General features: G+C 55.9%; 1 protein-coding gene across 1 annotated transcript; it reads left to right on the top strand.

Annotated features, from left to right (window-relative positions):
* Positions 1-18413: 18413 nt before the first annotated feature.
* Positions 18414-60703, top strand: POGLUT1 (protein O-glucosyltransferase 1). Its single transcript, XM_075334826.1, has 11 exons — positions 18414-18583; positions 35727-35811; positions 36718-36861; positions 51996-52131; positions 53331-53452; positions 53541-53600; positions 54293-54392; positions 54577-54635; positions 55528-55695; positions 58933-58989; positions 59065-60703. Exons 1-11 carry the CDS (start codon positions 18472-18474, stop codon positions 59219-59221), a joined length of 1200 nt encoding a protein of 399 aa, XP_075190941.1. The 5' UTR covers positions 18414-18471; the 3' UTR covers positions 59222-60703.
* Positions 60704-69221: the final 8518 nt, after the last annotated feature.

Below are 69221 nucleotides of genomic sequence, written 5' to 3'. Positions count from 1 at the left end.
ACACACAGCATACACACAGCGTACACACAGAGAATGTACACACAGCGTACACACAGCGTACACACAGAGAATGTACACACAGCGTACACACAGCGTACACACAGCGTACACACAGCATACACACAGCATACACACAGCGTACACACAGCGTACACACAGCATATACACAGCATACACACAGCGTACACACAGCGTACACACAGCGTACACACAGCATACACACAGCGTACACACAGCATACACACAGCGTACACACAGCGTACACACAGCATACACACAGCATACACACAGCATACACACAGCGTACACACAGCATACACACAGCGTACACACAGCGTACACACAGCGTACACACAGAGAATGTACACACAGCGTACACACAGCGTACACACAGCGTACACACAGCATACACACAGCGTACACACAGCATACACACAGCATACACACAGCGTACACACAGCGTACACACAGCATACACACAGCGTACACACAGCATACACACAGCGTACACACAGCGTACACACAGCGTACACACAGCATACACACAGCGTACACACAGAATACACACAGCGTACACACAGCATACACACAGCATACACACAGCGTACACACAGCATGAGAGCATGGTCCAGTTCTCATGCGGCGCTGTGGGATCAGGGTTCTGGTCCCCGGTCCGGTTCTCATGCGGCGCTGTGGGATCAGGGTTCTGGTCCCCAGTTCGGTTCTCATGCGGCGCTGTGGGATCAGGGTTCTGGTCCCTGCTCTCGGTTCCGGTCCGGTTCTCATGCGGCGCTGTGGGATCAGGGTTCTGGTCCTTGCTCTCGGTTCCGGTCCGGTTCTCATGCGGCGCTGTGGGCTCAGGGTTCTGGTCCCCGGTCCGGTTCTCATGCGGCGCTGTGGGATCAGGGTTCTGGTCCCTGCTCTCGGTTCCGGTCCGGTTCTCATACAGCGCTGTGGGATCAGGGTTCTGGTCCCCGGTCCGGTTCTCATGCGGCGCTGTGGGATCAGGGTTCTGGTCCCTGCTCTCGGTTCCGGTCCGGTTCTCATGCGGCGCTGTGGGATCAGGGTTCTGGTCCCCGGTCCGGTTCTCATGCGGCGCTGTGGGATCAGGGTTCTGGTCCCCGATCCGGTTCTCATGCAGCGCTGTGGGATCAGGGTTCTGGTCCCTGCTCTCGGTTCCGGTCCGGTTCTCATGCGGCGCTGTGGGATCAGGGTTCTGGTCCCCGGTCCGGTTCTCATGCGGCGCTGTGGGATCAGGGTTCTGGTCCCTGCTCTCGGTTCCGGTCCGGTTCTCATGCGGCGCTGTGGGATCAGGGTTCTGGTTCCGGTCCGGTTCTCATGCGGCGCTGTGGGATCAGGGTTCTGGTCCCTGGTCCGGTTCTCATGCAGCGCTGTGGCATCAGGGTTCTGGTCCCTGCTCTCGGTTCCGGTCCGGTTCTCATGCGGCGCTGTGGGATCAGGGTTCTGGTTCCGGTCCGGTTCTCATGCGGCGCTGTGGGATCAGGGTTCTAGTTCCGGTCCGGTTCTCATGAGGCGCTGTGGGATCAGGGTTCTGGTCCCCAGTCCGGTTCTCATGCGGCGCTGTGGGATCATGGTTCTGGTCCCCGGTCCGGTTCTCATGCGGCGCTGTGGGATCAGGGTTCTGGTCCCCGGTCCGGTTCTCATGCGGCGCTGTGGGATCAGGGTTCTGGTCCCCGGTCCGGTTCTCATGCGGCGCTGTGGGATCAGGGTTCTGGTCCCCGGTCCGGTTCTCATGCGGCGCTGTGGGATCAGGGTTCTGGTCCCTGCTCTCTGTTCCGGTCCGGTTCTCATGCGGCGCTGTGGGATCAAGGTTCTGGTCCCTGCTCTCGGTTCCGGTCCGGTTCTCATGCAGCGCAGTGGGATCAGGGTTCTGGTTCCGGTCCGGTTCTCATGCGGCGCTGTGGGATCAGGGTTCTGGTTCCGGTCCGGTTCTCATTCGGTGCTGTGGGATCAGGGTTCTGGTCCCCGGTCTGGTTCTCATGCGGCGCTGTGGGATCAGGGTTCTGGTTCCGGTCCGGTTCTCATGCGGCGCTGTGGGATCAGGGTTCTGGTCCCTGCTCTCGGTTCCGGTCCGGTTCTCATGCGGCGCTGTGGGATCAGGGTTCTGGTTCCGGTCCGGTTCTCATGCGGCGCTGTGGGATCAGGGTTCTGGTCCCCGCTCCGGTTCTCATGCGGCGCTGTGGGATCAGGGTTCTGGTTCCGGTCCGGTTCTCATGCGGCGCTGTGGGATCAGGGTTCTGGTCCCTGCTCTCGGTTCCGGTCCGGTTCTCATGCGGCGCTGTGGAATCAGGGTTCTGGTTCCGGTCCGGTTCTCATGCGGCTCTGTGGGATCAGGGTTCTCGTCCCCGGTCCGGTTCTCATGCGGCGCTGTGGGATCAGGGTTCTGGTTCCGGTCCGGTTCTCATGCGGCGCTGTGGGATCAGGGTTCTGGTTCCGGTCCGGTTCTCATGCGGCGCTGTGGGATCAGGGTTCTGGTCCCCGGTCCGGTTCTCATGCGGAGCTGTGGGATCAGGGTTCTGGTCTCGGTCCGGTTCTCATGCGGGGCTGTGGGATCAGGGTTCTGGTCCCCGGTCCGGTTCTCATGTGGCGCTGTGGGATCAGGGTTCTGGTCTCGGTCCGGTTCTCATGCGGGGCTGTGGGATCAGGGTTCTGGTTCCGGTCCGGTTCTCATGCGGGGCTGTGGGATCAGGGTTCTGGTTCCGGTCCGGTTCTCATGCGGCGCTGTGGGATCAGGGTTCTGGTTCCGGTCCGGTTCTCATGCGGCGCTGTGGGATCAGGGTTCTGGTTCCGGTTCTCATGCGGCGCTGTGGGATCAGGGTTCTGGTCCCGGTCCGGTTGTCATGCGTCGCTGTGGGATCAGGGTTCTGGTCTCGGTCCGGTTCTCTTGGGGCGCTGTGGGATCAGGGTTCTGGTCTCGATCCGGTTCTCATGCGTCGCTGTGGGATCAAGGTTCTGGTCTCGGTCCGGTTCTCATGTGGGGCTGTGGGATCAGGGTTCTGGTCCCCTGTCCGGTTCTCATGCGGCGCTGTGGGATCAGGGTTCTGGTCCCGGTCCGGTTCTCATGCGGGGCTGTGGGATCAGGGTTCTGGTCTCGGTCTGGTTCTCATGCGGGGCTGTGGGATCAGGGTTCTGGTTCCGGTCCGGTTCTCATGCGGCGCTTTGGGATCAGGGTTCTGGTTCCGGTCCGGTTCTCATGCGGGGCTGTGGGATCAGGGTTCTGGTTCCATCCCGGTTCTCATGCGGCGCTGTGGGATCCGTGGTTCTGGTCCCGGTCCGGTTCTCTTGGAGCGCTGTGGGATCAGGGTTCTGGTCCCGGTCCGGTTCTCATGCGGCGCTGTGGGATCAGGGTTCTGGTCCCGGTCCGGTTCTCTTGGGGCGCTGTGGGATCAGGGTTCTGGTCTCGGTCCGGTTCTCATGCGGGGCTGTGGGATCCGTGGTTCTGGTCCCAGTCCGGTTCTCTTGGGGCGCTGTGGGATCAGGGTTCTGGTCTCGGTCCGGTTCTCATGCGTCGCTGTGGGATCAGGGTTCTGGTCCCCAGTCCGGTTCTAATGCGGCGCTGTGGGATCAGGGTTCTGGTCCCGGTCCGATTCTCTTTTGGGCGCTGTGGGATCAGGGTTCTTGTCCTGGTCCGGTTCTCATGCGTCACTGTGGGATCAGGGTTCTGGTCCTGGTCCGGTTCTCATGCGGTGCTGTGGGATCAGGGTTCTGGTCTCGGTCCGGTTCTCATGCGTCGCTGTGGGATCAGGGTTCTGGTCTCGGTCCGGTTCTAATGCGTCGCTGTGGGATCAGGGTTCTGGTCTCGATCCGGTTCTCATGCGTCGCTGTGGGATCCGTGGTTCTGGTCCCGGTCCGGTTCTGTTGGGGCGCTGTGGGATCAGGGTTCTGGTCTTGATCCGGTTCTCATGCGTCGCTGTGGGATCCGTGGTTCTGGTCCCGGTCCGGTTCTCTTGGGGCGCTGTGGGATCAGGGTTCTGGTCTCGGTCCGGTTCTCATGCATCGCTGTGGGATCCGTGGTTCTGGTCCCGGTCCGGTTCTCTTGGGGCGCTGTGGGATCAGGGTTCTGGTCCCCAGTCCGGTTCTCATGCGTCGCTGTAGGATCAGGGTTGTGGTCCCCGGTCCGGTTGTATGGGGCGCTGTGGGAGCAGGGTTCTGGTCCCGGTCCGGTTCTCATGCGGCGCTGTGGGAGCAGGGTTCTGGTCCCGGTCCAGTTCTCATGCTGCGCTGTGGGAGCAGGGTTCTGGTTCCGGTCCGGTTCTCATGCGGGGCTGTGGGATCAGGGTTCTGGTTCCATCCCGGTTCTCATGCGGCGCTGTGGGATCCGTGGTTCTGGTCCCGGTCCGGTTCTCTTGGAGCGCTGTGGGATCAGGGTTCTGGTCCCGGTCCGGTTCTCATGCGGCGCTGTGGGATCAGGGTTCTGGTCCCGGTCCGGTTCTCTTGGGGCGCTGTGGGATCAGGGTTCTGGTCTCGGTCCGGTTCTCATGCGGGGCTGTGGGATCCGTGGTTCTGGTCCCAGTCCGGTTCTCTTGGGGCGCTGTGGGATCAGGGTTCTGGTCTCGGTCCGGTTCTCATGCGTCGCTGTGGGATCAGGGTTCTGGTCCCCAGTCCGGTTCTAATGCGGCGCTGTGGGATCAGGGTTCTGGTCCCGGTCCGATTCTCTTTTGGGCGCTGTGGGATCAGGGTTCTTGTCCTGGTCCGGTTCTCATGCGTCACTGTGGGATCAGGGTTCTGGTCCTGGTCCGGTTCTCATGCGGTGCTGTGGGATCAGGGTTCTGGTCTCGGTCCGGTTCTCATGCGTCGCTGTGGGATCAGGGTTCTGGTCTCGGTCCGGTTCTAATGCGTCGCTGTGGGATCAGGGTTCTGGTCTCGATCCGGTTCTCATGCGTCGCTGTGGGATCCGTGGTTCTGGTCCCGGTCCGGTTCTGTTGGGGCGCTGTGGGATCAGGGTTCTGGTCTTGGTCCGGTTCTCATGCGTCGCTGTGGGATCCGTGGTTCTGGTCCCGGTCCGGTTCTCTTGGGGCGCTGTGGGATCAGGGTTCTGGTCTCGGTCCGGTTCTCATGCATCGCTGTGGGATCCGTGGTTCTGGTCCCGGTCCGGTTCTCTTGGGGCGCTGTGGGATCAGGGTTCTGGTCCCCAGTCCGGTTCTCATGCGTCGCTGTAGGATCAGGGTTGTGGTCCCCGGTCCGGTTGTATGGGGCGCTGTGGGAGCAGGGTTCTGGTCCCGGTCCGGTTCTCATGCGGCGCTGTGGGAGCAGGGTTCTGGTCCCGGTCCAGTTCTCATGCTGCGCTGTGGGAGCAGGGTTCTGGTCCCGGTCCGGTTCTCATGCGGGGCTGTGGGATCAGGGTTTTGGTCCCCGGTCCGGTTCTCTTGGGGCGCTGTGGGATCAAGGTTCTGGTCCCCGGTCCGGTTCTCTTGTGGCGCTGTGGGATCAGGGTTCTGGTTCCGGTCTGGTTCTCATGCGGGGCTGTGGGATCAGGGTTCTGGTTCCGGTCCTCATGCGGGGCTGTGGGATCAGGGTTCTGGTTCCGGTCTGGTTCTCATGCGGGGCTGTGGGATCAGGGTTCTGGTCCCGGTCCAGTTCTCATGCTGCGCTGTGGGAGCAGGGTTCTGGTTCCGGTCCGGTTCTCATGCGGGGCTGTGGGATCAGGGTTCTGGTTCCATCCCGGTTCTCATGCGGCGCTGTGGGATCCGTGGTTCTGGTCCCGGTCCGGTTCTCTTGGAGCGCTGTGGGATCAGGGTTCTGGTCCCGGTCCGGTTCTCATGCGGCGCTGTGGGATCAGGGTTCTGGTCCCGGTCCGGTTCTCTTGGGGCGCTGTGGGATCAGGGTTCTGGTCTCGGTCCGGTTCTCATGCGGGGCTGTGGGATCCGTGGTTCTGGTCCCAGTCCGGTTCTCTTGGGGCGCTGTGGGATCAGGGTTCTGGTCTCGGTCCGGTTCTCATGCGTCGCTGTGGGATCAGGGTTCTGGTCCCCAGTCCGGTTCTAATGCGGCGCTGTGGGATCAGGGTTCTGGTCCCGGTCCGATTCTCTTTTGGGCGCTGTGGGATCAGGGTTCTTGTCCTGGTCCGGTTCTCATGCGTCACTGTGGGATCAGGGTTCTGGTCCTGGTCCGGTTCTCATGCGGTGCTGTGGGATCAGGGTTCTGGTCTCGGTCCGGTTCTCATGCGTCGCTGTGGGATCAGGGTTCTGGTCTCGGTCCGGTTCTAATGCGTCGCTGTGGGATCAGGGTTCTGGTCTCGATCCGGTTCTCATGCGTCGCTGTGGGATCCGTGGTTCTGGTCCCGGTCCGGTTCTGTTGGGGCGCTGTGGGATCAGGGTTCTGGTCTTGGTCCGGTTCTCATGCGTCGCTGTGGGATCCGTGGTTCTGGTCCCGGTCCGGTTCTCTTGGGGCGCTGTGGGATCAGGGTTCTGGTCTCGGTCCGGTTCTCATGCATCGCTGTGGGATCCGTGGTTCTGGTCCCGGTCCGGTTCTCTTGGGGCGCTGTGGGATCAGGGTTCTGGTCCCCAGTCCGGTTCTCATGCGTCGCTGTAGGATCAGGGTTGTGGTCCCCGGTCCGGTTGTATGGGGCGCTGTGGGAGCAGGGTTCTGGTCCCGGTCCGGTTCTCATGCGGCGCTGTGGGAGCAGGGTTCTGGTCCCGGTCCAGTTCTCATGCTGCGCTGTGGGAGCAGGGTTCTGGTCCCGGTCCGGTTCTCATGCGGGGCTGTGGGATCAGGGTTTTGGTCCCCGGTCCGGTTCTCTTGGGGCGCTGTGGGATCAAGGTTCTGGTCCCCGGTCCGGTTCTCTTGTGGCGCTGTGGGATCAGGGTTCTGGTTCCGGTCTGGTTCTCATGCGGGGCTGTGGGATCAGGGTTCTGGTTCCGGTCCTCATGCGGGGCTGTGGGATCAGGGTTCTGGTTCCGGTCTGGTTCTCATGCGGGGCTGTGGGATCAGGGTTCTGGTCCCGGTCCAGTTCTCATGCTGCGCTGTGGGAGCAGGGTTCTGGTTCCGGTCCGGTTCTCATGCGGGGCTGTGGGATCAGGGTTCTGGTTCCATCCCGGTTCTCATGCGGCGCTGTGGGATCCGTGGTTCTGGTCCCGGTCCGGTTCTCTTGGAGCGCTGTGGGATCAGGGTTCTGGTCCCGGTCCGGTTCTCATGCGGCGCTGTGGGATCAGGGTTCTGGTCCCGGTCCGGTTCTCTTGGGGCGCTGTGGGATCAGGGTTCTGGTCTCGGTCCGGTTCTCATGCGGGGCTGTGGGATCCGTGGTTCTGGTCCCAGTCCGGTTCTCTTGGGGCGCTGTGGGATCAGGGTTCTGGTCTCGGTCCGGTTCTCATGCGTCGCTGTGGGATCAGGGTTCTGGTCCCCAGTCCGGTTCTAATGCGGCGCTGTGGGATCAGGGTTCTGGTCCCGGTCCGATTCTCTTTTGGGCGCTGTGGGATCAGGGTTCTTGTCCTGGTCCGGTTCTCATGCGGGGCTGTGGGATCAGGGTTCTGGTCTCGGTCCGGTTCTCATGCGTCGCTGTGGGATCAGGGTTCTGGTCTCGGTCCGGTTCTCATGCGGGGCTGTGGGATCAGGGTTCTGGTTCCGGTCCGGTTCTCTTGGGGCGCTGTGGGATCAAGGTTCTGGTTCCGGTCCGGTTCTCTTGGGGTTCTGTGTGATCAGGGTTCTGGTCCCCGGTCCGGTTCTCATGCGGCGCTGTGGGATCAGGGTTCTGGTTCCGGTCCGGTTCTCATGCGGGGCTGTGGGATCAGGGTTCTGGTCTCGGTCCGGTTCTCATGCGTCGCTGTGGGATCAGGGTTCTGGTTCCGGTCCGGTTCTCATGCGGGGCTGTGGGATCAGGGTTCTGGTCTCGGTCCGGTTCTCATGCGGGGCTGTGGGATCAGGGTTCTGGTCTCGGTCCGGTTCTCATGTGTCGCTGTGGGATCAGGGTTCTGGTTCCGGTCCGGTTCTCATGCGGCGCTGTGGGATCAGGGTTCTGGTCTCGGTCCGGTTCTCATGCGTCGCTGTGGGATCAGGGTTCTGGTTCCGGTCCGGTTCTCATGCGGCGCTGTGGGATCAGGGTTCTGGTCTCGGTCCGGTTCTCATGCGTCGCTGTGGGATCAGGGTTCTGGTCTCGGTCCGGTTCTCATGCGTCGCTGTGGGATCAGGGTTCTGGTTCCGGTCCGGTTCTCATGCGTCGCTGTGGGATCAGGGTTCTGGTTCCGGTCCGGTTCTCATGCGGCGCTGTGGGATCAGGGTTCTGGTCCCGGTCCGGTTCTCTTGGGGCGCTGTGGGATCAGGGTTCTGGTCCCGGTCCGGTTCTCTTGGGGCGCTGTGGGATCAGGGTTCTGGTCTCGGTCCGGTTCTCTTGGGGCGCTGTGGGATCAGGGTTCTGGTCTCGGTCCGGTTCTCATGCGGGGCTGTGGGATCAGGGTTCTGGTTCCGGTCCGGTTCTCATGCGGGGCTGTGGGATCAGGGTTCTGGTTCCGGTCCGGTTCTCATGCGGGGCTGTGGGATCAGGGTTCTGGTCTCGGTCCGGTTCTCATGCGGGGCTGTGGGATCAGGGTTCTGGTTCCGGTCCGGTTCTCATGCGGGGCTGTGGGATCAGGGTTCTGGTTCCGGTCCGGTTCTCATGCGGGGCTGTGGGATCAGGGTTCTGGTCTTGGTCCGGTTCTCATGCGGGGCTGTGGGATCAGGGTTCTGGTTCCGGTCCGGTTCTCATGCGGGGCTGTGGGATCAGAGTTCTGGTTCCGGTCCGGTTCTCATGCGGGGCTGTGGGATCAGGGTTCTGGTCTCGGTCCGGTTCTCATGCGGGGCTGTGGGATCAGGGTTCTGGTTCCGGTCCGGTTCTCTTGGGGCGCTGTGGGATCAAGGTTCTGGTTCCCGTCCGGTTCTCTTGGGGCGCTGTGGGATCAGGGTTCTGGTCCCGGTCCGGTTCTCTTGGGGCGCTGTGGGATCAGGGTTCTGGTTCCGGTCCGGTTCTCATGCGGGGCTGTGGGATCAGGGTTCTGGTTCCGGTCCGGTTCTCTTTGGGCGCTGTGGGATCAGGGTTCTGGTTCCGGTCCGGTTCTCATGCGTCGCTGTGGGATCAGGGTTCTGGTTCCGGTCCGGTTCTCATGCGTCGCTGTGGGATCAGGGTTCTGGTCTCGGTCCGGTTCTCATGCATCGCTGTGGGATCAGGGTTCTGGTCTCGGTCGGTTCTCATGCATCGCTGTGGGATCAGGGTTCTGGTTCCGGTCCGGTTCTCTTGGGGCGCTGTGGGATCAGTGTTCTGGTTCCGGTCCGGTTCTCATGGGGCGCTGTGGGATCAGGGTTCTGGTCTCCGGTCCGGTTCTCATGCGGGGATGTGGGATCAGGGTTCTGGTCTCCGGTCCGGTTCTCATGCGGCGCTGTGGGATCAGGGTTCTGGTCCCGGTCCGGTTCTCTTGGGGCGCTGTGGGATCAGGGTTCTGGTTCCGGTCCGGTTCTCTTGGGGCGCTGTGGGATCAGGGTTCTGGTGCCGGTCCGGTTATCATGCGGCGCTGTGGGATCAGGGTTCTGGTTCCGGTCCGGTTCTCATGCGTTGCTGTGGGATCAGGGTTCTGGTTCCGGTCCGGTTCTCATGCGGCGCTGTGGGATCAGGGTTCTGGTTCCGGTCCGGTTCTCATGCGGGGCTGTGGGATCAGGGTTCTGGTTCCGGTCCGGTTCTCTTTGGGCGCTGTGGGATCAGGGTTCTGGTTCCGGTCCGGTTCTCATGCGTCGCTGTGGGATCAGGGTTCTGGTTCCGGTCCGGTTCTCATGCGTCGCTGTGGGATCAGGGTTCTGGTCTCGGTCCGGTTCTCATGCATCGCTGTGGGATCAGGGTTCTGGTCTCGGTCGGTTCTCATGCATCGCTGTGGGATCAGGGTTCTGGTTCCGGTCCGGTTCTCTTGGGGCGCTGTGGGATCAGTGTTCTGGTTCCGGTCCGGTTCTCATGGGGCGCTGTGGGATCAGGGTTCTGGTCTCCGGTCCGGTTCTCATGCGGGGATGTGGGATCAGGGTTCTGGTCTCCGGTCCGGTTCTCATGCGGGGCTGTGGGATCAGGGTTCTGGTTCTGGTCCGGTTCTCATGCGGCGCTGTGGGATCAGGGTTCTGGTCTCGGTCCGGTTCTCATGCGGGGCTGTGGGATCAGGGTTCTGGTTCCGGTCCGGTTCTCATGCGGCGCTGTGGGATCAGGGTTCTGGTCTCGGTCCGGTTCTCATGCGTCGCTGTGGGATCAGGGTTCTGGTTCCGGTCCGGTTATCATGCGGCGCTGTGGGATCAGGGTTCTGGTTCCGGTCCGGTTCTCTTGGGGTTCTGTGTGATCAGGGTTCTGGTCCCCGGTCCGGTTCTCATGCGGCGCTGTGGGATCAGGGTTCTGGTTCCGGTCCGGTTCTCATGCGGGGCTGTGGGATCAGGGTTCTGGTCTCGGTCCGGTTCTCATGCGTCGCTGTGGGATCAGGGTTCTGGTTCCGGTCCGGTTCTCATGCGGGGCTGTGGGATCAGGGTTCTGGTCTCGGTCCGGTTCTCATGCGGGGCTGTGGGATCAGGGTTCTGGTTCCGGTCCGGTTCTCATGCGGCGCTGTGGGATCAGGGTTCTGGTCTCGGTCCGGTTCTCATGCGTCGCTGTGGGATCAGGGTTCTGGTTCCGGTCCGGTTCTCATGCGGCGCTGTGGGATCAGGGTTCTGGTCTCGGTCCGGTTCTCATGCGTCGCTGTGGGATCAGGGTTCTGGTTCCGGTCCGGTTCTCATGCGTCGCTGTGGGATCAGGGTTCTGGTTCCGGTCCGGTTCTCATGCGTCGCTGTGGGATCAGGGTTCTGGTTCCGGTCCGGTTCTCATGCGGCGCTGTGGGATCAGGGTTCTGGTCCCGGTCCGGTTCTCTTGGGGCGCTGTGGGATCAGGGTTCTGGTCCCGGTCCGGTTCTCTTGGGGCGCTGTGGGATCAGGGTTCTGGTCTCGGTCCGGTTCTCTTGGGGCGCTGTGGGATCAGGGTTCTGGTCTCGGTCCGGTTCTCATGCGGGGCTGTGGGATCAGGGTTCTGGTTCCGGTCCGGTTCTCATGCGGGGCTGTGGGATCAGGGTTCTGGTTCCGGTCCGGTTCTCATGCGGGGCTGTGGGATCAGGGTTCTGGTCTCGGTCCGGTTCTCATGCGGGGCTGTGGGATCAGGGTTCTGGTTCCGGTCCGGTTCTCATGCGGGGCTGTGGGATCAGGGTTCTGGTTCCGGTCCGGTTCTCATGCGGGGCTGTGGGATCAGGGTTCTGGTCTTGGTCCGGTTCTCATGCGGGGCTGTGGGATCAGGGTTCTGGTTCCGGTCCGGTTCTCATGCGGGGCTGTGGGATCAGAGTTCTGGTTCCGGTCCGGTTCTCATGCGGGGCTGTGGGATCAGGGTTCTGGTCTCGGTCCGGTTCTCATGCGGGGCTGTGGGATCAGGGTTCTGGTTCCGGTCCGGTTCTCTTGGGGCGCTGTGGGATCAAGGTTCTGGTTCCGGTCCGGTTCTCTTGGGGCGCTGTGGGATCAGGGTTCTGGTCCCGGTCCGGTTCTCTTGGGGCGCTGTGGGATCAGGGTTCTGGTTCCGGTCCGGTTCTCATGCGGGGCTGTGGGATCAGGGTTCTGGTTCCGGTCCGGTTCTCTTTGGGCGCTGTGGGATCAGGGTTCTGGTTCCGGTCCGGTTCTCATGCGTCGCTGTGGGATCAGGGTTCTGGTTCCGGTCCGGTTCTCATGCGTCGCTGTGGGATCAGGGTTCTGGTCTCGGTCCGGTTCTCATGCATCGCTGTGGGATCAGGGTTCTGGTCTCGGTCGGTTCTCATGCATCGCTGTGGGATCAGGGTTCTGGTTCCGGTCCGGTTCTCTTGGGGCGCTGTGGGATCAGTGTTCTGGTTCCGGTCCGGTTCTCATGGGGCGCTGTGGGATCAGGGTTCTGGTCTCCGGTCCGGTTCTCATGCGGGGATGTGGGATCAGGGTTCTGGTCTCCGGTCCGGTTCTCATGCGGGGCTGTGGGATCAGGGTTCTGGTTCTGGTCCGGTTCTCATGCGGCGCTGTGGGATCAGGGTTCTGGTCTCCGGTCCCGTTCTCATGCGGGGCTGTGGGATCAGGGTTCTGGTCCCGGTCCGGTTCTCTTGGGGCGCTGTGGGATCAGGGTTCTGGTTCCGGTCCGGTTCTCATGCGGCGCTGTGGGATCAGGGTTCTGGTCCCGGTCCGGTTCTCTTGGGGCGCTGTGGGATCAGGGTTCTGGTTCCGGTCCGGTTCTCTTGGGGCGCTGTGGGATCAGGGTTCTGGTCCCGGTCCGGTTATCATGCGGCGCTGTGGGATCAGGGTTCTGGTTCCGGTCCGGTTCTCATGCGTTGCTGTGGGATCAGGGTTCTGGTTCCGGTCCGGTTCTCATGCGGCGCTGTGGGATCAGGGTTCTGGTTCCGGTCCGGTTCTCATGCGGGGCTGTGGGACCAGGGTTCTGGTTCCGGTCCGGTTCTCATGCGGGGCTGTGGGATCAGGGTTCTAGTTCCGGTCAGGTTCTCATGCGGGGCTGTGGGATCAGGGTTCTGGTTCTGGTCCGGTTCTCTTGGGGCGCTGTGGGATCAGGGTTCTGGTCCCGGTCCGGTTCTCTTGGGGCGCTGTGGGATCAGGGTTCTGGTTCCGGTCCGGTTCTCATGCGGCGCTGTGGGATCAGGGTTCTGGTCCCGGTCCGGTTCTCTTGGGGCGCTGTGGGATCAGGGTTCTGGTTCTGGTCCGGTTCTCTTGGGGCACTGTGGGATCAGGGTTCTGGTCCCGGTCCGGTTCTCTTCGGGCGTTGTGGGATCAGGGTTCTGGTCCCGGTCCGGTTCTCATGCGGGGCTGTGGGATCAGGGTTCTGGTCCCCGGTCCGGTTCTCATGCGGGGCTGTGGGATCAGGGTTCTGGTTCCGGTCCGGTTCTCATGCATCGCTGTGGGATCAGGGTTCTGGTCCCGGTCCGGTTCTCATGCGGGGCTGTGGGATCAGGGTTCTGGTTCCGGTCCGGTTCTCATGCGGCGCTGTGGGATCAGGGTTCTGGTTCCGGTCCGGTTCTCATGCGGGGCTGTGGGATCAGGGTTCTAGTTCCGGTCCGGTTCTCATGCGGCGCTGTGGGATCAGGGTTCTGGTTCCGGTCCGGTTCTCATGCGGGGCTGTGGGATCAGGGTTCTAGTTCCGGTCAGGTTCTCATGCGGGGCTGTGGGATCAGGGTTCTGGTTCCGGTCCGGTTCTCATGCATCGCTGTGGGATCAGGGTTCTGGTTCCGGTCCGGTTCTCTTGGGGCGCTGTGGGATCAGGGTTCTGGTTCCGGTCCGGTTCTCATGCGGCGCTGTGGGATCAGGGTTCTGGTTCCGGTCCGGTTCTCATGCGGGGCTGTGGGATCAGGGTTCTAGTTCCGGTCCGGTTCTCATGCGGCGCTGTGGGATCAGGGTTCTGGTTCCGGTCCGGTTCTCATGCGGGGCTGTGGGATCAGGGTTCTAGTTCCGGTCAGGTTCTCATGCGGGGCTGTGGGATCAGGGTTCTGGTCCCGGTCCGGTTCTCTTGGGGCGCTGTGGGATCAGGGTTCTGGTCCCGGTCCGGTTCTCATGCGGGGCTGTGGGATCAGGGTTCTGGTTCCGGTCCGGTTCTCATGCGGGGCTGTGGGATCAGGGTTCTGGTTCCCGGTCCGGTTCTCATGCGGGGCTGTGGGATCAGGGTTCTGGGTCCGGTCCGGTTCTCATGCGGCGCTGTGGGATCAAGCTTCTGGTTCCGGTCCGGTTCTCATGCGGCGCTGTGGGATCAGGGTTCTGGTTCCGGTCCGGTTCTCATGCGCCGCTGTGGGATCAGGGTTCTGGTTCTGGTCCGGTTCTCATGCGGGGCTGTGGGATCAGGGTTCTAGTTCCGGTCCGGTTCTCATGCGGCGCTGTGGGATCAGGGTTCTGGTTCCGGTCCGGTTCTCATGCGGGGCTGTGGGATCAGGGTTCTGGTCCCCGGTCCGGTTCTCTTGGGGCGCTGTGGGATCAGGGTTCTGGTTCCGGTCCGGTTCTCATGCGGCGCTGTGGGATCAGGGTTCTGGTTCCGGTCCGGTTCTCATGCGCCGCTGTGGGATCAGGATTCTGGTTCTGGTCCGGTTCTCATGCGGGGCTGTGGGATCAGGGTTCTAGTTCCGGTCCGGTTCTCATGCGGCGCTGTGGGATCAGGGTTCTGGTTCCGGTCCGGTTCTCATGCGGGGCTGTGGGATCAGGGTTCTGGTCCCCGGTCCGGTTCTCTTGGGGCGCTGTGGGATCAGGGTTCTGGTTCCGGTCCGGTTCTCATGCGGGCTGTGGGATCAGGGTTCTAGTTCCGGTCCGGTTCTCATGCGGGGCTGTGGGATCAGGGTTCTGGTTCCGGTCCGGTTCTCATGCGGGGCTGTGGGATCAGGGTTCTGGTTCCGGTCCGGTTCTCTTGGGGCGCTGTGGGATCAGGGTTCTGGTCCCCGGTCCGGTTCTCTTGGGGCGCTGTGGGATCAGGGTTCTGGTCCCCGGTCCGGTTCTCTTGGGGCGCTGTGGGATCAGGGTTCTGGTCCCCGGTCCGGTTCTCTTGGGGCGCTGTGGGATCAGGGTTCTGGTTCCGGTCCGGTTCTCATGCGTCGCTGTGGGATCAGGGTTCTGGTTCCGGTCCGGTTCTCATGCGGGGCTGTGGGATCAGGGTTCTGGTTCCGGTCCGGTTCTCATGCGGGGCTGTGGGATCCGTGGTTCTGGTTCCGGTCCGGTTCTCATGCGGGGCTGTGGGATCCGTGGTTCTGGTTCCGGTCCGGTTCTCATGCGGGGCTGTGGGATCAGGGTTCTGGTTCCGGTCCGGTTCTGATGCGGGGCTGTGGGATCCGTGGTTCTGGTTCCGGTCCGGTTCTCATGCGTCGCTTGGGGATCCGTGGTTCTGGTTCCGGTCCGGTTCTCATGCGGGGCTGTGGGATCAGGGTTCTGGTTCCGGTCCGGTTCTCATGCGGGGCTGTGGGATCAGGGTTCTGGTTCCGGTCCGGTTCTCATGCGGGGCTGTGGGATCAGGGTTCTGGTTCCGGTCCGGTTCTCATGCGGGGCTGTGGGATCAGGGTTCTGGTTCCGGTCCGGTTCTCATGCGGGGCTGTGGGATCAGGGTTCTGGTTCCGGTCCGGTTCTCATGCGGGGCTGTGGGATCAGGGTTCTGGTTCCGGTCCGGTTCTCATGCGGGATCAGGGCTCTGGTTCCGGTCCGGTTCTCATGCGGGGCTGTGGGATCAGGGTTCTGGTTCCGGTCCGGTTCTCATGCGGGGCTGTGGGATCAGGGTTCTGGTTCCGGTCCGGTTCTCATGCGGGGCTGTGGGATCAGGGTTCTGGTTCCGGTCCGGTTCTCATGCGGGGCTGTGGGATCAGGGTTCTGGTTCCGGTCCGGTTCTCATGCGGGATCAGGGCTCTGGTTCCGGTCCGGTTCTCATGCTGGGCTGTGGGATTAGGGTTCTGGTTCCGGTCCGGTTCTCATGCGGGGCTGTGGGATCAGGGTTCTGGTTCCGGTCCGGTTCTCATGCGGGGTTGTGGGATCAGGGTTCTGGTTCCGGTCCGGTTCTCATGCGGGATCAGGGCTCTGGTTCCGGTCCGGTTCTCATGCGGGGCTGTGGGATCAGGGTTCTGGTTCCGGTCCGGTTCTCATGCGGGGCTGTGGGATCAGGGTTCTGGTTCCGGTCCGGTTCTCATGCGGGGCTGTGGGATCAGGGTTCTGGTTCCGGTCCGGTTCTCATGCGGGGCTGTGGGATCAGGGTTCTGGTTCCGGTCCGGTTCTCATGCGGGGCTGTGGGATCAGGGTTCTGGTTCCGGTCCGGTTCTCATGCGGGATCAGGGCTCTGGTTCCGGTCCGGTTCTCATGCGGGGCTGTGGGATCAGGGTTCTGGTTCCGGTCCGGTTCTCATGCGGGGCTGTGGGATCAGGGTTCTGGTTCCGGTCCGGTTCTCATGCGGGGTTGTGGGATCAGGGTTCTGGTTCCGGTCCGGTTCTCATGCGGGATCAGGGCTCTGGTTCCGGTCCGGTTCTCATGCGGGGCTGTGGGATCAGGGTTCTGGTTCCGGTCCGGTTCTCATGCGGGGTTGTGGGATCAGGGTTCTGGTTCCGGTCCGGTTCTCATGCGGGATCAGGGTTCTGGTTCCGGTCCGGTTCTCATGCGGGGCTGTGGGATCAGGGTTCTGGTTCCGGTCCGGTTCTCATGCGGGGTTGTGGGATCAGGGTTCTGGTTCCGGTCCGGTTCTCATGCGGGATCAGGGCTCTGGTTCCGGTCCGGTTCTCATGCGGGGCTGTGGGATCAGGGTTCTGGTTCCGGTCCGGTTCTCATGCGGGGCTGTGGGATCAGGGTTCTGGTTCCGGTCCGGTTCTCATGCGGGGCTGTGGGATCAGGGTTCTGGTTCCGGTCCGGTTCTCATGCGGGGTTGTGGGATCAGGGTTCTGGTTCCGGTCCGGTTCTCATGCGGGATCAGGGCTCTGGTTCCGGTCCGGTTCTCATGCGGGGCTGTGGGATCAGGGTTCTGGTTCCGGTCCGGTTCTCATGCGGGGTTGTGGGATCAGGGTTCTGGTTCCGGTCCGGTTCTCATGCGGGATCAGGGTTCTGGTTCCGGTCCGGTTCTCATGCGGGGCTGTGGGATCAGGGTTCTGGTTCCGGTCCGGTTCTCATGCGGGGTTGTGGGATCAGGGTTCTGGTTCCGGTCCGGTTCTCATGCGGGATCAGGGCTCTGGTTCCGGTCCGGTTCTCATGCGGGGCTGTGGGATCAGGGTTCTGGTTCCGGTCCGGTTCTCATGCGGGGCTGTGGGATCAGGGTTCTGGTTCCGGTCCGGTTCTCATGCGGGGCTGTGGGATCAGGGTTCTGGTTCCGGTCCGGTTCTGATGCGGGGCTGTGGGATCCGTGGTTCTGGTTCCGGTCCGGTTCTCATGCGTCGCTTGGGGATCCGTGGTTCTGGTTCCGGTCCGGTTCTCATGCGGGGCTGTGGGATCAGGGTTCTGGTTCCGGTCCGGTTCTCATGCGGGGCTGTGGGATCAGGGTTCTGGTTCCGGTCCGGTTCTCATGCGGGGCTGTGGGATCAGGGTTCTGGTTCCGGTCCGGTTCTCATGCGGGGCTGTGGGATCAGGGTTCTGGTTCCGGTCCGGTTCTCATGCGGGGCTGTGGGATCAGGGTTCTGGTTCCGGTCCGGTTCTCATGCGGGGCTGTGGGATCAGGGTTCTGGTTCCGGTCCGGTTCTCATGCGGGATCAGGGCTCTGGTTCCGGTCCGGTTCTCATGCGGGGCTGTGGGATCAGGGTTCTGGTTCCGGTCCGGTTCTCATGCGGGGCTGTGGGATCAGGGTTCTGGTTCCGGTCCGGTTCTCATGCGGGGCTGTGGGATCAGGGTTCTGGTTCCGGTCCGGTTCTCATGCGGGGCTGTGGGATCAGGGTTCTGGTTCCGGTCCGGTTCTCATGCGGGATCAGGGCTCTGGTTCCGGTCCGGTTCTCATGCGGGGCTGTGGGATCAGGGTTCTGGTTCCGGTCCGGTTCTCATGCGGGGCTGTGGGATCAGGGTTCTGGTTCCGGTCCGGTTCTCATGCGGGGTTGTGGGATCAGGGTTCTGGTTCCGGTCCGGTTCTCATGCGGGATCAGGGCTCTGGTTCCGGTCCGGTTCTCATGCGGGGCTGTGGGATCAGGGTTCTGGTTCCGGTCCGGTTCTCATGCGGGGCTGTGGGATCAGGGTTCTGGTTCCGGTCCGGTTCTCATGCGGGGCTGTGGGATCAGGGTTCTGGTTCCGGTCCGGTTCTCATGCGGGGCTGTGGGATCAGGGTTCTGGTTCCGGTCCGGTTCTCATGCGGGGCTGTGGGATCAGGGTTCTGGTTCCGGTCCGGTTCTCATGCGGGATCAGGGCTCTGGTTCCGGTCCGGTTCTCATGCGGGGCTGTGGGATCAGGGTTCTGGTTCCGGTCCGGTTCTCATGCGGGGCTGTGGGATCAGGGTTTTGGTTCCGGTCCGGTTCTCATGCGGGGTTGTGGGATCAGGGTTCTGGTTCCGGTCCGGTTCTCATGCGGGATCAGGGCTCTGGTTCCGGTCCGGTTCTCATGCGGGGCTGTGGGATCAGGGTTCTGGTTCCGGTCCGGTTCTCATGCGGGGTTGTGGGATCAGGGTTCTGGTTCCGGTCCGGTTCTCATGCGGGATCAGGGTTCTGGTTCCGGTCCGGTTCTCATGCGGGGCTGTGGGATCAGGGTTCTGGTTCCGGTCCGGTTCTCATGCGGGGCTGTGGGATCAGGGCTCTGGTTCCGGTCCGGTTCTCATGCGGGGCTGTGGGATCCGTGGTTCTGGGCTGCGCTGATTTTGCTTCTGTACATGTTTGGAGGCTTATGAAGAGATGGTGACGTCACAGAGGACGGGGAGGGGTCACCCTGGCGCGGACACCGCCCACTGCTCCGCCCCTTACATCACCACACACGTGACAGCGAGAGATACAAATACCGACAAACTACAACTCCCACAACACCTCGCGGCGGCGGCCATACTGTCCGGCAAGAGTGCGGAGTGTCGATCACATGGATGAGGGCAGCAGGCGCGGCCGATGGATCCCGGAGATGCCGCTCTCCGCGCTGCTAATATTAGCGCTCCTGAGTGCGGGGGTGCGAGGAGCAGAGACCGGCGGCAACGGTGAGAGGCGGGGCTCCGGGGGGGAGGCGGGACCCTGGAGAAGAGGCGGGGCTCCGGGGGGGAGGCGGGACCCTGGAGGAGAGGCGGGGCTCTGGGGGAAGGAGGGACCCAGGAGGAGAGGCGGGGCTACCAGGGGAAGGCGGGACCCTGGAGAAGAGGCGGGGCTGCGGGGGGGAGGCGGGACCCTGGAGGAAAGGCGGGGCTACCAGGGGAAGGCGGGACCCTGGAGGAGAGGCGGGGCTCCGGGGGGAGGCTGGACCCTGGAAGAGAGGGTGGGGGAAAGCGGGACCCTGGAGAAGAGGCGGGGGGAAGGCGGGACCCTGGAGGAGAGGGGGGACCCTGGAGAAGAGGCGGGACCCTGGAGGAGAGGGGGGACCCTGGAGAAGAGGCGGGACCCTGGAGGAGAGGGGGGACCCTGGAGAAGAGGCGGGACCCTGGAGGAGAGGGGGGACCCTGGAGAAGAGGCGGGGCTCCGGGGGGGAGGAGGGATCCTGGAGGAGAGGGGGGAGCTCCTGGGGGAAGGAGGGATCCTGGAGGAGAGGGGGGAGCTCCTGGGGGAAGGAGGGATCCTGGAGGAGAGGGGGGAGCTCCGGGGGAAGGAGGGATCCTGGAGGAGAGGGGGGGCTCCTGGGGGAAGGAGGGATCCTGGAGGAGAGGGGAGAGCTCCGGGGGAAGGAGGGATCCTGGAGGAGAGGGGGGAGCTCCTGGGGGAAGGAGGGATCCTGGAGGAGAGGGGGGGCTCCTGGGGGAAGGAGGGATCCTGGAGGAGAGGGGGGAGCTCCGGGGGAAGGAGGGATCCTGGAGGAGAGGGGGGGCTCCTGGGGGAAGGAGGGATCCTGGAGGAGAGGGGGGAGCTCCGGGGGAAGGAGGGATCCTGGAGGAGAGGGGGGGCTCCTGGGGGAAGGAGGGATCCTGGAGGAGAGGGGGGAGCTCCGGGGGAAGGAGGGATCCTGGAGGAGAGGGGGGGCTCCTGGGGGAAGGAGGGATCCTGGAGGAGAGGGGAGAGCTCCGGGGGAAGGAGGGATCCTGGAGGAGAGGGGGGGCTCCTGGGGGAAGGAGGGATCCTGGAGGAGAGGGGGGAGCTCCGGGGGAAGGAGGGATCCTGGAGGAGAGGGGGGGCTCCTGGGGGAAGGAGGGATCCTGGAGGAGAGGGGAGAGCTCCGGGGGAAGGAGGGATCCTGGAGGAGAGGGGGGAGCTCCTGGGGGAAGGAGGGATCCTGGAGGAGAGGGGGGGCTCCTGGGGGAAGGAGGGATCCTGGAGGAGAGGGGGGGCTCCTGGGGGAAGGAGGGATCCTGGAGGAGAGGGGGGAGCTCCTGGGGGAAGGAGGGATCCTGGAGGAGAGGGGGGAGCTCCTGGGGAAAGGAGGGATCCTGGAGGAGAGGGGGGAGCTCCTGGGGAAAGGAGGGACCCTGGAGGAGAGGGGGGAGCTCCTGGGGAAAGGAGGGATCCTGGAGGAGAGGGGGGAGCTCCTGGGGGAAGGAGGGATCCTGGAGGAGAGGGGGGAGCTCCGGGGGAAGGAGGGATCCTGGAGGAGAGGGGGGGCTCCTGGGGGAAGGAGGGATCCTGGAGGAGAGGGGGGAGCTCCGGGGAAGGAGGGATCCTGGAGGAGAGGGGGGAGCTCCTGGGGAAAGGAGGGATCCTGGAGGAGAGGGGGGAGCTCCGGGGAAGGAGGGATCCTGGAGGAGAGGGGGGAGCTCCTGGGGAAAGGAGGGATCCTGGAGGAGAGGGGGGAGCTCCTGGGGGAAGGAGGGATCCTGGAGGAGAGGGGGGAGCTCCTGGGGAAAGGAGGGATCCTGGAGGAGAGGGGGGAGCTCCTGGGGAAAGGAGGGATCCTGGAGGAGAGGGGGGAGCTCCTGGGGAAAGGAGGGATCCTGGAGGAGAGGGGGGAGCTCCTGGGGAAAGGAGGGATCCTGGAGGAGAGGGGGGAGCTCCTGGGGAAAGGAGGGATCCTGGAGGAGAGGGGGGAGCTCCTGGGGGAAGGAGGGATCCTGGAGGAGAGGGGGGAGCTCCGGGGAAGGAGGGATCCTGGAGGAGAGGGGGGAGCTCCTGGGGAAAGGAGGGATCCTGGAGGAGAGGGGGGAGCTCCGGGGAAGGAGGGATCCTGGAGGAGAGGGGGGAGCTCCGGGGAAGGAGGGATCCTGGAGGAGAGGGGGGAGCTCCTGGGGAAAGGAGGGATCCTGGAGGAGAGGGGGGAGCTCCTGGGGGAAGGAGGGATCCTGGAGGAGAGGGGGGAGCTCCTGGGGAAAGGAGGGATCCTGGAGGAGAGGGGGGAGCTCCTGGGGAAAGGAGGGATCCTGGAGGAGAGGGGGGAGCTCCTGGGGAAAGGAGGGATCCTGGAGGAGAGGGGGGAGCTCCTGGGGAAAGGAGGGATCCTGGAGGAGAGGGGGGAGCTCCTGGGGAAAGGAGGGATCCTGGAGGAGAGGGGGGAGCTCCTGGGGAAAGGAGGGATCCTGGAGGAGAGGGGGGAGCTCCTGGGGGAAGGAGGGATCCTGGAGGAGAGGGGGGAGCTCCGGGGGAAGGAGGGATCCTGGAGGAGAGGGGGGAGCTCCTGGGGGAAGGAGGGATCCTGGAGGAGAGGGGGGAGCTCCTGGGGAAAGGAGGGATCCTGGAGGAGAGGGGGGAGCTCCTGGGGAAAGGAGGGATCCTGGAGGAGAGGGGGGAGCTCCGGGGGAAAGGAGGGATCCTGGAGGAGAGGGGGGAGCTCCGGGGAAGGAGGGATCCTGGAGGAGAGGGGGGAGCTCCTGGGGAAAGGAGGGATCCTGGAGGAGAGGGGGGAGCTCCGGGGAAGGAGGGATCCTGGAGGAGAGGGGGGAGCTCCGGGGAAGGAGGGATCCTGGAGGAGAGGGGGGAGCTCCTGGGGAAAGGAGGGATCCTGGAGGAGAGGGGGGAGCTCCGGGGGAAAGGAGGGATCCTGGAGGAGAGGGGGGAGCTCCGGGGAAGGAGGGATCCTGGAGGAGAGGGGGGAGCTCCGGGGGAAGGAGGGATCCTGGAGGAGAGGGGAGGGATCCTGGAGGAGAGGGGGGAGCTCCGGGGGAAGGAGGGATCCTGGAGGAGAGGGGGGGGGATCCTGGAGGAGAGGGGGGAGCTCCGGGGGAAGGAGGGATCCTGGAGGAGAGGGGGGAGCTCCGGGGGAAGGAGGGATCCTGGAGGAGAGGGGGGGGGGATCCTGGAGGAGAGGGGGGAGCTCCGGGGGAAGGAGGGATCCTGGAGGAGAGGGGGGAGCTCCGGGGGAAGGAGGGATCCTGGAGGAGAGGGGGGGGATCCTGGAGGAGAGGGGGGGAGCTCCGGGGGAAGGAGGGATCCTGGAGGAGAGGGGGGAGCTCCGGGGGAAGGAGGGATCCTGGAGGAGAGGGGGGAGCTCCGGGGGAAGGAGGGAACCTGGAGGAGAGGGGGGAGCTCCGGGGGAAGGAGGGATCCTGGAGGAGAGGGGGAGGATCCTGGAGGAGAGGGGGGATCCTGGAGGCGAAGTGATAAATGTGGAAAGTGGGAATCCAGCAAATAGATATCAGCCAGATACGTGGTGCCGGCCACGCCGCACAGCCACGCCGCACAGCCACGCCGCACAGCCACGCCGCACAGCCACGCCGCACAGCCACGCCGCACAGCCACGCCGCGTTACCTATGAATAGGTAGAATAACAGTGTCTGGGACCCCCAGGAGCGGAGGCATCCCGGAGGCTGGGATCTCCTTATTTTTAGGATCTGGAGCGGAGGTATCCCAGAGGTTGGGATCTCCTTATTTTCGGGATCTGGAGCAGAGGTATCCCGGAGGCTGGGATCTCCTTATATTCTGAAGCGGAGGTACCCCGGAGGCTGGGATTTCATTATTGTCTGGGATCTGGAGCGGAGGTATCCCGGAGGCTGGGATCTCATTATTTTCTTGGATCCCCAGGAGCGGAGGTATCCCGGAGGCTGGGATCTCCTTATTTTTAGGATCTGGAGCGGAGGTATCCCGGAGGCTGGGATCTCCTTATTTTCGGGATCTGGAGCGGAGGTATCCCGGAGGCTGGGATCTCATTATTGTCTGGGACCCCCAGGAGCAGAGGTATCCCGAAGGCTGGGATCTCCTTATTTTTAGGATCTGGAGCGGAGGTATCCCAGAGGTTGGGATCTCCTTATTTTCGGGATCTGGAGCAGAGGTATCCCGGAGACTGGGATCTCCTTATATTCTGAAGCGGAGGTACCCCGGAGGCTGGGATTTCATTATTGTCTGGGATCTGGAGCGGAAGTATCCCGGAGGCTGGGATCTCATTATTTTCTTGGATTCCCAGGAGCGGAGGTATCCCGGAGGCTGGGATCTCATTAAATTCAGGATCTGGAGCGGAGGTATCCCGGAGGCTGGGATCTCATTATTTTCGGGATCTGGAGTTGAGGTATCCTGGAGGCTGGGATCTCCTTATTTTTGGGATCTTGAGCGGAGGTATCCCGGAGGCTGGGATCTCCTTATTTTTGGGATCTTGAGCGGAGGTATCCTGGAGGCTGGGATCTCCTTATTTTCGGGATCTGGACCGGAGGTATCCCGGAGGCTGAGATCTCCTTATTTTGGGGATCTGGAGTGGAGGTATCCCGGAGGCTGGGATCTCCTTATTTTCGGGATCTGGAGCGGAGGTATCCCGGAGGCTGGGATCTCCTTATTTTCGGGATCTGGAGCGGAGGTATCCCGGAGGCTGGGATCTCCTTATTTTCGGGATCTGGAGTGGAGGTATCCCGGAGGCTGGGATCTCCTTATTTTCGGGATCTGGAGTGGAGGTATCCCGGAGGCTGGGATCTCCTTATTTTCGGGATCTGGAGTGGAGGTATCCCGGAGGCTGGGATCTCCTTATTTTCGGGATCTGGAGTGGAGGTATCCCGGAGGCTGGGATCTCCTTATTTTCGGGATCTGGAGTGGAGGTATCCCGGAGGCTGGGATCTCCTTATTTTCGGGATCTGGAGTGGAGGTATCCCGGAGGCTGGGGTCTCCTTATTTTCGGGATCTGGAGTAGAGGCTGGGATCTCCTTATTTTAGGGATCTGGAGCGGAGGCTGGGATCTCCTTATTTTCGGGATCTGGAGTGGAGGTATCCTGGAGGCTGGGATCTCCTTATTTTCGGGATCTGGAGTGGAGGTATCCCGGAGGCTGGGATCTCCTTGTTTTTGGGATCTGGAGTGGAGGTATCCTGGAGTCTGGGATCTCCTTATTTTCGGGATCTGGAGTAGAGGCTGGGATCTCCTTATTTTCGGGATCTGGAGTGGAGGTATCCCGGAAGCTGGGATCTCCTTATTTTCGGGATCTGGAGTAGAGGCTGGGATCTCCTTATTTTTGGGATCTGGAGTGGAGGTATCCTGGAGGCTGGGATCTCCTTATTTTCGGGATCTGGAGTGGAGGTATCCCGGAGGCTGGGATCTCCTTATTTTCGGGATCTGGAGTAGAGGCTGGGATCTCCTTATTTTCGGGATCTGGAGTGGAGGTATCCTGGAGGCTGGGATCTCCTTATTTTCGGGATTTGGAGTGGAGGTATCCTGGAGGCTGGGATCTCCTTATTTTCAGGATCTGGAGTGGAGGTATCCCGGAGGCTGGGATCTCCTTATTTTCAGGATCTGGAGTGGAGGTATCCCGGAGGCTGGGATCTCCTTATTTTCGGGATCTGGAGTAGAGGCTGCGATCTCCTTATTTTCGGGATCTGGAGTGGAGGTATCCCGGAGGCTGGGATCTCCTTATTTTCGGGATCTGGAGTGGAGGTATCCCGGAGGCTGGGATCTCCTTATTTTCGGGATCTGGAGTGGAGGTATCCCGGAGGCTGGGATCTCCTTATTTTCGGGATCTGGAGTAAAGGCTGGGATCTCCTTAATTTCGGGATCTGGAGCAGAGGCTGGGATCTCCTTATTTTCGGGATCTGGAGTGGAGGTATCCCGGAGGCTGGGATCTCCTTATTTTCGGGATCTGGAGTGGAGGTATCCCGGAGGCTGGGATCTCCTTATTTTCGGGATCTGGAGTGGAGGTATCCCGGAGGCTGGGATCTCCTTATTTTTGGGATCTGGAGCACAGACGCCCCCACGTGTGGTCACCAGAGTTGCTGCTGCTGAGAGAGGTTCCCAGCACAGTTTTGCCTTGTACAATGCCAGGAGGACACACCGCTGTGTAGGATCGCTCCACGCTTTCTTGGAGGGAATCTGTCAGCAAGTTCCTCATCTGAGAGCGGCATGATGTTTGGGCAGAGACCCTGAATCTAGTGATGCGTCCCTTAGATTACTGGCTGTGGCCACTGATATAATGTGAGGTTTTACATTGAGCATGTAGCAGAGCTGAGAGAGCTGCCCCCTCTCTATACAGAGTGCGCGATGACCCCGAGGAGTGGCCGGACTACATGGCACCAGCTAGTCACAGCAATGATAATCACAAAGTGATTAAGCCTTTACTGTAAGTAAACAGCAGGAGCCTGATAAGAGGGGCCTCGCTGTGGTTTCATTATTAACCCTTGCAGCGTGCTGTCCTCAGCTCACACCGCATTCCCTGTGTGCAGCGGCTCCCTCCATAGATCCCGGCCCCTTTTATTATCCCCAGTGTATCATATTTTGGATATTTTTATCATTGCTGCCAATTTATATTATAACATGTAATCGCTTCGTTCCTCTTGCTCTATAAACGCATCTCCGGCATCCAACGTTACCGGTACCGGGCGTGCCGCCTGCCTGTAAGCGACTGGTGGCAGCGGTTCATCTTTCCTGTTCTGGAGGAGCGATAGTTTATGTATCATAGCCTCCCTGTCAGCTCCCCAATAATCAACGGTGAAAGTGTCCTGACGATAGAGGGCTGCTAATGAGAAAATGGTGGGAGGTGTCCCCCGCCTGTCATGACAATGCAGTGTAAACCCTTAGTTTCCCTCCGCTCTCTATACAGACATATCTGCAGGTTTTTCCCTCCGCTCTCTATACAGACATATCTGCAGGTTTTTCCCTCGGCTCTCTATACAGACACATCTGCAGGTTTTTCCCTCCGCTCTCTATACAGACACATCTGCAGGTTTTTCCTCTGCTCTCTATACAGACACATCTGCAGGTTTTCCCTCCGCTCTCTATACAGACACATCTGCAGGTTTTCCCTCTGCTCTCTATACAGACACATCTGCAGGTTTTTCCCTCTGCTCTCTATACAGACACATCTGCGGAGGGGAAAACCTGCAGATGTGTCTGTAATAGAGAGAGATGAGGGAAAAACCTGCAGATGTGTCTGTATAGAGAGCGGAGGGGAAAACCTGCAGATGTGTCTGTATATAGAGAGATGAGGGAAAAACCTGCAGATGTGTCTGTAATAGAGAGAGATGAGGGAAAAACCTGCAGATGTGTCTGTATAGAGAGCGAAGGGAAAACCTGCAGACGTGTCGGTATAGAGAGAGATGAGGGAAAACCTGCAGACGTGTCGGTATAGAGAGAGATGAGGGAAAAACCTGCAGGTGTGTCTGTATACACAGCGGAGGGAAAAACCTGCAGATGTGTCTATAGAGAGCGGAGGAAAAGCTGCAGATGTGTCTGTATAGAGGGGGGGGGATCCTGGAGGAGAGGGGGGAGCTCCGGGGGAAGGAGGGATCCTGGAGGAGAGGGGGGAGCTCCGGGGGAAGGAGGGATCCTGGAGGAGAGGGGGGGGGATCCTGGAGGAGAGGGGGGAGCTCCGGGGGAAGGAGGGATCCTGGAGGAGAGGGGGGGGGATCCTGGAGGAGAGGGGGGAGCTCCGGGGGAAGGAGGGATCCTGGAGGAGAGGGGGGAGCTCCGGGGGAAGGAGGGATCCTGGAGGAGAGGGGGGAGCTCCGGGGGAAGGAGGGAACCTGGAGGAGAGGGGGGAGCTCCGGGGGAAGGAGGGAACCTGGAGGAGAGGGGGGAGCTCCGGGGGAAGGAGGGATCCTGGAGGAGAGGGGGGATCCTGGAGGCGAAGTGATAAATGTGGAAAGTGGGAATCCAGCAAATAGATATCAGCCAGATACGTGGTGCCGGCCACGCCGCACAGCCACGCCGCACAGCCACGCCGCACAGCCACGCCGCACAGCCACGCCGCACAGCCACGCCGCACAGCCACGCCGCGTTACCTATGAATAGGTAGAATAACAGTGTCTGGGACCCCCAGGAGCGGAGGCATCCCGGAGGCTGGGATCTCCTTATTTTTAGGATCTGGAGCGGAGGTATCCCAGAGGTTGGGATCTCCTTATTTTCGGGATCTGGAGCAGAGGTATCCCGGAGGCTGGGATCTCCTTATATTCTGAAGCGGAGGTACCCCGGAGGCTGGGATTTCATTATTGTCTGGGATCTGGAGCGGAGGTATCCCGGAGGCTGGGATCTCATTATTTTCTTGGATCCCCAGGAGCGGAGGTATCCCGGAGGCTGGGATCTCCTTATTTTTAGGATCTGGAGCGGAGGTATCCCGGAGGCTGGGATCTCCTTATTTTCGGGATCTGGAGCGGAGGTATCCCGGAGGCTGGGATCTCATTATTGTCTGGGACCCCCAGGAGCAGAGGTATCCCGAAGGCTGGGATCTCCTTATTTTTAGGATCTGGAGCGGAGGTATCCCAGAGGTTGGGATCTCCTTATTTTCGGGATCTGGAGCAGAGGTATCCCGGAGACTGGGATCTCCTTATATTCTGAAGCGGAGGTACCCCGGAGGCTGGGATTTCATTATTGTCTGGGATCTGGAGCGGAAGTATCCCGGAGGCTGGGATCTCATTATTTTCTTGGATTCCCAGGAGCGGAGGTATCCCGGAGGCTGGGATCTCATTAAATTCAGGATCTGGAGCGGAGGTATCCCGGAGGCTGGGATCTCATTATTTTCGGGATCTGGAGTTGAGGTATCCTGGAGGCTGGGATCTCCTTATTTTTGGGATCTTGAGCGGAGGTATCCCGGAGGCTGGGATCTCCTTATTTTTGGGATCTTGAGCGGAGGTATCCTGGAGGCTGGGATCTCCTTATTTTCGGGATCTGGACCGGAGGTATCCCGGAGGCTGAGATCTCCTTATTTTGGGGATCTGGAGTGGAGGTATCCCGGAGGCTGGGATCTCCTTATTTTCGGGATCTGGAGCGGAGGTATCCCGGAGGCTGGGATCTCCTTATTTTCGGGATCTGGAGCGGAGGTATCCCGGAGGCTGGGATCTCCTTATTTTCGGGATCTGGAGTGGAGGTATCCCGGAGGCTGGGATCTCCTTATTTTCGGGATCTGGAGTGGAGGTATCCCGGAGGCTGGGATCTCCTTATTTTCGGGATCTGGAGTGGAGGTATCCCGGAGGCTGGGATCTCCTTATTTTCGGGATCTGGAGTGGAGGTATCCCGGAGGCTGGGATCTCCTTATTTTCGGGATCTGGAGTGGAGGTATCCCGGAGGCTGGGATCTCCTTATTTTCGGGATCTGGAGTGGAGGTATCCCGGAGGCTGGGATCTCCTTATTTTCGGGATCTGGAGTAGAGGCTGGGATCTCCTTATTTTAGGGATCTGGAGCGGAGGCTGGGATCTCCTTATTTTCGGGATCTGGAGTGGAGGTATCCTGGAGGCTGGGATCTCCTTATTTTCGGGATCTGGAGTGGAGGTATCCCGGAGGCTGGGATCTCCTTGTTTTTGGGATCTGGAGTGGAGGTATCCTGGAGTCTGGGATCTCCTTATTTTCGGGATCTGGAGTAGAGGCTGGGATCTCCTTATTTTCGGGATCTGGAGTGGAGGTATCCCGGAAGCTGGGATCTCCTTATTTTCGGGATCTGGAGTAGAGGCTGGGATCTCCTTATTTTTGGGATCTGGAGTGGAGGTATCCTGGAGGCTGGGATCTCCTTATTTTCGGGATCTGGAGTGGAGGTATCCCGGAGGCTGGGATCTCCTTATTTTCGGGATCTGGAGTAGAGGCTGGGATCTCCTTATTTTCGGGATCTGGAGTGGAGGTATCCTGGAGGCTGGGATCTCCTTATTTTCGGGATTTGGAGTGGTGGTATCCCGGAGGCTGGGATCTCCTTATTTTCAGGATCTGGAGTGGAGGTATCCCGGAGGCTGGGATCTCCTTATTTTCGGGATCTGGAGTAGAGGCTGCGATCTCCTTATTTTCGGGATCTGGAGTGGAGGTATCCCGGAGGCTGGGATCTCCTTATTTTCGGGATCTGGAGTGGAGGTATCCCGGAGGCTGGGATCTCCTTATTTTCGGGATCTGGAGTGGAGGTATCCCGGAGGCTGGGATCTCCTTATTTTCGGGATCTGGAGTAAAGGCTGGGATCTCCTTAATTTCGGGATCTGGAGCAGAGGCTGGGATCTCCTTATTTTCGGGATCTGGAGTGGAGGTATCCCGGAGGCTGGGATCTCCTTATTTTCGGGATCTGGAGTGGAGGTATCCCGGAGGCTGGGATCTCCTTATTTTTGGGATCTGGAGCACAGACGCCCCCACGTGTGGTCACCAGAGTTGCTGCTGCTGAGAGAGGTTCCCAGCACAGTTTTGCCTTGTACAATGCCAGGAGGACACACCGCTGTGTAGGATCGCTCCACGCTTTCTTGGAGGGAATCTGTCAGCAAGTTCCTCATCTGAGAGCGGCATGATGTTTGGGCAGAGACCCTGAATCTAGTGATGCGTCCCTTAGATTACTGGCTGTGGCCACTGATATAATGTGAGGTTTTACATTGAGCATGTAGCAGAGCTGAGAGAGCTGCCCCCTCTCTATACAGAGTGCGCGATGACCCCGAGGAGTGGCCGGACTACATGGCACCAGCTAGTCACAGCAATGATAATCACAAAGTGATTAAGCCTTTACTGTAAGTAAACAGCAGGAGCCTGATAAGAAGGGCCCCGCTGTGGTTTCATTATTAACCCTTGCAGCGTGCTGTCCTCAGCTCACACCGCATTCCCTGTGTGCAGCGGCTCCCTCCATAGATCCCGGCCCCTTTTATTATCCCCAGTGTATCATATTTTGGATATTTTTATCATTGCTGCCAATTTATATTATAACATGTAATCGCTTCGTTCCTCTTGCTCTATAAACGCATCTCCGGCATCCAACGTTACCGGTACCGGGCGTGCCGCCTGCCTGTAAGCGACTGGTGGCAGCGGTTCATCTTTCCTGTTCTGGAGGAGCGATAGTTTATGTATCATAGCCTCCCTGTCAGCTCCCCAATAATCAACGGTGAAAGTGTCCTGACGATAGAGGGCTGCTAATGAGAAAATGGTGGGAGGTGTCCCCCGCCTGTCATGACAATGCAGTGTAAACCCTTCGTTTCCCTCCGCTCTCTATACAGACATATCTGCAGGTTTTTCCCTCCGCTCTCTATACAGACATATCTGCAGGTTTTTCCCTCGGCTCTCTATACAGACACATCTGCAGGTTTTTCCCTCCGCTCTCTATACAGACACATCTGCAGGTTTTTCCTCTGCTCTCTATACAGACACATCTGCAGGTTTTCCCTCCGCTCTCTATACAGACACATCTGCAGGTTTTCCCTCCGCTCTCTATACAGACATATCTGCAGGTTTTCCCCTCCGCTCTCTATACAGACACATCTGCAGGTTTTCCCTCCGCTCTCTATACAGACATATCTGCAGGTTTTTCCCTCTGCTCTCTATACAGACACATCTGCAGGTTTTTCCCTCTGCTCTCTATACAGACACATCTGCAGGTTTTTCCCTCCGCTCTCTATACAGACACATCTGCAGGTTCTTCCCTCCACTCTCAATACAGACACATCTGCAGGTTTTCCCCTCCGCTCTCTATACAGACACATCTGCAGGTTTTCCCCTCCGCTCTTTATACAGACACATCTGCAGGTTCTTCCCTCCACTCTCAGGAAAAACCTGCAGATGTCTGTGACACACCCAACTCCGTCCCCTTTACTCTCAGTGCAGAAACTCCCTCCAGAAGGTGATTGAGGGTCTCTGAATGATCCAATGTTGTCCTAAATGACTGATGATGATAAATATAAGCCCCTGTGTGTAACAAGTCTCCGTATAATGCCCCTGCTCTGTGATAGGCTCATGTTCTGTGTAAAGCGCAGAGAGCATCATGAAGACCAAGGAACACAACAGGCAGGTCCACGATACTGTTGTGGAGAAGTTTAAAGCCGGCTTTGGTTACAAAAATATTTCCAAAACTTTACACATCCCAAGAAGCCCTGTGCAAGCGATCATATTGAAATGGAAGGATCATACCCCTGCAAATCTACCAAGACCCGGCCGTCCATCCAAACTGTCATCTCACACAAGGAGAAGACTGATCAGAGATGCAGCCAAGAGGCCCATGATCCCTCTGGATGATCTGCAGAGATCTACAGCTGAGGTGGGAGAGTCTGTCCATAGCACAATAATCAGTCTACACTGCACAAATCTGGCCTTTATGGAAGAGTGGCAAGAAGAAAGCCATTTCTCACAGATATCCATAAAAAGTGTTGTGTAAAGTTTCCACAAGCCACCGGAGACCCCAAACATGTGGAAGAAGGGGCTCTGGTCAGATGAAGCCAAAATCACACTATCTGGGCACAATGCCAAACGATAAGCAGCACAGCTCATCACCCTGAACACACCATCCCCACTGTCAGACATGGTGGTGGCAGCATCATGGTTTGGGCCTGCTTTTCTTCAGCAGGGACAGGGAAGATGGTAAAATTGATGGGAAGATGGAGCCAAATACAGGACCATTCTTGAAGAAAACCTGTTGGAGTCTGCAAAAGACCTGGGACTAAAGCGGGCTTTACACGCTGTGACATTGCTAGCCGATGCTAGCGATGGCGAGCATGATAGCACCCGCCCCTATCGTTATGCCGATATTTGGTGATTGCTGCCGCAGCGAACATTATCACTACAGCAGCATCACACGCACTTACCTGGTCGGCGGCGTCGCTGTGACTCCGAACAATCCCTCCCTCAAGGGGGAGGGACGTTCGGCATCACAGTGATGTCACCACGATGTCTCTAAGCGGCCGGCCAATCAAAGTGGAGGGGCGAGATGAGCGGGACGAACATCCTGCACACCTCCTTCCTTCCTCATTGCGGGTGTGTTTCAGGTAAGGTGAGGTTCCTCGTTCCTGCGGCGTCACACACAGCGATGTATGCTGCCGCAGGTACGAGGATCAACTTCGCCCACGTGACAGCAGCGATATTTAAGAATGGACCCCCATGTCAACAAGGAGCGATTTTGGACGTTTTTGCAACAATCCAAAATCGCTCATAGGTGTCACACACAACGAGATCGCACAACGAGATCAATTCTGTGACCCCAACGAGATCGCTGTAGCGTGTAAAGCCCACTTTAGATGGAGATTTGTCTTCCAACAAGACAATGATCCCAAACATATAGCAAAATCTACAATGGAATGGTTCACAAATAACCGTATCCAGGTGTTAGAATGGCCAAGTCACAGTCCAGACCTGAACCCAATCGAGAATCTGTGGAAAGAGCTGAAAACTGCTGTTCACAAACGCCTCCATCCAACCTCACTCAGCTCCAGCTGTTTACAAAGAATGGGCGAGAATTTCACCTCTCCATGTGCAAAACTGATAGACACATCCCCCAAGAGACCGCAGCTGTAATCACAGCAAAAGGGGGCGCTACAAAGGATTCACTTACAGGGGATGAATAATATTGCACGCACCAATTTACAGTTATTTATTATAAAAGTGTAAAATAAGCAATAAATTTCCTTCCTCTTCACAATTGTGTCACTTGTTGTAGATTCTTCACCAGAACATTCACATTTTATCTTTATGTTTGAGCCTGAAATGTGGGAAAAGGATGAAAAATTCATGGGGGTGGATACTTTCACAAGACACTGTATATTTACAATGACATAAAGTTTGTGACAACACCTGTGGTTCTGCGGCTATATGGGCCACCGCTGCGCTGTGTTCCCGGGGCGGGTGATGGCACAGCTGAGGTGGTCTTACTCCCTTCAGGTGGAGCGGACCCCGGGGGGGGGGGGGGGTGATGGTGCAGCTGAGGTGGTCTTACTCCCTACAGTTGGAGCGGACCCCGGGGCGGGTGGTGATGGCGCAGCTGAGGTGGTCTTACTCCCTACAGGTGGAGCGGACCCCGGGGGGAGGGGGTGATGGTGCAGCTGAGGTGGTCTTACTCCCTACAGGTGGAGCGGACCCCGGGGCGGGGGGTGATGGCGCAGCTGAGGTGGTCTTACTCCCTTCAGGTGGAGCGGACCCCGGGGGGAGGGGGTGATGGTGCAGCTGAGGTGGTCTTAGTCCCTACAGGTGGAGCGGACCCCGGGGCGGGTGGTCATGGCACAGCTGAGGTGGTCTTACTCCCTACAGGTGGAGTGGACCCCGGGGCGGGTGGTGATGGCGCAGCTGAGGTGGTCTTACTCCCTACAGGTGGAGCGGACCCCGGGGGGAGGGGGTGATGGTGCAGCTGAGGTGGTCTTACTCCCTACAGGTGGAGTGGACCCCGGGGCGGGTGGTGATGGCGCAGCTGAGGTGTTCTTGCTCCGTACACATGGAGCGGACCCCGGGGCGACCGTTGGTAATATGAGAAGTCTATGATGGCAGGCTGTGACGCAGGACGGATGGAGACGACACCGGGGGGAGGGCTGGAGACGACACCGGGGGGAGGGCTGGAGACGACACCGGGGGGAGGGCTGGAGACGACACCGGGGGAGGGACGGAGACGACACCGGGGGAGGGACGGAGACGACACCGGGGGAGGGCTGGAGACGACACCGGGGGAGGGCTGGAGACGACACTGGGGGAGGGCTGGAGACGACACCGGGGGAGGGCTGGAGACGACACCGGGGGAGGGCTGGAGACGACACCGGGGGAGGGCTGGAGACGACACCGGGGGAGGGCTGGAGACGACACCGGGGGAGGGCTGGAGACGACACCGGGGGAGGGCTGGAGACGACACCGGGGGAGGGACGGAGACGACACCGGGGGAGGGACGGAGACGACACCGGGGGAGGGCTGGAGACGACACTGGGGGAGGGCTGGAGACGACACCGGGGGAGGGCTGGAGACGACACCGGGGGAGGGCTGGAGACGACACCGGGGGAGGGCTGGAGACGACACCGGGGGAGGGCTGGAGACGACACCGGGGGAGGGCTGGAGACGACACCGGGGGAGGGACGGAGACGACACCGGGGGAAGGACGGAGACGACACCGGGGGAGGGACGGAGACGACACCGGGGGAAGGACGGAGACGACACCGGGGGAGGGCTGGAGACGACACCGGGGGAGGGCTGGAGACGACACCGGGGGAGGGCTGGAGACGACACCGGGGGAGGGCTGGAGACGACACCGGGGGAGGGACGGAGACGACACCGGGGGAGGGACGGAGACGACACCGGGGGAGGGACGGAGACGACACCGGGGGAGGGACGGAGACGACAGCGGGGGAGGGATGGAGACCACACCGTTTCTTTGTAACTACGGTCTTGTACTCCCTGCACCGGTTCTCCGTTTACAGCCGGATTAGTCCACCTCGCTATGTTGGGTTCCCCGGTGATGAGCCTCCGCTAATCCCGAGTCGGTCTGAGGCCAGCACCGGTACGCCCCTCGTCTGCCTTTCCCGGTCGTCTCTCTGCGCTGACTTTCTCCCTCCTGTCCTGCGCCTCCACACACCGGGCCCTGAGCCAGGGGCCCCGGACCCTCAAAAGGACTTCTGCCTGCCGGCTCCCTGGTCCTCTGTGGCCCCTTCCAGCGAATTCGTGTGCTGCTTGTGGCCCTAAGGTGTGTACAGCCCACCCCCCCTTCCCCCGGTCTTCGGTGTTACTGGGAAGTCCTGAAGTATTGTCCTAGTCTAGGCACCGGGGCCCCGTGTGCGACCAAATCCTTCCACCGGGAGATGGTGCCTGTGGAACAAGACTATAATGGCGTCTGGCACCCGCCCCATATCTCTGGGATTCTCTCCTCAGCGTCACAGGGGTTGAGGGGACCCCGGGGCCCGGACCCCTCGTCGGTCTCCTCCCCACTCCTGACTGACTCTGTCAACTTTTAAACTTAGCTCCGCCCCTTTTACCTCAGAGCTCAGCGCTAAGCTCCTCCCCCGGCTGGTTCTAGAGACAGTGCAGGGGCTTCAGAGCCAGATATTACTGGTCTCAGCATTAATGGCCCCTGCCCTGACCTAATGTGTGAGGTAACCATTGTGTGGCTGCAGGGTCTTACTGCGGGACCCGATAGATGGCCTCTCTCTTACCCAGGATCCGGCACCACGCCTCTGACTGAGGCGCAGTACCTCTGTGGTGATCGCAGCCTCAGGGGCGCCACATCTGTATAGAGAGTGGAAGGAAAAACCTGCAGATGTGTCTGTATAGAGAGGAGGGAAAACCTGCAGATGTGTCTGTATAGAGAGCGGAGGCAAAAACCTGCAGATGTGTCTGTAATAGAGAGAGATGAGGGAAAAACCTGCAGATGTGTCTGTATAGAGAGCGGAGGGGAAAACCTGCAGATGTGTCTGTAATAGAGAGGAGGGAAAACCTGCAGATGTGTCTGTATAGAGAGCGGAGGGAAAAACCTCCAGATGTGTCTGTATAGAGAGGAGGGAAAAACCTGCAGATGTGTCTGTATAGAGAGAGGAGGGAAAAACCTGCAGATGTGTCTGTAATAGAGAGAGATGAGGGAAAAACCTGCAGATGTGTCTGTATAGAGAGCGGAGGGGAAAACCTGCAGATGTGTCTGTAATAGAGAGAGATGAGGGAAAAACCTGCAGATGTGTCTGTATAGAGAGCGGAGGGGAAAACCTGCAGATGTGTCTGTATATAGAGAGATGAGGGAAAAACCTGCAGATGTGTCTGTAATAGAGAGAGATGAGGGAAAAACCTGCAGATGTGTCTGTATAGAGAGCGGAGGGAAAACCTGCAGACGTGTCGGTATAGAGAGAGATGAGGGAAAACCTGCAGACGTGTCGGTATAGAGAGAGATGAGGGAAAAACCTGCAGGTGTGTCTGTATACACAGCGGAGGGAAAAACCTGCAGATGTGTCTATAGAGAGCGGAGGAAAAGCTGCAGATGTGTCTGTATAGAGAGAGGAGGGGAAAACCTGCAGATGTGTCTATAGAGAGGAGGGGAAAACCTGCAGATGTGTCTGTATAGAGAGCGGAGGGGAAAACCTGCAGATGTGTCTTTTATAGACAGCAGAGGGAAGCTAAGGGTTTCACTAGATAGATATAATCATGCCCTGTATTTTAAACCCCTCTTATCACATTTCTTATCTTCTATCTCTCTGTTGTAGAGCAGCGATGGCGCACATATATGAACCGCATTCACAACAGGATAAGGAGTCACCGGTCGTGCCACGACCACCCCTGCTTTACTGGGTAACAGACCAGGAAACCATGTGACCATTGCGGTCCTCTCACCCCAACCACTGTCCTGTTGAGCTCACACTTTCTCCTTCACTCCTGACCACGAACATTCCCCCTGTCTGGTCTTCTCTCACCACCCTCCCGCCTCTTGTCGCCCTGCTATCTCCCACCGCAGTGCCTTGCCCCGCCGCCCTGCTTTGTCCCACTGCCCTGTTATCTCCCACCGCAGTGCCTTGCCCCGCCGCCCTGCTTTGTCCCACTCCCTTGCTATCTCCCACCGCAGTGCTTTGTCCCACCGCCCTGCTTTGTCCCACTGCCTTGCTATCCCACCGCAGTGCCTTGCCCCGCCGCCCCGCCCTGCTTTGTCCCACTGCCTTGCTATCTCCCACCGCCCTGCTTTGTCCCACCGCCCTGCTATTTCCCATTGCTCTGTCTTGCCCCGCCACCCTGCTTTGTCCCACTGCCTTGCTATCTCCCACCGCAGTGCCTTGCCCCGCCGCCCCGCCCTGCTTTGTCCCACTGCCTTGCTATCTCCCACCGCCCTGCTTTGTCCCACCGCCCTGCTATTTCCCATTGCTCTGTCTTGCCCCGCCACCCTGCTTTGTCCCACTGCCTTGCTATCTCCCACCGCAGTGCCTTGCCCCGCCGCCCCGCCCTGCTTTGTCCCACTGCCTTGCTATCTCCCACCGCCCTGCTTTGTCCCACCGCCCTGCTATTTCCCATTGCTCTGTCTTGCCCAGCCACCCTGCTTTGTCCCACCGCCCTGCTATTTCCCATTGCTCTGTCTTGCCCCACCGCCCTGCTTTGTCCCACCGCCTTGCTATCTCCCACCGCAGTGTCTTGCCCCGCCGTCCTGTCTCGCCTTCTTTCTTTTCTCTTCTCCTGACCTCCTGCCCCTGCTCTTTGCTCACATTCTAGGCTCATTCAGAAGGATCTGGCGCCATTCACTTCAGGAATTTCCCGAGAACTCATGAAAGACATATTAAGTCGTAAACTGGGAACCCATTACCAGGTCCTCAACCATCAGCTGTACCGGGAGGAAGACTGCATGTTCCCGGCTCGGTGAGTCCTAGAGAACATCATATCAAGGTGCTACCGAGATCAAAGGACCCTTCTAGGGAGATATGTCTTCTGCCATCAGTCGTCTGTTACTGTGTCTCCTGTGGTCGTGTCTTCTGCCATCAGTATTCTGTTACTGTGTCTCCTGTGGTCGTGTCTTCTGCCATCAGTCTTCTCTTACTGTGTCTCCTATGGTCGTGTCTTCTGCCATCAGTATTCTGTTACTGTGTTTCCTGTGGTCGTGTCTTCTGCCATCAGTCTTCTCTTACTGTGTTTCCTGTGGTCGTGTCTTCTGCCATCAGTCTTCTCTTACTGTGTTTCCTGTGGTCGTGTCTTCTGCCATCAGTCTTCTCTTACTGTGTTTCCTGTGGTCGTGTCTTCTGCCATCAGTCTTCTCTTACTGTGTCTCCTGTGGTCGTGTCTTCTGCCGTCAGTCTTCTCTTACTGTGTCTCCTGTGGTCGGGTCTTCTGCCATCAGTATTCTGTTACTATGTCTCCTGTGGTCGTGTCTTCTGCCATCAGTCTTCTCTTACTGTGTCTCCTGTGGTCGTGTCTTCTGCCATCAGTCTTCTGTTACTGTGTTTCCTGTGGTCGTGTCTTCTGCCATCAGTCTTCTGTTACTGTGTTTCCTGTGGTCGTGTCTTCTGCCATCAGTCTTCTGTTACTGTGTCTCCTGTGGTCGTGTCTTCTGCCGTCAGTCTTCTCTTACTGTGTCTCCTGTGGTCGTGTCTTCTGCCATCAGTCTTCTGTTACTGTGTTTCCTGTGGTCGTGTCTTCTGCCGTCAGTCTTCTGTTACTGTGTTTCCTGTGGTCGTGTCTTCTGCCATCAGTCTTCTCTTACTGTGTCTCCTGTGGTCGGGTCTTCTGCCATCAGTCTTCTCTTACTGTGTTTCCTGTGGTCGTGTCTTCTGCCATCAGTCTTCTGTTACTGTGTTTCCTGTGGTCGTGTCTTCTGCCATCAGTCTTCTCTTACTGTGTCTCCTGTGGTCGGGTCTTCTGCCATCAGTCTTCTCTTACTGTGTTTCCTGTGGTCGTGTCTTCTGCCATCAGTCTTCTGTTACTGTGTTTCCTGTGGTCGTGTCTTCTGCCGTCAGTCTTCTCTTACTGTGTTTCCTGTGGTCGTGTCTTCTGCCATCAGTCTTCTGTTACTGTGTCTCCTGTGGTCGGGTCTTCTGCCGTCAGTCTTCTGTTACTGTGTTTCCTGTGATCGTGTCTTCTGCCATCAGTCTTCTGTTACTGTGTCTCCTGTGGTCGTGTCTTCTGCCGTCAGTCTTCTGTTACTGTGTTTCCTGTGGTCGTGTCTTCTGCCATCAGTCTTCTGTTACTGTGTTTCCTGTGGTCGTGTCTTCTGCCATCAGTCTTCTGTTACTGTGTCTCCTGTGGTCGTGTCTTCTGCCGTCAGTCTTCTGTTACTGTGTCTCCTGTGGTCGTGTCTTCTGCCATCAGTCTTTTGTTACTATGTCTCCTGTGGTCGTGTCTTCTGCCGTCAGTCTTCTGTTACTGTGTTTCCTGTGGTCGTGCCTTCTGCCATCAGTCTTCTGTTACTGTGTGTCATGTGGTCGTGTCTTCTGCCGTCAGTCTTCTGTTACTGTGTCTCCTGTGGTCGTGTCTTCTGCCATCAGTATTCTGTTACTGTGTTTCCTGTGGTCGGGTCTTCTGCCAAAAAGTCTTCTCTTACTGTTTCTCCTGTGGTCGTGTCTTCTGCCGTCAGTCTTCTCTTACTGTTTCTCCTGTGGTCGTGTCTTCTGCCATCAGTCTTCTCTTACTGTGTCTCCTGTGGTTGTGTCTTCTGCCGTCCGTCTTCTCTTACTGTGTTTCCTGTGGTCGTGTTTTCTGCCGTCAGTCTTCTGTTACTACAGTTAGGTCCAGAAATATTTGGACAGTGACACAAGTTTTGTTATTTTAGCGGTTTACAAAAACATGTTCAGAAATACAATTCTATATATAATATGGGCTGAAAGTGCACACTCCCAGCTGCAATATGAGAGTTTTCACATCCAAATCGGAGAAAGGGTTTAGGAATCATAGCTCTGTAATGCATAGCCTCCTCTTTTTCAAGGGACCAAAAGTAATTGGACAAGGGACTCTAAGGGCTGCAATTAACTCTGAAGGCGTCTCCCTCGTTAACCTGTAATCAATGAAGTAGTTAAAAGGTCTGGGGTTGATTACAGGTGTGTGGTTTTGCATTTGGAAGCTGTTGCTGTGACCAGACAACATGCGGTCTAAGGAACTCTCAATTGAGGTGAAGCAGAACATCCTGAGGCTGAAAAAAAAGAAAAAATCCATCAGAGAGATAGCAGACATGCTTGGAGTAGCAAAATCAACAGTCGGGTACATTCTGAGAAAAAAGGAATTGACTGGTGAGCTTGGGAACTCAAAAAGGCCTGGGCGTCCACGGATGACAACAGTGGTGGATGATCGCCGCATACTTTCTTTGGTGAAGAAGAACCCGTTCACAGCATCAACTGAAGTCCAGAACACTCTCAGTGAAGTAGGTGTATCTGTCTCTAAGTCACCAGTAAAGAGAAGACTCCATGAAAGTAAATACAAAGGGTTCACATCTAGATGCAAACCATTCATCAATTCCAAAAATAGACAGGCCAGAGTTACATTTGCTGAAAAACACCTCATGAAGCCAGCTCAGTTCTGGAAAAGTATTCTATGGACAGATGAGACCAAGATCAACCTGTACCAGAATGATGGGAAGAAAAAAGTTTGGAGAAGAAAGGGAACGGCACATGATCCAAGGCACACCACATCCTCTGTAAAACATGGTGGAGGCAACGTGATGGCATGGGCATGCATGGCTTTCAATGGCACTGGGTCACTTGTGTTTATTGATGACATAACAGCAGACAAGAGTAGCCGGATGAATTCTGAAGTGTACCGGGATATACTTTCAGCCCAGATTCAGCCAAATGCCGCAAAGTTGATCGGACGGCGCTTCATAGTACAGATGGACAATGACCCCAAGCATACAGCCAAAGCTACCCAGGAGTTCATGAATGCAAAAAAGTGGAACATTCTGCAATGGCCAAGTCAATCACCAGATCTTAACCCAATTGAGCATGCATTTCACTTGCTCAAATCCAGACTTAAGACGGAAAGACCCACAAACAAGCAAGACCTGAAGGCTGCGGCTGTAAAGGCCTGGCAAAGCATTAAGAAGGAGGAAACCCAGCGTTTGGTGATGTCCATGGGTTCCAGACTTAAGGCAGTGATTGCCTCCAAAGGATTCGCAACAAAATATTGAAAATAAAAATATTTTGTTTGGGTTTGGTTTATTTGTCCAATTACTTTTGACCTCCTAAAATGTGGAGTGTTTGTAAAGAAATGTGACAATTCCTACAATTTCTATCAGATATTTTTGTTCAAACCTTCAAATTAAACGTTACAATCTGCACTTGAATTCTGTTGTAGAGGTTTCATTTCAAATCCAATGTGGTGGCATGCAGAGCCCAACTCGCCAAAATTGTGTCACTGGCCAAAGATTTCTGGACCTAACTGTATGTCTCCTGTGGTCGTGTGTTCTCCCGTCAGTCTTCTCTTACTGTGTCTCCTGTGGTCGTGTCTTCTGCCATCAGTCTTCTGTTACTGTGTCTCCTGTGGTCGTGTCTTCTGCCGTCAGTCTTCTCTTACTATGTCTCCTGTGGTCGTGTGTTCTCCCGTCAGTCTTCTCTTACTATGTCTCCTGTGGTCGTGTGTTCTCCCGTCAGTCTTCTCTTATTGTGTCTCCTGTGGTCGTGTCTTCTGCCGTCAGTCTTCTGTTACTGTGTCTCCTGTGGTCGGGTCTTCTGCCGTCAGTATTCTGTTAATGTGTGTCCTGTGGTCTTGTCTTCTGCCATCAGTCTTCTCTTACTGTGTCTCCTGTGGTCGGGTCTTCTGCCGTCAGTCTTCTCTTACTGTGTCTCCTGTGGTCGTGTCTGCTGCCGTCAGTCTTCTGTTACTGTGTCTCCTGTGGTCGTGTCTGCTGCCGTCAGTCTTCTCTTACTGTGTGTCGTGGTCGGGTCTTCTGCCATCAGTCTTCTCTTACTGTGTCTCCTATGGTCGTTTCTGCTGCCGTCAGTCTTCTGTTACTGTGTCTCCTGTGATCGGGTCTTCTGCCGTCAGTCTTCTGTTACTGTGTCTCCTGTGGTCGTGTCTTCTGCCGTCAGTCTTCTGTTACTGTGTCTCCTGTGGTCGGGTCTTCTGCCATCAGTCTTCTCTTACTATGTCTCCTGTGGTCGTGTGTTCTCCCGTCAGTCTTCTCTTATTGTGTCTCCTGTGGTCGTGTCTTCTGCCGTCAGTCTTCTGTTACTGTGTCTCCTGTGGTCGGGTCTTCTGCCGTCAGTCTTCTGTTACTGTGTCTCCTGTGGTCGTGTCTTCTGCCGTCAGTATTCTGTTAATGTGTGTCCTGTGGTCTTGTCTTCTGCCATCAGTCTTCTCTTACTGTGTCTCCTGTGGTCGGGTCTTCTGCCGTCAGTCTTCTGTTACTGTGTGTCCTGTGGTCGGGTCTTCTGCCATCAGTCTTACTGTGTCTCCTGTGGTCGTGTCTGCTGCCGTCAGTCTTCTCTTACTGTGTGTCATGTGGTCGTGTCTTCTGCCGTCAGTCTTCTGTTACTATGTCTCCTGTGGTCGGGTCTTCTCCCTTCAGTCTTCTCTTACTGTGTCTCCTGTGGTCGTGCCTTCTGCCGTCAGTCTTCTGTTACTGTGTGTCCTGTGGTCGGGTCTTCTGCCATCAGTCTTACTGTGTCTCCTGTGGTCGTGTCTGCTGCCGTCAGTCTTCTCTTACTGTGTGTCATGTGGTCGTGTCTTCTGCCGTCAGTCTTCTGTTACTATGTCTCCTGTGGTCGGGTCTTCTCCCTTCAGTCTTCTCTTACTGTGTCTCCTGTGGTCGTGCCTTCTGCCGTCAGTCTTCTCTTACTGTGTCTCCTGTGGTCGTGTGTTCTCCTGTCAGTCTTCTCTTACTGTGTCTCCTGTGGTCGTGTCTTTTGCCATCAGTCTTCTCTTACTTTGTCTCCTGTGGTCGTGTGTTCTCCCGTCAGTCTTCTCTTATTGTGTCTCCTGTGGTCGTGTCTGCTGCCATCAGTCTTCTCTTACTGTGTCTCCTGTGGTCGTGTGTTCTCCCGTCAGTCTTCTGTTACTGTGTGTCATGTGGTCATGTCTGCTGCCGTCAGTCTTCTCTTACTATGTCTCCTGTGGTCGTGTGTTCTCCCGTCAGTCTTCTCTTACTGTGTCTCCTGTGGTCGTGTGTTCTCCCGTCAGTCTTCTCTTACTGTGTCTCCTGTGGTCGAGTCTGCTGCCGTCGGTCTTCTCTTACTGTGTCTCCTGTGGTCGTGTGTTCTCCCGTCAGTCTTCTCTTACTGTGTGTCCTGTGGTCGTGTCTTCTGCCGTCAGTCTTCTCTTACTATGTCTCCTGTGGTCGTGTGTTCTGCCGTCAGTCTTCTCTTACTGTGTCTGCTGTGGTCGTGTCTTCTGCCATCAGTCTTCTCTTACTGTGTCTGCTGTGGTCGTGTCTTCTGCCATCAGTCTTCTCTTATTGTGTCTCCTGTGGTCGTGTCTTCTGCCATCAGTCTTCTGTTACTGTGTCTCCTGTGGTCGTGTCTTCTGCCGTCAGTCTTCTGTTAATGTGTGTCCTGTGGTCGTGTCTTCTGCCATCAGTCTTCTGTTACTGTGTCTCCTGTGGTCGTGTCTTCTGCCGTCAGTCTTCTGTTAATGTGTGTCCTGTGGTCGTGTCTTCTGCCGTCAGTCTTCTGTTACTATGTCTCCTGTGGTCGGGTCTTCTGCCATCAGTCTTACTGTTTCTCCTGTGGTCGGGCCTTCTGCCATCAGTCTTACTGTTTCTCCTGTGGTCGTGTCTTCTGCCGTCAGTATTCTGTTAATGTGTCTCCTGTGGTCGGGTCTTCTGCCGTCAGTCTTCTGTTACTGTGTGTCATGTGGTCGTGCCTTCTGCCATCAGTCTTCTCTTACTGTTTCTCCTGTGGTCGTGTTTTCTGCCGTCAGTCTTCTGTTACTATGTCTCCTGTGGTCGTGTCTTCTGCCGTCAGTCTTCTCTTACTGTGTCTCCTGTGGTCGTGCCTTCTGCCGTCAGTCTTCTGTTACTATGTCTCCTGTGGTCGTGTCTTCTGCCGTCAGTCTTCTCTTACTGTGTCTCCTGTGGTTGTGTGTTCTCCCGTCAGTCTTCTGTTACTGTGTGTCATGTGGTCGGGTCTTCTGCCGTCAGTCTTCTCTTACTGTGTCTCCTGTGGTCGTGTCTTCTGCCGTCAGTCTTCTCTTACTGTGTCTCCTGTGGTCGTGTGTTCTCCCGTCAGTCTTCTGTTACTGTTTCTCCTGTGGTCGTGTCTGCTGCCGTCAGTCTTCTCTTACTGTGTGTCCTGTGGTCGTGTCTTCTGCCGTCAGTCTTCTCTTACTATGTCTCCTGTTGTCGTGTGTTCTGCCGTCAGTCTTCTCTTACTGTGTCTGCTGTGGTCGTGTCTTCTGCCGTCAGTCTTCTCTTATTGTGTCTCCTGTGGTCGGGTCTCCTGCCGTCAGTATTCTGTTAATGTGTGTCCTGTGGTCGTGTCTTCTGCCATCAGTCTTCTGTTACTGTGTCTCCTGTGGTCGGGTCTTCTGCCGTCAGTCTTCTGTTACTATGTCTCCTGTGGTCGTGTCTTCTGCCATCAGTCTTCTGTTAATGTGTTTCCTGTGGTCATGTCTTCTGCCAAAAAGTTTTCTGTTACTGTTTCTCCTGTAGTTGTGTGTTCTCCCGTCAGTCTTCTCTTACTGTTTCTCCTGTGGTCGTGTTTTCTGCCGTCAGTCTTCTGTTACTGTGTCTCCTGTGGTCGTGTCTTCTGCCGTCAGTCTTCTGTTAATGTGTTTCCTGTGGTCATGTCTTCTGCCAAAAAGTCTTCTGTTACTGTTTCTCCTGTAGTTGTGTGTTCTCCCGTCAGTCTTCTGTTACTGTTTCTCCTGTGGTCGTGCCTTCTGCCATCAGTCTTCTCTTACTGTGTCTCCTGTGGTCGTGTCTTCTGCCATCAGTCTTACTGTTTCTCCTGTGGTCGGGTCTTCTGCCATCAGTCTTACTGTTTCTCCTGTGGTCGTGTTTTCTGCCGTCAGTATTCTGTTACTGTGTGTCCTGTGGTCGTGCCTTCTGCCGTCAGTCTTCTGTTACTATGTCTCCTGTGGTCGTGTCTTCTGCCGTCAGTCTTCTGTTACTGTGTGTCCTGTGGTCGTGTCTTCTGCCGTCAGTCTTCTGTTACTGTGTGTCATGTGGTCCAGTCTTCTGCCGTCAGTCTTCTGTTACTGTGTCTCCTGTGGTCGTGTCTTCTGCCATCAGTCTTCTCTTACTGTTTCTCCTGTGGTCGTGTTTTCTGCCGTCAGTATTCTGTTACTGTGTGTCCTGTGGTCGTGCCTTCTGCCATCAGTCTTCTGTTACTATGTCTCCTGTGGTCGTGTCTTCTCCCGTCAGTCTTCTGTTACTGTGTCTCCTGTGGTCGTGTGTTCTCCCGTCAGTCTTCTCTTACTGTGTCTCCTGTGGTCGAGTCTGCTGCCGTCGGTCTTCTCTTACTGTGTCTCCTGTGGTCGTGTGTTCTCCCGTCAGTCTTCTGTTACTGTTTCTCCTGTGGTCGTGTCTGCTGCCGTCAGTCTTCTCTTACTATGTCTCCTGTGGTCGTGTGTTCTGCCGTCAGTCTTCTCTTACTGTGTCTCCTGTGGTCGTGTGTTCTGCCGTCAGTCTTCTCTTACTGTGTCTGCTGTGGTCGTGTCTTCTGCCATCAGTCTTCTCTTATTGTGTCTCCTGTGGTCGTGTCTTCTGCCATCAGTCTTCTGTTAATGTGTCTCCTGTGGTCGTGTCTTCTGCCGTCAGTCTTCTGTTACTATGTCTCCTGTGGTCGGGTCTTCTGCCATCAGTCTTACTGTTTCTCCTGTGGTCGGGCCTTCTGCCATCAGTCTTACTGTTTCTCCTGTGGTTGGGTCTTCTGCCGTCAGTCTTCTGTTACTATGTCTCCTGTGGTCGTGTCTTCTGCCGTCAGTCTTCTGTTACTATGTCTCCTGTGGTCGTGTCTTCTCCCGTCAGTCTTCTGTTACTGTGTGTCATGTGGTCGTGCCTTCTGCCATCAGTCTTCTCTTACTGTTTCTCCTGTGGTCGTGTTTTCTGCCGTCAGTCTTCTGTTACTATGTCTCCTGTGGTCGTGTCTTCTGCCGTCAGTCTTCTGTTACTATGTCTCCTGTGGTCGTGTCTGCTGCCGTCAGTCTTCTCTTACTGTGTCTCCTGTGGTTGTGTGTTCTCCCGTCAGTCTTCTGTTACTGTGTGTCATGTGGTCGTGTCTGCTGCCGTCAGTCTTCTCTTACTATGTCTCCTGTGGTCGTGTGTTCTCCCGTTAGTCTTCTGTTACTGTTTCTCCTGTGGTCGTGTCTGCTGCCGTCAGTCTTCTCTTACTGTGTGTCCTGTGGTCGTGTCTTCTGCCGTCAGTCTTCTCTTACTATGCCTCCTGTGGTCGTGTGTTCTGCCGTCAGTCTTCTCTTACTGTGTCTGCTGTGGTCGTGTCTTCTGCCGTCAGTCTTCTCTTATTGTGTCTCCTGTGGTCGGGTCTCCTGCCGTCAGTATTCTGTTAATGTGTGTCCTGTGGTCGTGTCTTCTGCCATCAGTCTTCTGTTACTGTGTCTCCTGTGGTCGGGTCTTCTGCCAAAAAGTCTTCTGTTACTGTTTCTCCTGTAGTTGTGTGTTCTCCCGTCAGTCTTCTGTTACTGTTTCTCCTGTGGTCGTGTGTTCTCCCGTTAGTCTTCTGTTACTGTTTCTCCTGTGGTCGGGTCTTCTGCCATCAGTCTTACTGTTTCTCCTGTGGTCGTGTTTTCTGCCGTCAGTATTCTGTTACTGTGTGTCCTGTGGTCGTGCCTTCTGCCATCAGTCTTCTGTTACTGTGTTTCCTGTGGTCGTGTCTTCTGCCAAAAAGTCTTCTGTTACTGTTTCTCCTGTAGTTGTGTGTTCTCCCGTCAGTCTTCTGTTACTGTTTCTCCTGTGGTCGTGCCTTCTGCCATCAGTCTTCTCTTACTGTGTCTCCTGTGGTCGTGTCTTCTGCCATCAGTCTTACTGTTTCTCCTGTGGTCGTGTTTTCTGCCGTCAGTATTCTGTTACTGTGTGTCCTGTGGTCGTGTCTTCTGCCGTCAGTCTTCTGTTACTGTGTGTCATGTGGTCCAGTCTTCTGCCGTCAGTCTTCTGTTACTGTGTCTCCTGTGGTCGTGTCTTCTGCCATCAGTCTTCTCTTACTGTTTCTCCTGTGGTCGTGTCTTCTGCCGTCAGTATTCTGTTACTGTGTGTCCTGTGGTCGTGCCTTCTGCCATCAGTCTTCTGTTACTATGTCTCCTGTGGTCGTGTCTTCTGCCGTCAGTCTTCTGTTACTGTGTGTCATGTGGTCCAGTCTTCTGCCGTCAGTCTTCTGTTACTGTGTCTCCTGTGGTCGTGTCTTCTGCCATCAGTCTTCTCTTACTGTTTCTCCTGTGGTCGTGTCTTCTGCCGTCAGTATTCTGTTACTGTGTGTCCTGTGGTCGTGCCTTCTGCCATCAGTCTTCTGTTACTGTGTCTCCTGTGGTCGTGTCTTCTGCCGTCAGTCTTCTGTTACTGTGTCTCCTGTGGTCGTGCCTTCTGCCGTCAGTCTTCTGTTGCTATGTCTCCTGTGGTTGTGTGTCTTCTGCCGTCAGTCTTCTCTTACTGTGTCTCCTGTGGTCGTTGTGATGGTGGGATATGGGGGGAGGTGTATCTTGCTGAACAGATTCCTATTTCAAGCTTGGTTCATTGTCTTATTTGAACTACTTCTGTGTACATTTCTATTGTTGTAGGTAATCACCCCCTATAGTGCAAGGTTGTATCCTCTTGAGGCACTTCCATCCCTGGGAGTAGGGGGAGGTGGGCCTAGAGTCCAACTAGTGTAAACTCTCTGCTTACCTGGGAGATTCAGTCAGTCTGTGTGAAACTTGAAGAAAGAAGATTGATCCTCTGGGAGGGAATAGCTGAGGCTGGATCCTAGAGTCGGTGTATGGACAGTTACAGACTGGAGATCAGTGGCCACGTGGGTTGGACTCAAGGACTCAAGGACCATTGCCCTATTTTCCCTGGCATCGGAATACCAGGCGGTGCCCCTGGATCTTTTGTTTTGTTGTGGACTCCTTGCAGACTTTAAGTATCTATATTTATGTTTGGTGCTTTATCTATGTGGTTCAAATAAAGCCCTTTGGATTGTTCATTGGCCCGTTGTCCCTCCTTGCTCTGCTGTACACCCCGTCACAAACTGGTTGGCAGCGCTGGGATCAGAGCAGAAGGAATGAAGGACAATGGCTCAACATCCGGAACCAGCACTGCAGAGTACAAGACCTGGACTTTGGGGAGCCTGCAATCAAAGGCCCGTGAAGTAGGAGTTTTGTTTCAAAGGACTCTCCAAGGAGCAGCTGATTGAGGCGCTAGAAGGAGTCTGCTCGCAAAATGACGTGGAGGAAGGAGCCTCACAGCAAACGGAAGAAAGACGGCAGCCGGAGGTAAATACCCAAAAAAGTCAGTGGGTTGTGTGGTACGAGGAGGAGATGGCCTTGCTGGGAGAGGAGACCACCATAGAATATAAGATGGAGGTCATGCGTGGAGCTAAAGAGAAGGAGCGCAGGATGGAGGAGATGGCATTGCTGGATAAGCAGCTTGCTGTGGAAGCCGCGAGAGGTTCCAGACAGACTGTAACCCCAGCACCCACCATGAGGGAACTTCCCAGAGTGTCCCGCAAAGACTTCAAGCAGTTTAATGAGGCTGCTGGTGACATTGAGGGCTTCTTCCAGGACTTTGAGCATCAGTGTCGATTAATGGAAGTCCCAGAAAGGGAGCACGTCCGGCATCTGGTTGGGCTCTTAGAGGGTGGAGCTGCCGCAGCCTATAGAGCTATGGACCCTCGGGGGAACTGTGAGTATGCGGATATTAAACAGACTATTCTAGAACATTATGCTGTAACGCCAGACACTTACAGGACTCAGTTCCGTACTCTAGCATGTGATGAGGAAGTGTCCTTCAAGATGTATGCCCACAAACTCAAACATCTGTGGCATCGTTGGCTGGAGACAGAGGAGGCCTTAACCTTGGAGACCGTCCTCCAGGTCCTCCTAAAAGAGCAGTTTTACTTCAAGTGCCCCGCTGAGATCCGGGAATGGGTGCGTGAAAGGAGACCAGCCACTGTGGAGGAAGCTGCAGCTCTAGCTGATGAGGTGCTCACTATCAAGCCTCAGTGGAAGAAGCTGCTAGCAGAGGGAGCAAAAATGACCAGCTCCCCAACACCAGAGGTTCCTTGTCCTTCAGTGCCCAATGTTCCTCGACCTCCCAGATCACCACCTCATGTGGATACCCGTGTGTATGTGCCTCAAGTTGTTTCTACCACATTTTCTGGAATGCAACGAGGAGAGAAAGTAGAAGAGCGAAGATGTTATAGCTGTGGGCATCCCGGACATCTGCGGGCCACATGCCCATCTATCCCGTGGAGTCATCCTCCAAATCAACAACCACCTCCAGCACCTGCACCTCCCTATCAGTCACCAAGGTCTCCTACCTACTTCTCCAGAAGGCAAACTGGAAGGAGTGAGACGCAGCGCAGATGTTATCAATGTGGGCAGCCTGGTCATCTGCAAGCTCACTGTCCTGGTGTTCAGAGGCAGAACAGCTGCAGACCACCTTTGCCTGTCCATTATCTACAGACACCTTCAACAGGAGAAGAGCTGGATTCTAGCCCTGATGATTTGCCAAGTGACTCTGATATGTTGACTTCCCTACCAGGAGTCTATGGAGTGCGAGCCACAGCCGTCCGTTCTTATGATCTTCAGCATAAACATCTACAGGAGGTTGTGCTGGATGGCCAAAAAGTTGTTGGCTTTCGTGACACTGGGGCTTTTCTCACCATCGCAGATCCCCGAGTAATTCAACCAGAAACAATTCAAAAGGGACCAGGAATTGCCATTGAATTGGCTGGAGGTACTCAGAGATATATTCCAAGAGCGAGAGTGACCCTGGATTATGGCTTTGGGGCAAAACAATGCATAATCGGTGTGATGAGCGGCCTTCCTGCAGACATTCTTCTAGGGAATGATGTGGGAGATATACAATGCCAATTTGTGGGTGCAGGAAGCAGAGTTTGAGTGAGGGAGGACACAAAAGGAAGCTTGTCCTTCCAACCCTATCGCTCTACAAGGGATTACCTACAGCTTTTCCATCCAATACAAGCGTGGAAGCCAACACCAGAATGCTGATGGACTGTCCCAGCAAGAAGAACCATAGACTATTCACAGCTGAGCAACATGGACGTAAGTAAGATGGCCAGAGGTCTGTGTAGACCTCGTGGCATACTCACTTATTAAAAAGGGGGGACAGGTTGTGATGGTGGGATATGGGGGAGGTGTATCTTGCTGAACAGATTCCTATTTCAAGCTTGGTTCATTGTCTTATTTGAACTACTTCTGTGTACATTTCTATTGTTGTAGGTAATCACCCCCTATAGTGCAAGGTTGTAGCCTCTTGAGGCACTTCCATCCCTGGGAGTAGGGGGAGGTGGGCCTAGAGTCCAACTAGTGTAAACTCTGCTTACCTCGGAGATTCAATCAGTCTGTGTGAAACTTGAAGAAAGAAGATTGATCCTCTGGGAGGGAATAGCTGAGTCTGGATCCTAGAGCCGGTGTATGGACAGTTACAGACTGGAGATCAGTGGCCACGTGGGATTGCGTTTTGTTGTTCACCTGTTGGACTCAAGGAACTCATATAAGGACCATTGCCCTATTTTCCCTGGCATCGGAATACCAGGCGGTGCCCCTGGATCTTTTGTTTTGTTGTGGACTCCTTGCAGACTTTAAGTATCTATATTTATGTTTGGTGCTTTATCTATGTGGTTCAAATAAAGCCCTTTGGATTGTTCCTTGGCCCGTTGTCCCTCCTTGCTCTGCTGTACACCCCGTCACAGTCGTGCCTTCTGCCGTCAGTCTTCTGTTACTGTGTCTCCTGTGGTCGGGTCTTCTGCCGTCAGTCTTCTCTTACTGTGTCTCCTGTGGTCGTGTCTTCTGCCGTCAGTCTTCTCTTACTGTGTCTCCTGTGGTCGTGTCTGCTGCCGTCAGTCTTCTGTTACTGTGTGTCCTGTGGTCGTGTCTGCTGCCGTCAGTCTTCTGTTACTGTGTGTCATGTGGTCCAGTCTTCTGCCGTCAGTCTTCTGTTACTATGTCTCCTGTGGTTGTGTGTTCTCCCGTCAGTCTTCTGTTACTATGTCTCCTGTGGTCGTGTCTTCTGCCGTCAGTCTTCTCTTACTGTGGTCATGTCTTCTGCCGTCAGTCTTCTCTTACTGTATCTCCAGTGGTCGTGCCTTCTGCCATCAGTCTTCTGTTACTGTGTCTCCTGTGGTCGGGTCTTCTGCCGTCAGTCTTCTGTTACTATGTCTCCTGTGATCGGGTCTTCTGCCGTCAGTCTTCTGTTACTGTGTCTCCTGTAGTTGTGTGTTCTCCCGTCAGTCTTCTCTTACTGTGTCTCCTGTGGTCGTGTCTGCTGCCGTCAGTCTTCTCTTACTGTGTCTCCTGTGGTTGTGTCTGCTGCCGTCAGTCTTCTCTTACTGTGTCTCCTGTGGTCGTGTCTGCTGCCGTCAGTTTTCTGTTACTGTGTGTCATGTGGTCCAGTCTTCTGCCGTCAGTCTTCTCTTACTGTGTCTCCTGTGGTCGTGTCTTCTGCCGTCAGTCTTCTCTTACTGTGTCTCCTGTGGTTGTGTCTTCTGCCGTCAGTCTTCTGTTACTGTGTCTCCTGTGGTCGGGTTTTCTGCCATCAGTCTTCTGTTACTGTGTCTCCTGTGGTCGTGTCTTCTGCCATCAGTCTTCTCTTAAGGCCACTTTACACACAGAGATAAATCTTTGGCAGATCTGTGGTTACAGTGAAATCATTGACATATTGTTCCATTTGTACACAGCCACAAACCTGGCACTGATTGTCCACAATTTCAATGCAACCACAGATCTGCCGCAGATTTATCTTTGTGTGTAAAGTGGCCTTTACTGTGTCTCCTTTGGTCGGGTCTTCTCCCGTCAGTCTTCTGTTACTGTTTCTCCTGTGGTCGGGTCTTCTCCCGTCAGTCTTCTGTTACTGTTTCTCCTGTGGTCGGGTCTTCTCCCGTCAGTCTTCTCTTACTGTGTCTCCTGTGGTCGGGTCTTCTCCCGTCAGTCTTCTGTTACTGTTTCTCCTGTGGTCGTGTCTGCTGCCGTCAGTCTTCTGTTACTGTGTCTCCTGTGGTCGGGTCTTCTGCCGTCAGTCTTCTGTTACTGTGTCTCCTGTGGTCGTGCCTTCTCCCGTCAGTCTTCTGTTACTGTGTCTCCTGTGGTCGTGTCTTCTGCCATCAGTCTTCTGTTACTGTGTCTCCTGTGGTCGGGTCTTCTGCCATCAGTCTTCTGTTACTGTGTCTCCTGTGGTCGTGCCTTCTCCCGTCAGTCTTCTGTTACTGTGTCTCCTGTGGTCGTGCCTTCTCCCGTCAGTCTTCTGTTACTGTGTCTCCTGTGGTCGTGTCTTCTGCCGTCAGTCTTCTGTTACTGTGTCTCCTGTGGTCGGGTCTTCTGCCGTCAGTCTTCTCTTACTGTGTCTCCTGTGGTCGTGTCTTCTGCCGTCAGTCTTCTGTTACTGTGTCTCCTGTGGTCGTGCCTTCTCCCGTCAGTCTTCTGTTACTGTGTCTCCTGTGGTCGTGCCTTCTCCCGTCAGTCTTCTGTTACTGTGTCTCCTGTGGTCGTGCCTTCTCCCGTCAGTCTTCTGTTACTGTGTCTCCTGTGGTCGTGCCTTCTCCCGTCAGTCTTCTGTTACTGTGTCTCCTGTGGTCGGGTCTTCTGCCGTCAGTCTTCTGTTACTGTGTCTCCTGTGGTCGTGTCTTCTGCCGTCAGTCTTCTCTTACTGTGTCTCCTGTGGTCATGTCTTCTGCCGTCAGTCTTCTGTTACTGTGTCTCCTGTGGTCGTGTCTTCTGCTGTCAGTCTTCTGTTACTGTGTCTCCTGTGGTCGTGTCTTCTGCTGTCAGTCTTCTGTTACTGTGTCTCCTGTGGTTGTGTCTTCTGCTGTCAGTCTTCTGTTACTGTGTGTCCTGTGGTCGTGTCTGCTGCTGTCAGTCTTCCCTTACTGTGTCACCCGTGGTCACGTGTCTCTCTTCTCGCGCAGATGTAGCGGGGTGGAGCACTTCCTTCTGGATCTCCTGCCAGATTTGCCGGATATGGAAATGGTGATCAATGTCCGGGATTACCCTCAGGTTCCTCACTGGATGTCTCCGGTCGTCCCCATCTTCTCCTTCAGTAAGGTGAGATATTCCGGTTGCGCGGACACTTCCCATCGTTAGATGATGGACTGAAACATGGGTGAGCTGGGAACAGACATCTGGGGACGTTCAGACGGTGCCTGACAGGAACCTGGAGACAGGTGGGAATGTGGACAATGCAAGTGTAGACGGGCAGGTAAATTGGACGTGACTGGCGGGAATGTGAGCGAGGCGGGAGCTCATGGGCAGGTGACAGGCGGGGACGTGGACGAGGTGGGAGCTGACGGGCAGGTACACTGTAGGTGACAGGCGGGGACGTGGACGAGGTGGGAGCTGACGGGCAGGTACACTGTAGGTGACAGGCGGGGATGTGGACGAGTGGGAGCTGACGGGCAGGTACACTGTAGGTGACAGGCGGGGATGTGGACGAGTGGGAGCTGACGGGCAGGTACACTGTAGGTGACAGGTGGGGACGTGGTGGGAGCTGACGGGCAGATACACTGTAGGTGGCCGGCGGGGACGTGGACAAGACGAGAGCTGACAGGCAGGTACACTGTAGGTGACAGGCGGAGATGTGGATGAGGTGGGAGCTGATGGGCAGGTACACTGTAGGTGACAGGTGGGGACGTGGTGGGAGTTGACGGGCAGGTACACTGTAGGTGACAGGTGGGAGCTGACGGGCAGGTACACTGTAGGTGACAGGCGGGGACGTGGACGAGGTGGGAGCTGACGGGCAGGTACACTGTAGGTGACAGGCGGGGACGTGGACGAGGTGGGAGCTGACGGGCAGGTACACTGTAGGTGACAGGCGGGGAGGTGGACGAGGTGGGAGCTGATGGGCAGATACACTGTAGGTGACAGGCGGAGATGTGGATGAGGTGGGAGCTGACGGGCAGGTACACTGTAGGTGACAGGCGGGGACGTGGACAGGAGGGAGCTGACGGGCAGGTACACTGTAGGTGACAGGTGTGGACGAGGTGGGAGCTGACGGGCAGGTATGCTGTAGGTGACAGGCGGGGACGCGGACAAGGTGGGAGCTGACGGGCAGGTACGCTATAGGTGACAGGCGGGGACGTGGACGAGGTGGGAGCTGACGGGCAGGTACACTGTAGGTGACAGGCGGGGACGTGGACGAGGTGGGAGCTGACGGGCAGGTACATTGGAGGTTACAGGCGGGATGTGTCCGAGAGGGGAGTAAACACCGATCACGTGCTTTCTCACTTTTGCCCCATTTCCTCCAGACACCAGATTACCAGGACATCATGTATCCAGCCTGGACATTCTGGGAGGGTGGCCCCGCTGTGTGGCCCATCTATCCCACAGGACTGGGGCGCTGGGACCTAATGCGAGAGGAGCTGGATCGGTAAGTGTGAGACGGTGACTGGTGCGGGTCATGGGGCTCCTCGTCCTCTCTCGCCCCTCACCCGATCTCCCTGTGTTGTGATTGTTAGGACAGCTGAGCGCTGGCCATGGGAGAAGAAGACTCCGAAGGGTTACTTCAGAGGGTCCAGGTAGGACAGAGTGCGGGGGTCCGTGCTCTTCTGTCTCCACCATCTTCATATCTGTACCCCATATCTCCTCACCTCATGCACCCACATCTCCTCACCTCACTCCTCATACACCCACATCTCCTCACCTCACTCCTCATACACCCACATCTCCTCACCTCGCTCCTCATACACCCACATCTCCTCACCTCCCTCCTCATACACCCACATCTCCTCACCTCGCTCCTCATACACCCACATCTCCTCACCTCGCTCCTCATACACCCACATCTCCTCACCTCGCTCCTCATACACCCACATCTCCTCACCTCATACACCCATATCTCCTCACCTCGCTCCTCATACACCCACATCTCCTCACCTCATGCACCCACATCTCCTCACCTCACTCCTCATACACCCACATCTCCTCACCTCGCTCCTCATACACCCATATCTCCTCACCTCATACACCCACATCTCCTCACCTCATACACCCATATCTCCTCACCTCGCTGCTCATACACCCACATCTCCTCACCTCACTCCTCATACACCCACATCTCCTCACCTCACTCCTCATACACCCACATCTCCTCACCTCATACACCCACATCTCCTCTCCTCGCTCCTCATACGCCCGCGTCTCCTTCTCCTTCTTTTCTGGACTCTTTTACATTTGTCGTCAGTTGTTTCTCTTCTCATTCACCTGATAGGACGAGTCCAGAGCGAGACCCCCTGATTCTGTTGTCCCGGGAGAATCCTGACCTGGTGGATGCAGAATACACCAAGAACCAGGCCTGGAGGTCCGAGAAGGTAAAGACTCCTCCAAAGCCGCGGTCACAGCTTCTCATTAGTCACGGCTGCCGACTGCCACTCAGCTGATTATGTCCCTGCTCAACTGTGCATGGCCCCGCCCGGAAGTCTGTGGCCCCGCCCGTTAGTCTGTGGCCCCGCCCAGATGTCCAGTCTTATTATCAAAGGCTTCTTCTTGTTACAGGACACTTTGGGGCGACCGCCGGCAAAAGAAGTTCCATTAACGGATCACTGTGCCTTCAAGTATGTCCACCGCCCTGTGCATGTGTTTATACCCTCTGTATACCTTCCATATATCTTCTATTCCTCTCTGTATACGCCCTGTTCTCCTTTATATACCCTCCGTATACCCTCTATTCTCCACTGTATACCTTCTCGTATACCCTGTATTCCTCTGTATACCCTCTGTATACCCTCTGTATACCCTATGTACACATCCTTTTCCCCTCTGTATCCCCCTATTCCTCTGTATACCCTCTTTATACCTTCTGTATACCCTCTTTACACTTCCTTTTCCTCTCTGTATACCACCTATTCCTCTGTATATCCCTTATTCCTCTGTCCAGTCCTGTTCCCACTCTGTATACCCCCTATTCATCTGCATACCCTATGTACACTTCCTATTCCTCTGTATACCCTCCGTCTACTCCCGTTCCCTCTCGGTTTATCCTCTGTATACCCCCTATTCCTCCGTATGCTCCCGTTCCCACTCTGTATACCCCCTATTCCTCTGTATACCCCCTATTCATCTGTCTGTGACACCCCCCCCCCTATTCCTCCGTCCCCTCCCGTTCCCCCTTGGTTTATCCTCTGTATATCCCCTATTCATCTGTCTGTGACACCCCCCCCTATTCCTCCGTCCGCTCCCGTTCCCACTCTGTATACCCCCTATTCCTCTGTATACCCCCTATTCATCTGTCTGTGACACCCCCCCCCCTATTCCTCCGTCCCCTCCCGTTCCCCTTGGTTTATCCTCTGTATACCCCCTATTCCTCCGTCTGCTCCCGTTTCCCCTCTGTATACCCCCTATTCCTCTGTATACCCCCTGTTCCTCTGTGACCCCCCCCCCCCCCCATTCCTCAGTCCCCTCCCGTTCCCCCTCGGTTTAGCCTTCCTCTGTCCCTCTTCCTGGCAGGTACCTCTTTAATTTCCGGGGTGTTGCGGCCAGTTTCCGGCTGAAGCATCTCTTCCTGTGCGGCTCCCTGGTGTTTCATGTGGGAGATGAGTGGCAGGAATTCTTCTACCATCGTCTGGAGCCGTGGGTGCATTATATTCCGGTGTCCCCCGACCTGTCCGACGTGCGGTAAGTGCCCCCCGTGTATATCCGCCTGTATACCCCGTCACCCCTCCCCCACACAGTTATTAGGTGCAGGAATCTGTCCAGTGATGAATCGTGATTTCAGCTCTGAAGGCCGCTGTTTCTGATGTCAGTGAAGTGGAGACTTTCAGGGTTAATTAAAGGGGGTGACCAGAAATTTGTGACGCGTTCAGGATCCGCAGCCGTTTCTCTATGATTCCTCATGCCAGGGAAGTGACGGACGCGATACCCGCCCCATACATGACTGTCCGTGTTTAACCCTTTGTGGAGAATCCAACAGTCACTGAAATCCGATCAATCCTTTTAGTTAAACCAGAACGAATCACAAAGATTCAGTCACCGGCCAAAGATTTCTGCATTGAGAAAGTATTCACACCCTTCATTTTTTCCACATTTTTCTCATTAAACCTACAACCTTATCTGTCTGTGACACGGCGCGGAGTACAAGTGTCTGTGACGTGAGAGGAAATGATTCCGGGATTTCTAAATATTTTATACATATAAATCTGAACATTCTTATGTGCATTAGTATTCAGCCCCCGGAGTCTGATCCCTTAAATACAATCCTGACTGACCAGTCGCCGCCAGAAGTCACATAGTCAGCACATCGCCTCCTCCTGGGTGATCTCTCCTCAGTATAACTACAGCTGTTCTGTGAAGACCTCAGAGGTTTGTGTGAGAAGATTAGGGATCAACCAGCAGCATGAAAACCAAGGAACCCACCAGACAGGTCAGGGATCAACCAGCAGCATGAAAACCAAGGAACCCACCGGACAGGTCAGGGATTAACCAGCAGCATGAAAACCAAGGAACCCACCAGACAGGTCAGGGATCGACCAGCAGCATGAAAACCAAGGAAACCACCAGACAGGTCAGGGATCAACCAGCAGCATGAAAACCAAGGAACCCACCAGACATGTCAGGGATCAACCAGCAGCATGAAAACCAAGGAACCCACCGGACAGGTCAGGGATTAACCCGCAGCATGAAAACCAAGGAACCCACCAGACAGGTCAGGGATCGACCAGCAGCATGAAAACCAAGGAACCCACCAGACAGGTCAGGGATTAACCAGCAGCATGAAAACCAAGGAGCCCACCAGACAGGTCAGGGATCAACCAGCAGCATGAAAACCAAGGAGCCCACCAGACAGGTCAGGGATTAACCAGCAGCATGAAAACCAAGGAACCCACCAGACAGGTCAGGGATCGACCAGCAGCATGAAAACCAAGGAGCCCACCAGAGAGGTCAGGGATTGACCAGCAGCATGAAAACCAAGGAGCCCACCAGAGAGGTCAGGGATTAACCAGCAGCATGAAAACCAAGGAGCCCACCAGACAGGTCAGGGATCAACCAGCAGCATGAAAACCAAGGAGCCCACCGGACAGGTCAGGGATCAACCAGCAACATGAAAACCAAGGAACTCGCCAGACAGGTCAGGGATCAACCAGCAGCATGAAAACCAAGGAACCCACCAGACAGGTCAGGGATCAACCAGCAGCATGAAAACCAAGGAACCCACCAGACAGGTCAGATAATGAGGAGGAAAGCAGGGTTAGGTTATAGAAAATAGCCCAAGCTCTGAACATCTCACCGATCACTGCTCAATCCTTGATCCAAAAATGGAAGGAGTACGGCAGAACTGCAAACTTACAAGACATGGCGTCCACCGAGACTGACACCCTAAGAAAGAGAGCACTAATGAGAGAAGAGCCAGATCTGTGCTCCCAAATCCAAATACCCCCTCCCTTTTGAGCCCCACAATGTGCATAAATTACAGTTAGCATCCACATGTTTGGCATTGTTATAGTGAGGAGAGTCTAATTTATGGGTTGTGTGTCGCGAGAAGCACGAGCTAGGCACAATTTACAGGCACTACAATGTACTGGGCACTACAATGTCCTGAACAGTAGAAGGGCTTATTTGCAGTTTTTAACTCTGCAACATTCACTGTATTTGACATCATGGGTGCTTTCCAAACACTAAATCAGCACTAAATATGACAAAAGATGAACTCCCAGAGCGGTGTAATTTCCACTCTGGGGTCACTTGTGGGGGTTACTTCTGTTATGGCTTTAGGGGTTCTGCAAATAGAGCCTGCAAACTATTCTAGGAAAGTCTGTGCTCCATAAATCAAATGTCGCTCCTTCCCTCCCGAGCCCTGCGCTGCTGCCAAAAAATACTGTAGTCACATGATGAGGTCCCTAAAAATGGTTCTGTAAATTGTTGGAAAAATGAGAAATTTCTGATAAACTCTGACCCTTGTAACTGCCCAACAAAAAGGGACGCTTCATAAAGTGACGAGCGGGGGACGGGACTTATCTATTCTGTGGGACATAGAGTTTCACCAAACTCCCAAATTTTTCACAAATAAACACAAGAAATCTCGTCCTAATGTTTCACCTTTGTGAAATCCAATGTGAGATGAAAAAGCAGTGGCCAAGTCCCCCTGGTGGTGCCCGAGTTTCCCGCCGTGCCCGAGTTTCCCGCCGTGCCCGAGTCTCCTGGCGGTGTCTGAATCCCCGGCGGTGCCCGAGTCTCTCGCCATGCCCGAGTCTACCAGCGGCGTCTGAATCCCCTGCAGTGCCCGAGTCACCCCCCCCCGGTGGTGCCAGAGTCTCCCCGGCGGTGCCAGAGTTTCCCGGCGGTGTCTGAATCCCTGGCGGTGCCCAAGTTCCCCCCCCCGGCGGTGCCCGAGTCCCCCGCCGGTTCCCGAGTCCCCTGGCGGGAGTCCCCTGAATCCCCGGCGGTGCCCGAGTTTTTCTTTCTTGCCGTGCCCGAGTCTCCCGGCGGTGTCTGAATCCCCAGCGGTGCCCGAGTCTCCCGGCGGTGTCTGAATCCCCGGCGGTGCCAGAGTTTCCCGCCGTGCCCGAGTCCCCGACCATGCCTGAATCCCTGGGATCCACTGAAGATCCAAAGATGTCACCTTTATAATGTGACGCTGCAGCGAGGAAGGTGAACACATGCCGGGGGTGAAAGGGTTAACATGTAATAGATGAATATATATATTTTTGTGAATCGTCATCTGTAACTTTATGAATTTTAGAGATCATTTCCTCTTAAAGTTTCTTAACTGTTCCCAATAACTGTAATTCTGACCAGGGGTGCCCAGACTTTTGCATGCCACTGTATCTGCTCCGTCCCCACCGCCGCTCCCCCATCGCTATCCCGTACCGCCTATCTTCCCGCGTTCATTCTGACTTTTCTCTGGTTTCTGGGCAGAGAGCTGCTGGAGTTTGTGAAGGAGAATGATGATGAAGCTCGGAGGATAGCGGAGAGGTAGGACTCCCCCCATATCTGCCCCCCCTCCCCTCCCCTGATGACGCCCCTTGTAATGTGATGTTCTCTGTGCAGGGGCCGTCAGTTCATTAGCGAGCACCTGAGGATGCAGGACGTCTCTGACTACTGGCGCGCGCTCCTCACCAACTACTCCTCTCTGCTCACATACCGGGTCAAGCAGCGCAAGGGCTACCGAGAGGTGACGAGGGGTCCGGGACACAGTGAACTCTGACCATGTGACATCAGCCCCATCTCTCCACCCCGGCAAACATCTTTGTCCACAGACTTTCCTGGAGACAGCGTCGTATCTCCACACATTCAGTAATGGAACCACAAAATATGAAGACAAGCTCAACCAAACCTCACAGTGAGTGGAGCAGGACAAGAGAGGGGCAAATCTTCATCACTGCACTTTGTTAGGGCTTGCCCTCCACCCAGGAGCCCTGCCCCGTACAGCTGCAGCTCCACCAAACCAAGACTTCCCTCCACCCAGGAACCCTACCCCGAGGAGCTGTGACTCCATCAAACTAAGACTGTCCTTCACCAAGAAGCTCTACCGCATAGAGCTGTGTCTCCACCAAACAGAGACTTCCCTCCACCCAGAAACCCTACCCTGAGGAGCTGTGTCTGCATCAAACTAAGACTGTCCTTCACCCAGGAGCCCTACCCTGAGGAGCTGTGTCTCCATCAAACCGAGACTGCCCTTCACCTAGGAGCCCTGCCCATAAAGCTGTGTCTCCATCAAACCGAGACTGCCCTTCACCTAGGAGCCCTGCCCATAAAGCTGTGTCTCCATCAAACCGAGACTGCCCTCCACCCAGGAACCCTTCCCCGAGGAGCTGTGTTTGCTTCAAACTAAGACTGCCCTCCACCTAGGAGCTCGGCCCCGTAAAGCTGCAGCTCCACCAAACAGAGACTGTCCTTCACCCAGGAGCTCTACCCCGTAGAGCTGTGACTCCACCAAACCGAGACTACCTTTCACCCAGGAGCCCTACCCCGAGGAGATGTGTCTCCAATTCGAGACTTCCTTCCACCCGGGAGTCCTACTCCGTAGAGCTGTGACTGCACCAAACCAAGGAATCTGGTTTATATTAAAATTTTCTGAAAAAAGCCTGAAATTCATTGTGTCTGAAAGACTGAACGCCACAACCTGCCGACAGTGAGCAGCCGGGAGAGAGGACAAAGTCAGCCGTAGAGATAGGGAGGGGACGCTACAAAAGTTTCACTCAGTAATATCAGTGAGGTACTCTGCTGTTTATAACAGGATACTAGTGTTTCAATAAAGGGTCCGGTCACACGGGGGGAGAGGATACTATACAGGATCTGGTCACACGAGAGGAGTAGATATTATATAGGGTCCGGTCACACGAGGGGAGAGGATATTATACATGGTTCGGTCAGACTGGGGACAGGATACTATAGAGGATTTAGTCACACGAAGGGAGAGGATACTGTACATGGTGCAGGCAGACAGGGGAGAGGATACTATACAGGGTCCAATCACACGGGGGAGAGGATACTATAAAGGGTCTGGTCACACGAGAGGAGGGGATCCTGTACATGGTCCGGACAGACAGGGGAGAGGATACTATAAAGCAGGGGTCTCAAACACGCGGCCCGCGGGCCGCATGCGGCCCTTCAGGGGGCTTCTTGCGGCCCGCAGGCCCGTGGACCTGGTAAAGATGGCGACCGGTGCAGGGGCCGCAGCTGCCAGTTATCTATTTCAGTTTACAGTTTTGTCTTTGCCGCGCACAGTGAAGTTCTCAATGCAGAACGCAATAACAGCCGCCTGCCAATCAGAGGCAAGCACCTGCTGCATATGACCTCAGATGCTTGCCTGTGATTGGCCAGTGGCTGTTGTGCAGTGAGAACTGCTTTGCACGCGCCGGCCGAAAGTTCAGCGGTGACAGCAGCTGTGATCATTACCGGGTCCACGTGCCTGCGTGCTGCCGACAGCAGGTGAGAAGAATGTTTTTGTGTGTATGGGGGTTTTTGTGTTGCTGGCTGAGGCTGCAGTGTGTGTGTGGCATGCCGTGTGTGTGTGTGATTCTGTTGCTGGCTGAGGCTGCACAGAGTGTGTGTGTGTGTGTTAGCTGAGGCTGCACAGGGTGGGGGTGGTGGTGTGAGCTGATGAGGCTGCACAGGGTGGGGGGGTGGGTGGTTGTCTTGTGAGTTGATGAGGCTGCACAGGGTGGGGGGGGTGGTGGTGTTAGCTGATGAGGCTGCACAGGGTGGGGGGGGGGGTGGTGGTGTGAGCTGATGAGGCTGCACAGGGTGGGGGGGGGGTGGTGTGAGCTGATGAGGCTGCACAGGGTGGGGTGGTGGTGGTGTGAGCTGATGAGGCTGCACAGGGTGGGGGGGGGGGTGGTGTGAGCTGATGAGGCTGCACAGGGTGGGGGGGGTGGTGGTGTGAGCTGATGAGGCTGCACAGGGTGGGGGGGTGGTGTGAGCTGATGAGGCTGCACAGGGTGGGGGGGGGGGTGGTGTGAGCTGATGAGGCTGCACAGGGTGGGGGGGGTGGTGTGAGCTGATGAGGCTGCACAGGGTGGGGGGGGGGGTGGTGTGAGCTGATGAGGCTGCACAGGGTGGGGGGGGTGTGGTGTGAGCTGATGAGGCTGCACAGGGTGGGGGGGGGGGGGTGTGAGCTGATGAGGCTGCACAGGGTGGGGGGGGGGGGTGGTGTGAGCTGATGAGGCTGCACAGGGTGGGGGGGGGGTGGTGTGAGCTGATGAGGCTGCACGGGTGGGGGGGGTGGTGGTGTGAGCTGATGAGGCTGCACAGGGTGGGGGGGTGTGTGTGTGTGAGCTGATGAGGCTGCACAGGGTGGGGGGGTGTGTGTGTGTGTGTGAGCTGATGAGGCTGCACAGGGTGGGGGGGGGTGTGTGTGTGAGCTGATGTGGCTGCACAGGGTGGGGGGGGTGTGTGTGTGTGAGCTGATGTGGCTGCACAGGGTGGGGGGGGTGTGTGTGTGTGAGCTGATGAGGCTGCACAGGGTGGGGGGGGGTGTGTGTGTGAGCTGATGAGGCTGCACAGGGTGGGGGGGGTGTGTGTGTGAGCTGAGGCTGCACAGGGTGGGGGGGTGTGTGTGTGTGAGCTGAGGCTGCACAGGGTGGGGGGTGTGTGTGAGGTGAGGCTGCACAGGGTGGGGGGGTGTGTGTGAGGTGAGGCTGCACAGGGTGGGGGGGTGTGTGTGAGGTGAGGCTGCACAGGGTGGGGGGCGTGTGTGTGAGGTGAGGCTGCACAGGGTGGGGGGGGTGTGTGTGTGTGAGCTGAGGCTGCACAGGGTGGGGGGGGGGGGGTGTGAGCTGAGGCTGCACAGGGTGGGGTGTGTGTGTGTGTGAGCTGAGGCTGCACAGGGTGGGGGGGGGGTGTGTGTGAGCTGAGGCTGCACAGGGTGGGGGGTGTGTGTGTGTGTGTGTGTGTGTGTGTGTGAGCTGAGGCCGCACAGGGTGGGGGGGGTGTGTGTGTGTGAGCTGAGGCTGCACAGGTTGGGGGGGGGGGGGTGTGAGCTGAGGCTGCACAGGGTGTGTGTGTGTGTGTGTGTGTGTGTGTGTGTGAGCTGAGGCTGCACAGGGTGGGGGGGTGTGTGTGAGGTGAGGCTGCACAGGGTGGGGGGGGTGTGTGTGAGGTGAGGCTGCACAGGGTGGGGGGGTGTGTGTGAGGTGAGGCTGCACAGGGTGGGGGGGTGTGTGTGAGCTGAGGCTGCACAGGTTGGGGGGGGGGTGTGTGAGCTGAGGCTGCACAGGGTGTGTGTGTGTGTGTGTGTGTGTGTGTGAGCTGAGGCTGCACAGGGTGGGGGGGTGTGTGTGAGGTGAGGCTGCACAGGGTGGGGGGCGTGTGTGTGAGGTGAGGCTGCACAGGGTGGGGGGGGGTGTGTGTGTGTGAGCTGAGGCTGCACAGGGTGGGGGGGGGGGTGTGTGTGAGCTGAGGCTGCACAGGGTGGGGTGTGTGTGTGTGTGAGCTGAGGCTGCACAGGGTGGGGGGGGGGGGGTGTGTGAGCTGAGGCTGCACAGGGTGGGGGGTGTGTGTGTGTGAGCTGAGGCTGCACAGGGTGGGGTGTGTGTGTGTGTGTGTGTGTGTGTGAGCTGAGGCCGCACAGGGTGGGGGGGGGTGTGTGTGTGTGAGCTGAGGCTGCACAGGTTGGGGGGGGGGGTGTGAGCTGAGGCTGCACAGGGTGGGGGTGGGGGTGTGTGTGTGTGTGTGTGTGTGTGTGTGTGTGTGTGTGTGTGTGTGTGTGAGCTGAGGCTGCACAGGGTGGGGGGGTGTGTGTGTGTGTGTGTGTCTGTGTGTGTGTGTGTGTGTGTGTGTGTGTGTGTGTGTGAGCTGAGGCTGCACAGGGTGGGGGGGGTGTGTGTGTGTGTGTGAGCTGAGGCTGCACAGGGTGGGGGTGTGTGTGTGTGTGTGTGTGTGTGTGTGTGTGTGAGCTGAGGCTGCACAGGGTGGGGTGTGTGTGTGTGTGTGTGTGTGTGTGTGTGTGTGTGAGCTGAGGCTGCACAGGGTGGGGGGGGGTGTGTGTGTGTGTGTGAGCTGAGGCTGCACAGGGTGGGGGTGTGTGTGTGTGTGTGTGTGTGTGAGCTGAGGCACATTGCTACAAGGGGACAAGGATGCACACATTTTTACAGAATGGGAAACAAGATGGGGCACATTACTACAAGATGTTGGCCAAAATTACTATGCGGTGGTTATTGTAAAACTGTATTACTTATAAAAAGGGGAAAAAATGTGTGTGTGTGTATGTATATATATATATATATATATATATATATATATATATATATATAATATATTACACACTACACATTTGTTATAATGGACAAATGAAAAATGTTCAAAAACAGTGATTCAAGGGTGTATAGAAAGAAAAAATGGTACCACTACCAATGTCACTTTGTCCTGAAAGGAATGCGGCCCCTCAAATTATTTTTTTCCTGTGTGCGGCCCATACACCCAGCCGAGTTTGAGACCCCTGCTATAAAGGGTCCGATCACACGGGGGAGAGGATACTCGAAAGGTTCTGGTCACACGAGAGTAGATACTATGAAGGGTCCAGTCACATGATGGGAGAGGATACTGTACATGGTCCGGGCAGACAGGGGAGAGGATACTATAAAGGGTCCGATCACACAGGGGAGAGGATACTCGAAAGGTTCTGGTCACACGAGAGGAGTAGATACTATAAAGGGTCCAGTCACACGAGAGGAGAGGATACTGTACATGGTCCGGTCACACGAGAGTAGATACTATAAAGGGTCCAGTCACACGAGGAGAGAGGAGACTGTACATGGTCCGGTCACACGAGAGGAGTAGATACTATAAATGGTCCAGTCACACGAGGGGAGAGGATACTGTACATGGTCCGGTCACACGAGAGGAGTAGATACTGTACATGGTCCGGTCACATGAGAGGAGTAGATACTATAAAGGGTCCAGTCACACGAGGGGGGAGGATACTGTACATGGTCCGGGCAGACAGGGGAGAGGATACTGTACATGGTCCGGTCACACGAGGGGAGAGGATACTGTACATGGTCCGGTCACATGAGAGGAGTAGATACTATAAAGGGTCCAGTCACACGAGGGGAGAGGATACTGTACATGGTCCGGGCAGACAGGGGAGAGGATAGTACACAGAGAAACGGTCACATGAGGGGAGAGGATATGTCATGTTAACAATCTAAGGCCCCTTATACCCCCCTCCAGAGCTAGCACAGAGGTGAGTGTAGCTATGATGACCTTATGTGATCGGCTCTTGGAGTGTGGCATTTATGACCGGGGCTTGGAAGCAACTGGAGAGAAAATTGTGCAAAGAAAAACGTCTCTTTGTCTTAAGAAATCTCTGACCTATGACCCCAGTTTTTAGAAGCCACGTTAATACGCGGAGCAGTGTCTTGCTTCGCTGGGCGATCGCTGGTATCCCGACAGATGGGTATTAACCAATAAAATCTCGATAGATGTATTGTGTTTATCTATGCGAAGGAAAAATGGAGATATGAAATATGACACTAAAATGGAGATATGAAATATGACACTAACATCTCCCACCTGTGTGGCCCAGGGGCAAAGATAGGCGAAAAACTTCACTTTACTAATTCTCCGGAGCCCTTGGCACAGCCCAATATGAGGTCACAGATGGGAGGGTGAGCTGAGGGTGTAAAAGGCAGCAGCCCACTTCTGGCCTTTGTCAGTTACTGGAGGACACACAACCTGTGGTGCTGCCTGGGTGTGTACCGATCCTCCCTCCATAAATCCGGAAGTCACATCTATGGCACAAGTTTAGTAAGTTTTATGTTTATCCCTTTTATTTTTATGCAATTGTCTACACTGTATTTGTATTGCTCCATTTTGTAACCTCTTGTATATTTTATAAACACTGCCTATTCTTTTGATTAAATATATAAAACTTAATAGCTTCTTTCCTCTTGCTCTAATGCAATCCCCGAACCCGAAGAGCCTTATGCTATGTGAAAACTGGTGTCCGGACTACCTGTAAACTTCAGTGGTGGCAGCAACATTATTTTTGCATATTATTGGGGTACTACCAGTAAGGGTACTGAGGTACATACTGTATATACACTGCTGGCCAAAAGTATTGGCACCCCTGCAATTCTGTCAGATAATACTCAGTTTCTTCCTGAAAATGATTGCAATCACAAATTCTTTGGTATTATCTTCATTTAATTTGTCTTCAATGAAAAAAAAAAAATTGTCATAAAGCCAAATTGTATATAATTCCACACCAAACATAAAGAGGGTGGACAAAAGTATTGGCACTGTGTGAAAAATCCTGTGCTGCTTCTGTAATTTGTGTAATAACAGCCCCTGTAACTTACCTGTGGCACCTAACAGGTGCTGGCAATAATAAATCACACTTGCAGCAGGTGACATGGAGTAAAGTTGCCTCAGCCTCTGTCCTTGTGTGCACCACATTGAGCATGGAGAAAAGAAAGAAGACCAAAGAACTGTCTGAGGACTTGAGAACCCAAATTGTGAGGAAGCATGAGCAATCTCCAGGCTACAAGTCCATCTCCAAGGACCTGAAAGTTCCTGTGTCTACGGTGCGCAGTGTCATCAAGAAGTGTAAAGCCCATGGCACTGTGGCTAACCTCCCTAGATGTGGAAGGAAAAGAAAAACTGACGAGAGATTTCAACGCAAGATTGTGCGGATGGTGGATAAAGAACCTCGACTAACATCCAAACAAGTTCAGGCTGCCCTGCAGTCCGAGGGTACAACAGTGTCACCCCGTACTATCCGTCAGCGTCTGAATGAAAAGGGACTGTATGGTAGGATACCCAGGAAGACCCCACTTCTTACCCCGAGACATAAAAAAGCCAGGCTGGAGTTTGCCAAAACTTACCTGAGAAAGCCTAAAGTGCGCTTTACATGCTGTAATATATCTTACAATGTGTCGGCGGGGTCACGTCGTAAGTGACGCACATCCGGCATCGTTAGATATGTTGTAGTGTGTGACAGGTACGCGCGATTGCACGTCGTTCAATTGCTAAAAATTGAACGTGAGGTTGTGCAATGTTCCCGAGGCAGCGCACATCGCAGTGTGTGACACCCCGGAAACATTGAACAGATCTTACCTGCGTCCCGCGGCTCCCGCCGGCAATGCGGAAGGAGGTGGGCGGGATGTTTACGTCCCGCTCATCTCCGCCCCTCCACTTCTATTGGCCGGCTGCCGCGTGATGTTGATGTGACGCCGAACGTCCCTCCCACTCCAGGAAGTGGACGTTCGCCGCCCACATCGAGGTCATATGGACGGGTAAGTACGTGTGACGGCAAATAATCGTTTGTGCAACACGTTCAACAAATTGAACGTGCCGCACATACGATGGGGGCGGTTACGATCGCATACGATATCGTATGCGAAATTGCAACGTAGAGCTTTTTGGGAAAAGCCATCAACATAGAGTTTACAGGAAAAAAAAAGAGGCATTCAAAGAAAAGAACACGGTCCCTACAGTCAAACATGGCGGAGGTTCCCTGATGTTTTGGGGTTGCTTTGCTGCCTCTGGCACTGGACTGCTTGACTGTGTGCATGGTATTATGAAGTCTGAAGACTACCAACAAATTTTGCAGCATAATCTAGGGCCCAGTGTGAGAATGCTGGGTCTTCCTCAGAGGTCATGGGTCTTCCAGCAGGACAATGACCCAAAACACACTTCAAAAAGCACTAGAAAATGGTTTGAGAGAAAGCACTGGAGACTACTAAAGTGGCCAGCAATGAGTCCAGACCTGAATCTCGTAGAAGACCTGTGGAGAGATCTCACAATGGCAGTTTGGAGAAGGCCCCCTTCACATCTCAGGGATCTGGAGCAGTTTGCCAAAGAAGAATGGTCTAAAATTCCAGCAGAGCATTGTAAGAAACTCATTGATGGTCACCGGAAGCGGTTGTGCGCAGTTATTTTGGATAAAGGTTGTGCAACCAAGTATTAGGCTAAGGGTGCCAATACTTTTGTCTGGCCCATTTTTGGAGTTTTGTGTGAAATGATCAATGATTTGATTTTTGTTTCATTCTCTTTTGTGTTTTTTCATTGCAAGCAAAATAAATGAAGATAATAATACCAAAGAATTTGTGATTGCAATCATTTTCAGGAAGAAACTGAGCATTATCTGACAGAATTGCAGGGGTGCCAATACTTTTGGCCAGCACTGTATACAGTGCTTTTCGAAACTATTTGGCCCCTTTCAATTTTTCAACCTTTTCCCACATTTCAGGCGTCAAACATAAAGATAAAATGTGAATGTTCTGGTGAAGAATCAACAACAAGTGACACAATTATTCATCCCCTGTAAGTGAATCCTTTGTAGCGCCCCCTTTTGCTGCGATTACAGCTGCAGTCTCTTGGGGTATGTGTCTATCAGTTTTGCACATGGAGAGGTGAAATTCTCGCCCATTCTTTGTAAACAGCTGCAGCTGAGTGAGGTTGGATGGAGGCGTTTGTGAACAGCAGTTTTCAGCTCTTTCCCCAGATTCTCGATTGGGTTCAGGTCTGGACTGTGACTTGGCCATTTTAACACCTGGATACGGTTATTTGTGAACCCTTCCATTGTAGATTTTGCTTTATGTTTGTGATCATTGTCTTGTTGGAAGACAAATCTCCGTCCCAGTCTCAGGTCTTTTACAGACTCCAACAGCTTTTCTTCAAGAATGGTCCTGTATTTGGCTCCATCTTCCCATCAATTTTACCATCTTCACTGTCCCTGCTGAAGAAAAGCAGGCCCAAACCATGATGCTGCCACCACCATGTTTGACAGTGGGGATGGTGTGTTCAGGGTGATGAGCTGTGTTGCTTATCGTATAGCTTTGTGCCCACATAGTGTGATTTCGGTTTCCTCTGACCAGAGCACCTTCTTCCACATGTTTGGTGTCTCCAGGCGGCTTGTGGCAAACTTTACACAACACTTTTTATGGATATCTTTGAGAAATGGCTTTCTTTTTGCCACTCTTCCATAAAGGCCAGATTTGTGCAGTGTACGACTGTTGTCCTATGGGCAGACTCTCCCACCTCAGCTGTAGATCTCTGCAGATCATCCAGAGGGATCATGGGCCTCTTGGCTGCATCTCTGATCAGTCTTCTCCTTGTGTGAGATGACAGTTTGGATGGACGGCCGGGTCTTGGTAGATTTGCAGTGGTATGATGCTCCTTCCATCTCAATATGATCGCTTGCACAGGGCTTCTTGGGAGGTTTAAAGTTGTGGAAATCTTTTTGTAACCAAATCCGGCTTTAAACTTCTCCACAACAGTATCCTGGACCTGCCTGTTGTGTTCCTTGGTCTTCATGATGCTCTCTGCGCTTTACACAGAACCCTGAGACTATCACAGAGCAGGGGCATTATACAGAGACTTGATTACACACAGGGGCTTATATTTATCATCATCAGTCATTTAGGACAACATTGCATCATTCACAGATCCGCAATCAACTTCTGGAGGGAGTTTCTGCACTGAAAGTAAAGGGGATGAATAATATTGCACGCCCCAATTTTCAGTGATTTTTTTTTAAAAAGTATAAAATAAGCAATACATTTCCTTCATCTTCACAATTGTGTCACTTGTTGTTGATTCTTCACCAGAACATTAACTTTTTTACCTCTATGTTTGAAGCCTGAAATGTGGGAAAAGATTGAAAAATTCAAGGGGGTTGAATACTTTTGCAAGGCTGTGTGTGCGTGTGTGTACTAGCTGTACTACCCGGCTTCGCCCGGGTTAATAACTGCAGTTAA

This window comes from Anomaloglossus baeobatrachus, chromosome 2, assembly GCF_048569485.1.
Source record: "Anomaloglossus baeobatrachus isolate aAnoBae1 chromosome 2, aAnoBae1.hap1, whole genome shotgun sequence".
Taxonomy (NCBI): domain Eukaryota; kingdom Metazoa; phylum Chordata; class Amphibia; order Anura; family Aromobatidae; genus Anomaloglossus; species Anomaloglossus baeobatrachus.
Note: the sequence above shows the minus strand (reverse complement) of the source record. Positions and strands in the feature narration are given on the sequence as shown.

Bases quoted from the DNA above. Each gene is read 5' to 3' on its own strand.
- POGLUT1 (XM_075334826.1), top strand. From the start codon at position 18,472: ATGGATGAGGGCAGCAGGCGCGGCCGATGGATCCCGGAGATGCCGCTC. The intron at 35,812-36,717 runs GTAACAGACCAG...CTCACATTCTAG, and splicing joins GACCACCCCTGCTTTACTGG to GCTCATTCAGAAGGATCTGG. The intron at 53,453-53,540 runs GTAAGTGTGAGA...TGTGATTGTTAG, and splicing joins ATGCGAGAGGAGCTGGATCG to GACAGCTGAGCGCTGGCCAT.